The sequence below is a fragment of the Cebidichthys violaceus genome, unplaced genomic scaffold (assembly GCF_023349555.1).
Source record: "Cebidichthys violaceus isolate CVI_PGR_0920_01 unplaced genomic scaffold, fCebVio1.0.p SCAF_49, whole genome shotgun sequence".
In the NCBI taxonomy this organism is placed as follows: Eukaryota; Metazoa; Chordata; class Actinopteri; order Perciformes; family Stichaeidae; genus Cebidichthys; species Cebidichthys violaceus.
Genome location: NW_027176694.1, coordinates 285,090 through 342,115, shown reverse-complemented (window position 1 = coordinate 342,115; position 57,026 = coordinate 285,090). Strand labels below are relative to the sequence as shown.

The following is a 57,026-nucleotide window of genomic DNA, read 5'->3' as shown; positions in this document are numbered from 1 at the left end:
TAGATTTCAGACACGTTTTAGGAAGATGGTGACACCCAGTAAGAGTCACAGAGCAACCGGACGTCAGGCCCGGAACTTAACACTGTAGGTGCAGGCTGATAAGAATTTTTATATTTAGCCGCTGTCTGAAATCACACTTATAGATCTGTAATACTGGACTATCACTGACTGTAGTTTGTGTATCAATTTGGGCTTCATTTTGCTGTTTTAAACATTGAAATGTGTCCAGCCAACACATGCTTAGTGTACGCTGCCCTCTACTGATGCAGACATAGTTAATGATGATGATGATGATGATTACGATAATAATAACCTTGTTTGTAGAGCACATGTCATACCAGAAATAAAAGAACAAAAGTGCTTTACATTAAAAGAAAATAGACAAAGAATGAACATAAAAACAGTGGGAAAAAAAGATGCAAATTAAAACACTTGATAAAATAAGATCGAAATAAAAAAATGAATGTAAAACTGAAATAGGAACTTTCCGACACCGATATGGGAAGGTAGTTTGGTCCGACCACTTTGGATCAAGGTGTTTGATATTTGAAGTAGTTAGTTTGGTTGAGAAATCTCTTTTTAAGTCCAAAGTTTTAAGGGGGGGACCGGTCCCAAATACCAAACATAACCAAGTGTGCATTTTCTGTTCTTATTATTATTGGTATGGTAACAGTCTGTTGAGTTATTTTAAGACACTGGAAGGAAACAAAGGCATCAGAACCAACAGCTTCGGTTAGTGCAATGGTGGAAACAGCATCTAACGTTTGTATGCTCAGTATACAGGATCTGGGATTACATGAAAATGGAAGATAGATAAAGATTAAAGTCAAAAAGATGAAATAGAATACATATAATGCATTACATAAGATGGAAAATAAAACCCATTGAATAATAATATTAAAATCCGTACCCATATCAGGGGTTAAGTGAATGAAATGTTTTGTTGCTGAAGTCTTTTCTGTGCAATTCTTCGCTTGTTTTTTTCAGTAAACTTCCAGATGCACTTTCATTCAAACTAAACCTATACAGTATAAGCAGTATTATATGTGCACTGTAAAGTATGTAACACACAACTCCTGTAGCGTGTCTTAATGTTAAAACAGTTTTATTCACTCACAACAAATGAAGCTGACGATTACAACTATATACAACACGCACTAAAATAATATTTTAAAATAATAATATTTTATTATTATTAAATAAAATATTATTTAATAATAATAATAAAGTAATATTATTAAATAATATTAAAATAATATTATTTAATAATAATAAAATAATATTATTATTAAATAATATTAAAATAATATTATTTAATGATAATAAAATTAACTAAAATAATATTTTACAGAGACGGTGTCATGCTGCCTCTGCGTCGTCTTCAGGCAGGACGCAGCAGTAGACGTATTTTTGCAGCCAGCTGAAGAAGCAGCCGACCCCCCTCATCTCTGCCCTTTTGACCTCTGAAAAAGCAAAGGACCGTCATCGCCTGAACTCATCACAGCAGAAGTAACGGTTAAGCAGTGTGAATGGACCTGACGCCTCAGACATGAGTAACAACTCTTACCTGTCGTGGCGTTGAATGATTCATCCAGCTTGACTGGCTGCTCCGTGATGATGGCCTCATCCCGCGCTGCAGAGTTGACAGGAGGTTCATCAACGGGGATCACAGGAGGAGGTGGAGAGGAAACCGCAGCGGAGTCCGGTTGCGGGCCGAGCGCTGGCTGTTCCTCTGCTTCATCCAGACTGTCGTTCAAACCATTGTGAATGGCAGCGGTGGCCAGAGGGTCGGCACTGGAGGTCAGGACCCCCTGCGCTGCAGGGATGACGGAGGGCTCATCGCGGAGGCTGAGAGGAAGTGGTGGAGGCGACGCCCCGGCAGAGTTCGGCTCCGGGCTCGGTGCTGGCTGTTCCACAAGGTCGCCACAAGGTGGAGTAACGACAGCGGAGTCCGCTTCTCTGATTGCTTCAGTGTCCTCCTCCGGACCCGGCTCCTCGTTCACACCCTCAGCTGAGGTTTGGGCCTCTGCACCATCCACCACGTCTGCTGGCTGGATGCAATCCTTATCAGTGTTCACATTTACAGACACTTTTGTGCGAGTCCGATGCTGAAACAGCACGCAGATCTCTCCAGCTGCAGCATCAGTGATGGCGTCCGGCATCTCCGGAGCGAAGCGGTTGAGCCTCTTCACCGGGACGTCCTGAGCGTGACCCCGTCTGACCTTCTCCTGGACAGACAGGACCATGTCGTCTCTGACGGAGCGGGAGAAGGCGACCCGGCAGAGCATGGCGCGCAGAACGGTGGCTTTCTTGACCCCTGCAGCCATTTTACTGAGCTGCTTGGAGGGCATGTTGAAGGAGGCGTTTGGAAGAGGCAACCAGAAGCCCTGCAGGACTTTCGGAACCACCTCCATCACCACCTCCCGCGGGCCGAGCAGTTTGGAGCTGGGCGACTCCCGCCGCTGCTCTGTCAGGCTCCCGGCATACTCGTGAGCCTGGCTGATGATTTTGGGATGTCTGCAGGTTACAGCCGTTCCATGTTTGTTTTAAAAACACCAGCGTACTCTAACTCAGAGTAAATCTGCGTCAAACTATGACTCACCGAAACTGAGGAGAGATGGCCTCTGGCGACTTGAGCAGCCTTCTGGCTTCAAACTCAACGTCCCTCATCTTCATGCCGGTGTTCACCTCAAACACCTGAAACAAGGTGTGAAACAGATTTGACATATTCACAGGATACATCAAGCGTCACGTAAAAGTCGATTCCGAGCTGCTGTTTTCCGGATCGTGGACTTATACCAGCTTGAGAAGAGGCCTGGCGTCAGCTTCATCAAAGTCCTCCAGGGTCGAACTCACAGAGCCTTCAAACAGAGAGAAAACACGAGCGTCATCTGTACTGGTCCATGAGCAGAGATCACGTAAATGTGTAGCGCATGTGTTCACTTACTGCACTCTCAGTGTGCTTTTTGCTCTCTTGCACTAACAGCTCAGTCACGTCTTCAGCAGTCACCCCAGAGGGGAGCTGTTCTTTCTGCTGAAGCCTCAAAAGTTCAGGCACCAGTGTGATCTAAACCAGGGTCGGAAATTTACATATTTTTTTAGGGGGCAATTTTTGCCCCCACTGACTGAAGTCCAGGGGCATTTAAAAAAAAGAAATTGGGGGCACTTTTTGAAACTCGTGAAAAATAATAAATACACTTATTTAGTCTTACAGTATATGAGCAATTGTCATCAAATGGCAATAATAAGACTATTAGGCAGTAGTCTACAGATTCAAAGTGTTTTCTTAGATTTTTTTAACAAAAGACAAACATAACAATAAATCAGACAATCATATTAAATTGTATTCTTATTTCTTTGTGGTTATTTATTGTTATTATAAAAAATGTTAAACAACTCTTAACAATTATAACTTTTCTTTCTTTTTTATAATTATAACTTACCATATTTATAGATTTTTTTTGTTGTTACCTTTAATCATGTTGTACCTACCTAGTACAGGAAATACAGATAGGACAGACAAAACAAAGAACAAAAACATATAACGGCGGGTGCTCCATTTCTCAAACCCTACCAGCATCATTCCCCCACCCTCGATGCTCTTAACTGTGTTCAAAGCAGGCCCGGTCGCCTGAATACCGCAGCTAGGAATAATGGAATAGGACTCCGGTTCTATTTTGTGGGTTTTCTCTCTGAACTGGGGCCATGATTAAGAGGGTCGGCCGGGGGCATCCGTATTAAGAAGCGCTCCATGTATTCATTATATTTCTTAGGGGCGGTTTTGCCCTTTGCCCTCGTGTATTTCCAACGCTGATCTAAACAACAAACAAGAGAGCTCATGTCTTTATGTTCAAGTACCAGACACAATGTAGGAGAACCTTCTTTTTTATATCGGTGTAGACTTGAAACTACGGCGGGTCTTACCTGAGCCTTATAAGAGCCCACCAGTCAGAAGATCTGCAGAGCCCGCTTGTATACGATTGTGTCAAACAGCACCTGTGAAAGAAATAATGTTGCTCATTGGTTTGTTACTCTGTGGTTTAACTCCGTCTGAAAATGTTAACAGCTTTAAAAATCTCTCGCGTACCCTGATGGGTCTGTAGATGCCTCCTCGGCTTCCTTCAATCAACTCCATGGACAGTTTGTTGCATCATATGAAAAATACAGAACAGGTTTAACGGCCAAAGCGACGGCAAAGTCAGTTCAACGATAGACTCCAGAGTACTCGAACACAGTTGATCCTTCCTGATGCCAATGAAGAGTGTGTGTTCTGGTCGAGGAGTGAGTGAATTTACAGAGAGTGTCTGATAATTGAGTCACAGAAATCTATAGATTCTAGAAACCAAACCTGTTTGGCTCAAAGGTCAGCTGATTGACCAGCGATTGCCAAGGGACAACAATAATCTAGTTTAAGTGCACAATTTACATTTGTGCGATCAGACATGCTGAGAATGAGCACAGAACATGTCCACGACCACATGTGTGCTTATGTAGTGAATGGCTGATATACAGCTCCATAAACTACAGCGAAATGACAAAGCTGGACAATATGACTAAATATTGTTATGACCGAGGACTTAATATTTAAAACAAGGATTGTTTATACTCGTAACAATACTTTGGACTAACACTCCTGTAAATGAATGCCTTTTGAATTCATTACAAAATTGTTTAAATTAAATTATAGTTCAACACTGTTAAGATTTTTTTATTCATGTTCTATTCTTGTAGACAAGATGGGATTAAAATACACGTTTTGAGTGAAAATCATGTTACTGCTAAGTGGCTCTTTGGCACTGCAACCTACTGCAAATTACTGAATCACTGTAACAAGAGACCTGGTCCAAATGTCTTGCTTCACCTAAAACTTGTAGAATATGAACAAAGGTGCTCTCTGAGTAGTAGTGGCAAGACAACTGTCATACATATGACAGTATGCATATCACAGTGTGATGAAACTTGATCACAGCATCGCTTTAAACAAAAAAACCCATCATAACAGCTTTGACAATATCTGCCATTGTCTAGGTCACTTAAAAAGTGGGTTATCAATTAAAACTACTCTTCTTAGCTCTCATTGTAAGTAGGTCCATGGTTTAATGGACAGAAACACGTGGGTCTGTGTTTTTTGTAAAAAAAAAAAAAAAAAAAAAAAAAGAGCCAAATCTACAAAGTTGAAATTTAGTTGTTTTTTAAAATTATATTAAATATTTTTAGTCTGACAGTCATGGTACTTTTAACGCATACTTTTTAGATTTTAATTACAGCAATCCCCTGAGTGACTTCTATACACGTTTTAATTTGTTCAGCATCATTGTGCTCATTATCATCCACCTCATCAGCATCTAAATGTCTCGCTGTCCCTATGCTGCCTTCACGTGCTGCTCGTAAGCTCCTTCCTCGAATTGAAGAAGTCGTAGTAAACTCGTCGGTTAAGTGGAGAAACTGCCTGCATGTGTGCAACTGATGGTTTAACTAAGTAATTCACCCCCAAATCTGCCAAAAATAAACCAAGACGAGTTGCATTGTAGCAACAGTTAATACACCGATAACTACATTGGTCACATTAAGCTTAAAAGTGTAAACTACAAATACGACGCAATTTCGGAACAGGAAAGAATAAATGGGAGATAATAGAAATTCCCGACCGCCTCTGAAGGCAGCATTACCTCGACTCACACTTCCTTCGTGTAGTCCACAGGAGCAGCCATTTTGATTCAGAACCGCAGAGCTGGAGAGAACCCGTCTGGAAAAGGTGGGGACTACGTTACTCTAAGCACAGCGCTGGTAGAAGTTTCTGTAACACTTTCCCAACAGCATATTATTTAATTTCAATGTTAACGCACATGTTTTCATCCGTGAAGATAACCTAAATGATGCAACTATCTTTTAGCTTTATTTTATTTTTTAGCTTAGCTCACGTTAGCTTGGGCTAGCTTCCTTAGCTCACAATTGCATGACCACAGTCAGCTTACGAGGTTGAGATTTCACTGGCCCAAAGTTTATTTCAGTATCATGCGTCACTAATGACACAGTCCGTTAGCCCATACCACATAACGCTAGTGTTGGCTTCCACCATGAACGGGGGGGGAGGGGGGATGGTTTCCAGCTAACGAGTCGCTAAATACAGCTACCCGGTCAGCTAGATGTAAGGTTAGCACTTTACGTTTATTCGAAGCTAACCATCGCTCTTTTCTGGCCGGTAGAGGAGACCCAAGTGTAACGTTATAGCGCATTAACCGTTGCAGTCCTCGTCGTGTAAAAAGAGATGCTGATGGTGCACATGTAACTCTAGCTGGCCTTGATATTTCAGTGTTAAATCCAGAGGAGAGTGATGTGGGACCAGGGAGGACAGCCCTGGCCGCAGTGGCCTCTGAGCCAGCAGCAGTGGATGCAGTCTTTCCAGCACCAGCAAGATCCAGGTTTGTGAACGCTGTACATGCGCTATGAAAAGCATTTTTCTTCAAAAGAAGTGTTCCCCAGCAGGGCTTCTTTGCACATCTACCCACTGCTCAAACAGACATGATCAATCGGGTTTCACTAGACCTGTAATACCTTCTGCATGGGTGTATTTTTCTGGCTGTGTGCAGGTCAAGTGGACTGGGCTGCCCTGGCACAAGCGTGGATAGCCCAAAAGGAGTCAACGGGGCCAGAGCAGCCAAACATTCAGCCCAATGGCCAGGACATCCCTGGCCTTGAATCAGTTGGACAAGGCAACCACGGCGCCTTCCAGGGCGACCCAGCATTTGGCAGAATGTGGCAGCCAGGTACAATTTTAACCCCTTTGATCGTTGCAAGTTTCACCATTGTCCTTGTTAATTTTTTGGGGGGTTCTGGAAATGGTGCAGAAAAGTCAGTACGTTTAATAGCGGCTTACTATCATTTATTAGACTGAAGATAATTAGTGTGATTTCTGACACGATTTGTGATCTTTCATTTGTTTGCACGTGGATAAACCGCTGGATACCTTTTTGAGTAGATTATTTTGTGTGTTCACATTTATGTTTGCATTACTTTTGGCTTCTGTTTATTAATTATGCTGTCATAAACAGAATGGGGAATGCATGGCCAGCCCCCTCCTCCTCCGCCTCCTCCACCCCCTGACCAGGCCTGGATCCCTCCAGGGTCAGGACCGATGGATGTGGTGAACCCCAGCGAGGACAGCAACAGCCAGGACAGCGTGGAGTTCAACTCTGAAGCCCACCACGGGGTTTACCCCCAGAACAGCCATGGGTATGGGGCACAGCCCGACAGCTACGCCATGGCCCCCATGGCCATGAACCAGTTTGATTATCAGGTATGCAGATGCTACAGTAGAAACTGTTGAAGCGTTCGGGTTTTAGTGTGACTACCAAGTAACTCGAGAAGGAGCAATCCATAGAAACTGTGCCGGGTCCCAGCATCTAGGTGTGTCAGTCATTGCTCTCTTTGATGCGCTGCAGAGGAAAGTGTTGGCTTGTTGAGGATCCAGCATGGTTTGGTTGTATTTAGTAGCTGATTTTTTATTTATTTTTTTCATTTTATTTTTCTAAATCTTTTTTTAAACCAAACAGACATTCTAGCCCAGTCAGGAGTGATGGATGGACAGCTAACTAAATCTGGGGAAAGACAACGGCGACCCGACACTCGGTGGCAGTTAACAGACGACCTTATGTACTTTGAACCGGCTCTAATTTTCAGTTTGTGCCGTCTCTCCACAGCATGGAGCCGCCTCCTCCTTCGCCCCCACGCCCACAAGCTTCCACTCCCCTTACTGGCAGGGTCCTCCACAGAACAGACGGGATACCAGACCGACCGGCTTCAGAGACCGGCCCAGATCCCCTATCCAGCTCCCTGTCAAACAGGAGGCCCCAGCAACGCTAGGTGAGTGTGTTTTCACTCCACTAATAGCCAGCCATCAAATTAAGGATTTTGTTTTAGGGTGACGTTGTTATGCAGTGCTTCATTTGAAAATCTCAATAGAAGCTTTGAATGTTAAAAAAAAATGATATTTGGTACTTCCTTCAGTTAAATACAACGCAGCTTTTTTCTTTTTTTGGAGCGTGCGGTGGGTCATTTGAGTGGAGCGGTTTTGAGCAGGGATATGAGGGCACAGTGAGGAGCAGAAATTCTCTCAGCTCCACTCATGCCCTGCACCGGACATAGGATTTCCCATCCGTTTCCCCAAATTCCCTCATGATTGTTTTACAGGCCGTGTGGAATTTAACCCGCTGTACCCAAGCTGTGCTGTTGCCCTGCATCTTGCCAAGCATCCGATTAGGCTACTTGATATGCTATTAATGAATTGAGTTATTTACTTAGCATATTTCCCAACAGACATTTCGTCCGTTATTTATTTCATCTGCCGGCAGGATAAAAGGAGCAATTTCATGGCATCATCTTGAGCTCTAGGAACTCTGATGGGCTATAGTTCAGTTCTTACTGACATTTTATAATCCAAATGAGTAATTGAAGATGTAACATACAGTGTTCAGATCATGAGCTCATTGTAGCCGGGTTAACACAGATCACAGCTCAGCTCAGGAAACTGTCAGCATGGTAAATGTTAATTTCCAAGTTGCTGTAAACGAGTGTATAAAGACTCAAAATGGGTTAATGCATCTGAACAACATGGCAGTATGTGGATATTTTGACCGTGTATTTCCACCTCAGATGCGGTAAAAAGGCGCACACTACCTGCATGGATCCGAGAGGGCCTTGAAAAGATGGACAGAGAGAAGCAGAAGAAGCTGGAGCGAGAGCGAATGGAGAAGGAGCGTTCAAAAATGGCAAAAGACGACGGCAAAGCGCACGAGGCAGAAGAGGAAGGTGACGGGCCACGTGTGCCCCGCAAGAGTAAATTTGTAAGTAACACATTCCCGGCCTTGACAGTAAAATGGATTACTTTGAAAAACAGTTTAGGCTTCCTGTGTTGCGTTGGTGATGTACATTCAGGGTCGTGAATCGTTTTCTTTGGCACATGCTTGTTGGTTGAATATCAGTCCTTTCCTCCGTATGCATCAGGACAGTGATGATGAGGGGAATGACGACCAAGACGATGAAGAAAAGGTCTCCATCAAGAAAGAATTTCCCGGTCGGAGCCCATCGCCTCCTGCAGAGGACAGTGAGCCTGAAATGACGGAGGAGGAAAAGGAGTTCCAGCTGGTCAGTTTGACCATTCAGATGATCTTTTCTGCATGGAGACGGTTGTAGTTGATCTGACTGGAAATATTGAATATTATGTTTGTGTTCCTCGTCTTTAGATGATCATCACTAAAACACTTCTGACAGAGATCCTTCTCGAGGTCACCAATGAAGAGATCCAGCATGTGGCCAAAGAGACTCACCGCAAAGCCACTCGAGGTCTGCTCTTGATTTTCCCAGATAATGCATCATCTATGCTTGTCACCAAGACGTATTTAAATCTGAAGAGAATCCATCATGTGCATAATAATCTATTTAAATGAAACTCAGTTAAGCCCTATAAACGAGGGTGATTGAGCGACAGACATGGGAATATGTCTGATAAGCATTTTCAACCATTCTCTGCTAATGCATCAGAAGGAGAGGGAGCAGAGCGATGCTTTTCACAAGCAGTATTTGAAAACCTGCTGTTCTGGTACATGGTATTGAAGGTCCTGCTGAAAGACTATGACATGAGTGAATTTAGTCTCGGCATTGAATCTGACCAGCATCCACCTTTAGATACAATGGACTTCCTCCATTGAAGTGACTGTGCATTAGTACAGAGTGGTTCTTTCCCTCCTGTGCGACTCTTTGTCTTGGATTGTGTGACAGAATTGTGTTTGTTAACCTTCTCTCTTTTCTCCAATTTTTTTTTTCTTTTCTCTTGTTACCAATGGCAGCTCTTGTGAATAGTGCTTTATCTGTGACCCCCCCTTTCTCTAGCGACTCTTGCCTATGAGAAAATGGCCGTATGTGTTTTAACATGTTGTTCCTGTTGTTGATGTGAATCAAAGCTCCTGCAAAACAGCTGGCACAGTCAAGTGCACTGGCTTCTCTGACTGGTCTCAGTGAGTATTCCCTTTTCTGTCACCGGGAGGGGAGGGAGGGGGAAGTATTTATATTTCTAGTTATTGGCGGAGTGTTGAAGCTGTTTGCACAAGCCATAACACCCAAATACTCTTCCTGGGTTTAAAGATTCATTTCATTAGAAGTGGAATCTCAGTGATGGATTTGGGTTTAGTCTTGCACTTTGATGATAGAAGCATGCTCTTGAAATCAAAGAATTTCCAGTATTATTTTTTTTTACGGTCTATATGTATGAGTTTGTTTTTAAGGGCGTTATCAGTGTGAAATATCAAGTTATACAGGATTAAGTGCCTTTCATGGGGGACTTTGGGTTGGGATTGAGGGTTTTCAAAAGTGAAACCTGATTGTGAGAACATAATCTCTGTCCTGACCAACACTCAACAACCCGGGGGTTCTGTTGTGGCAGGTGGGCTTGGTGACTATGGTTCAGACGAGAGCGACGACGAGGACGAACGCAGCGTGCGAGGGTCTGAATCCTCCGACACAGACGAGGAAGAGTTGCGCCACCGCATCCGAGAGAAGCAGGACGCCTTCCGTCGCAAAGAGCGGGAGACGCAGCAGCTGCAAGACAAACAAGCACAGGAGGCTCTGCTTGCACGTGGTAAGACACGATGCTCATGTCTCAGTTACATCTGAAGTTCAGTCAACGTATCTGCAAAAGCTCAAAGTGTGACCAGAAGATTAAATTTAGTGCTGACTTGATCTCATCTTGAACGTCACTCAAGATAACAACCATAGTGTGAAAGGTGTGTAGTGTCTCTAGTCTTTACAGCACCTGATGCTTCCTTGTTCATATGTATCTTTGTTGTTTGTTTCTACAGAAGAGATGGCGAAGGAGAGATTGAGCAGAGAAAAGGGGGATTATGATGAGGGCCAGCCAGAGAATCCACACAAACAGGAAGTAAAGGAGAGGGAGGCGGAGCCCTTGGTAGAGAGGCGTAGGTCCCGTAGTGAGAAGGAGGGTAGCGAGAGCAAGCACCCGGGCAGAGGGAAGGAGCGATCAGGGCGAGGCGGCAGCAATTCCCCAACCAACGGTCACAGCAGCAGCTCCCGCTCCACTTCCAGCCACAGTAGCCGCCGTTCTTCCTCCTCCTCGTCTTCTTCTTCCTCAGCGTCTTCCCGCAGTTCATCGCGATCCTCCTCCCCGCGAAGGAAGAGGAGGCGTAGCCGCTCCTCCTCCCACAAGGCTCGTAGGCGCAGCCGCAGCCACAGCTCCCACAGGCATCGCGGCGATCGTAGTGAGAAGGTCAGGGACAGGAGGAGGAGCAGCGCCGAGAGGTCAGGCCGCCACAAGAAAGAACGCAGCGACTCCAGAGAGCGCCGGGGCCGCAGGAGTAGATCCAGATCCAGAGAGCGAGACAGGGCCAGAGCCAGGGCGAGAGACAGCCGCAGTCGCAGCAGAGAGAGAGAAAAGGAGAAGGAAAAGGAAAGGAAAAGGAGCCGGGATGGCCGAGACAGCAGTCGTAGCAACAAACACAAGCAGAAGGCCTCCAGCAAAGACAGGGAGAGGGGGAGGGAAAGGAGTCATAGCCATGAGAAAGACAAGAAAAAGAGGGAGAAAGATAAGGAGAAAGAGTCGGATAAAAAGAAAGAAAAGCCAAAGGCCAAGGAGAAGGAAAAAGATAAAGGAAGCTCTGTAGTGACCGAGGAGAATGGCAAATCGAAGAAAAGGAAAGAGAGTGACTCGTGCACGGACGCTCAGAGTGACAAGCACTCTCGGCAGGATAGCAAAGCCAGCAAGAAGGGCTCCGCCAAAGCTAGCAAGAAGCGCTCAGACTCTGACTCAAGTAGGTCCCCCACCCCGGAAGTTAGCAAGGAAAAGAAATCTAAAAAATCCAAACGTAGTCGTTCAAGGTCGACGGAAAAATATCACAAGTCTGGTAAGAAGGCAAGCCGCAAACACAAGTCTAAGTCGCGATCAAGGTAGTATTCGTTTTTTTCCCTTTTTTTCCTACTGTATGTTTTCATTGTGTGTCTCATTGTGATTTTGCTGGAGTCCTTTTTAATCTGTATATTTGCAATAACTTTAAAAAGGCAATCTGTGACTGAATATTATGAAAATGTACTGTCAACTGCAGTCACTTCTGCTTTACTGTGTACGCTCAAGTCTGATGCAATAAAGGCCTTTCATGCTTCCTGATGGTCTTATCTATCAAATGCAAAATGCCAGTTTTGAATGTCTAACAATAGCCACATGAGTTCTCCACACCCCCCCCCTTTTGTTTTGGTAGAGTCTGTTTAGTAGCACCTTGTTAAAATGTGTGTTCCTGCCCAGAAAGGAAGCCTTCTCTAGAGTCTGCAGAACAAACCTTTTTATGGATATTCTGTACAGTTGTTTTGGTACTCTGGGAGTACAGTGTGTCTGGTGGGAGGGGGGGGTGTTTGTGCATGTTTGTGTTTTTCAGTCTGAGTGGCTAAGTGCGATTGGTGCAGTATTAACGTTAGGTCAACGCCTCTCTTTCAGGTCAACATCCCCCTCCCGTCGTAGCAGACGCTGAGGAGCACAGTTAACTTCCTGATCTGTGCACTTTGCCATTTTAAATTCCATGAGTTGAACAGGCTTGTCTCATTATAGAGGCAGTTGTGTAGGTGAACCCCCTCTTACATCTCTCATCTTTGTAAATATGTTGTTGTTTTTAAAAGTGTGACTGAAGAACAAGACTTTTTCAATGGTAGGAGTTTTCACTTGTATCATTATGCAAAGATTAATAAGCCTCAGTGGACACTAAAAAGAAATGACTCAAGTTGTATCATTTTAAACCGTAAAACAATTAACTTTTTTTTTTCCTCCAAAAATTATTGTAAGATGTCAATAAAACTGTTTGTTCATTGTCTTGCCTCACTGTCTCTTTTTGTTAATGCCACATACAATAATAAGCCTCTTTGACACCAGGAGGATTCATAAAGTTACAATAGTACGTCAACACAACATCACGGGACAGTCGCTATGGCTCCCTGTGGGTTTATACTGGCTCATATTTAAGCTGGCTGACTACATACATGTATATGAATGAAATGCTTGATTTATTTTTTTTCTGTTAAAAAGTACCGCAATGCAGATATGGCCTTAAAGCAGTTTGAAACAGTATAATTCCTCATGAGAAGATGAGACGTATTTCTAAAAAGATGCTGTCATTTAACAAACCTGAAAACCTCTGTTTACATTACAGCATAAATACTTCAAGCTTATTCTGAAAGCTGGCTAAGCATCAGTGTTTGTAACGTTCATGACATAAACCGTGAAATAGGCACGAATATATTACACGAGCAAGTAAATTGCTTTATACAATATTTCCTACAGTGTTCAAAGGCTTGTTTCCCTGTCGGGAAGGGCAACTTTTACGTGTCAGACCGGTAGGAACCAAAGTGTAGGTTGTTTCTGCCCGAGCAGAAAACACGTGCGCACTGTTGGTCAAACAGTCAAGAGCAAAATTGTCAGTAGCTAGCTGGCAGACCGTCAGGGCACCATGTACGCGAATAAGTTGAACCGCCTCATGCTGGGGCTGTGCAGCCGTCAGACGACCGCGGCGGGACGGAGCGCGTTTAGCTGGACTGCGGTGTGTAAACAGCGGACACTGTGGCTGCAGGAGCGCGCCTGTCTGAAGACCCGTCGACACGTCGTGACATGTCACACCAGGTACACAGGCCACACCAGTGGTCAGTGGGGCCACTCGGTTCACGGTAACTTCTGTACGACTTCTTGCATCTGTATTAAGGGAGGGGGACGTGTGCAACATTTTTATCTCCTTAAAAATCTTTCTGAATGGGACTAACTGTAACCCCAAAATGTCTTCAAGCTGCCGAATCAAAGAAAGGTCGAACACCTTTTCAATTTGAACCATTCGACATATTATATTCGACATTTATTCGCATTTGCCTAAAACGCAGTGACGCTCTTAAGATCTTGTTAGAGGCTTGGATATTTACCAAGTATAAGAAAGACTTTGAACTAGGACTGCAACCAGTCAAACATTTCCCTCCTCATCGATTAACCTGTTAATTAATGTTTCCATTATACAGTTGCACTCAAAGTTATGCAACCCCCATTTGCAAATTAGGTTTATTGGCAACATGTACAAACTGAAACAAGGACAATTTAAATAGCTAACTAATGTTACAAGTGGTTTCTCCAGATTTAACACAAAATGCCACTTTCAATGACTACTGCAGTGTAGTCAACAGCATTCCTGAGGAATCTTAGCCCATTCCTCATGGGCAATGGCCTCCAGCTCATGTATCATAAGAGCACACGTTTGCAAATCAGGCGTTAGAGAAGAGATCATTGCCTTGCACAAACAAGGAAAAAGGACACAAAAAGACAGCAAAGGCACTGAATGTTCCTAGAGATACCGTTGGAAGCGTAGTTCACACTGTGACTGCAAAAGACCCGCAGCAGGACTTGGTGGCAGGAGGCACTGAGGTTTCAGTTTCCACAGTGAGGCGCAGACTAAACGCTGAAGGTCTCCGTGCCAGAACCCCGAGACGGACATCACTACTGACCCACAAGCACAATGGAAACAAGACAGTGATCCCAAGCATACCCCAAAAGTCCACCGGGGCTTGGTTCCAGAAAAAGTCCTGGAAGATTCTAGAGCGGCCGTCACAAGTCACCTGACTTGAACCCCGCAGAAAAATCTCTGGTGGGATGTGAAGAAGGCGGTCGCAGCACGCAAACCCGAGAATATTAGAGCGCTGGAGACCACTGCTCATGAGGAATGGGCTGAGATTCCTCAGGAACGCTGTCAGAACCATGCGTCTGGCTATGCGTCACGTCATAACAGCAAAAGAGTGCTCTACTAAAGTACTAAAGATGCTCGTCATGAAGGGGTTGAATAACTGAGACTGCAGTAGTCATTGAAAGTGCCATTTTGTGTTGAAACCACTTGTAGTGATAGTATTGTTGTTCATTGAAAACAGCTGAAAGTTTGTAAATTTTGCCAATAAACCTAATTTGCAAATGGGGGTTGAATAATTTTGAGGGCAACTGTAAATGTCAGCTGCAAAAATAGATATATATCTATTTTTGTAATCCTTTTTTCTTTTCTTTTTTTTTTTTTACCATGCACAGTGCTCGGTCAGCCTCCCAAACCACAGTGGACCCCGATGAGGTGAGGAGGTTCCAGTCACTGGCCGGCAAGTGGTGGGATGAACAAGGAGAGTTTGCAGCTCTACATGCGTTGAATGACCTGAGGGTGCCTTTCGTACGGTGCGTGTTTGCCCATGATATGCTTCTCAATAGTCGCATTTTTTTTTTTTGTTAAATGCCAAGATGTCGCGTCCGAGTCTCTGTCGACGCCGGATTGATCGGCAGAGGCGTCGAGCAACTGTGGCAAAACATGACCTGGAGGAGATCCAGCCTTGTGGTATTTGAGAGCAAAAAAAAAAAAAAAAAAAAAAAAAACCCATCAGGGCTACATAGAAGCAGCATGGATTGAAAGTGACAGGATTCCTCCACACATCAGCACATTTCAACAAATAGCATTTCAACTGTTTTAGGGGGCCGGCTGCGTCTGTTTTGATTGATAAGATCTGCTGTAGGGGGCCCCCCCCACAAGATAATCATTACATTACCCATCCAGCCACGAGCCCCTCGCTGCCCCCCCCCCCCCCGGTGGTGATGTGTGTGTGTGTGGTGACAGTGTGACAGACCCAGTGCACGTCTGAGTGTGGCTGATTTGTCCGCCCTCAGGGTGAGTCTAAATGAGGCGCAGCAGCTACTGTTGCTGCGGCACCTTTTAGCTTCAGACGGTCCTACTAAGATGCAGCCGATCCTGACTTTTATAAACTTTTGGTTTTAATCATTGGATACTGTGAATACAGATAATCAAGTCATCAGCAAACCTTAAATATTTAAATTGCTTATATATTTAATCGTCTAAATCTACAGTAAAATTAAAAAAAAAAAAAATGACTGTAATGTTTTTTCTTCTTTGAAGAAATTAGCAATTTTGTTGCACTGCTTCTCTCCTGGTTAATGTCAAAACAAGCAAAAAATGTCATTCAAACACACGTTTAGCAATAACCCTTTAGCGTTTTGCACTTTGTATTAAAGGGCTTCATTCTCTGTTCAAAGCAAGTCAGTTCGGCTTTTATTCCATAATATTTTTGCACATTGAAACTCTGTTGTGACAACTTACCACCATACTTTAATATATTAAAATACTATAATATTTTTTTTGTTCTCCATTTGAAATCTGGCATCGATTTTGATACGACTTCAAATGAAAGGGATTGTCGAGGGAAAAAAAAGTAACAAAGGTCTTCATTTTGAACGGCGCTTAAAACAGTAATTTGATGAGTCGGATGTTTTTTTGTATCTCCAGAATAACGGCTCTTATAATGGCTCATCAGGTGGAGGTGGCTTCACGCTCCTCTCCAGACTGAGGCTAAGCAGCTTTTCGTCGGCGGCCCTCTGTGCTCCGGTGATGTTGGGAGCTAGTTAGGTGGATTATCTGCCAACGCCTAATCCTCTCTCCCTCACCGTTTGCACGGATGCTCTAGTGCCCCAGCAGAGCTTTAACGAGGACGATGCATACCCAGATCTCGGCCTGCTCTGCACATGTACAGCGCCTGAGGCGGACACTCGTCAGACAGTGTGTGAGGGAGGAAGGGAAGGTAGGGAGGGAGGAAGGGAGGCAGGAGCGATGAGAGGGGATGAGTTCGTAGCCAGAGGATATTTTCGGTCGTTAGCTGGCAGACACTGTGGCTCACGGTGAGATGGAGATGGTTGTGACAGTGGAGGGTGTAAGTGTGCTCCAACCTCCCATCCACCTCCTTATGCTGAGCAGCGGAACGTCGACTGTGGGTGTTTTAAGAGCGCTCGCATCCGTCTGGTTGGCCGACTGCAGAAAGGGCGCTTTGTTTTCAGAAATAAGACATAGAGACTGTTTTTCTTGTCCTTTTGACGCAATGCTAATGTTTACAAAAATGTAAATAATGTAATTCATATGTATGTTAATGCAACTAGTGTATGTTAACTCGTTCATTTCTTCTTGATATGCAACTTGGCAATATCTGTGCTCTCTGTCGTGTAAAATCCTGATCCGGCGATACCTTTTATTTTGAAATTGAACCCACTTCTCATGTACCTGTCCAGGGACAACCTGCTGAATGTGCACAGAACCCCTCGTCCCGGGAAGCCGCTCGGAGGGCTCCGAATCCTGGATGTGGGCTGCGGAGGAGGCCTGCTCACAGAGGTAAACGTGCGTTTAGTGAGAATAGCTGCAGAGCCAGCGCGAACAAAGACATGCCGCCGCCGAGCCTCTTAGCCCGCCGTACGTCCCCGTTTCCATCGCTAATGGTTTTAATTGCTGCCTTTTTCTCGCTGCTACAAAGAGAAACCAGAACGCTTCCAATGCCGACGTCGTTCTGCATCCATGCGTTCGTGTGAAACCTGTTTACGGAGATCAAGTCTTTTCGTTTCAGATAGCGGTCAAGATTGTGCTTTCAGCGTTTCCACATTACAGAGCCAGTCCTTTCACATGAATACCAGTGGCCAAAGAACATTTAAACGTCAGCTTAGTTCTCCCTCTCTTTTGATCTGACTGGTCTCAGTGTGGTGGAGCGGACAGTCGGTCATTTACAGTTGTTTATCCGTTTGTTAGTGTCGATAGCCGGGACAGGGACATGTCCGTCTCTGCCTTTTTATCTGAACTGAGGACCTACCAGCTGTGTGGCGTGATCTGAGAAGACAAAATCAGGTCCTGCGCTTCTACGGCTCTGTCACACAGGCTGTCATGTTCACACACACACACACACACACACACACACACACACACACACACACACACACACACACACACACACACACACACACACACACACACACACACACACACACTCTCTCATAAAAAGAAAACACAACGTGTCTGTTAGGATTGCAGCTGCTGTTGTGTCTCTGGGGGTCTTGTCACTACAGCTCTTCCCATCAGAAGGGATGAGCTGTGGGAGGATAGAGATCGGCCCCTGGGCAAGTGCAGCTCACCACACGGGCCCGTTGTTTCACGTTTGTCCACAAGAGGGCGATGTAGTTCACATCCGAACGCGTCTGACGCTCATCTCCTGGTCTAAAAATCGCTGTTATGTTCTTTTGTAAACACACATTTTCTCTAAACAGTGTTGACACCACATCTTTTACATTCCATGAATTGTTTTCTTACTCAAACTCCCACCAAAACTATAACACAACACATAATTACTATTAATAAGACTACATCTGTTACAAAAAAAAATGTAAAATGGTGTGAGAACGTATTATTAAAACCAATTTTTTTTAATTGTAAGCACCTCCATTAATTCTAGCTTACATGAAGTCCAGTTAATGTAATGACTCATAATAAATGATGACGGTGCTTAATTCAACCGTATGTTTAATTGTGTGTTTTAACAGTTTTACAGTCCGTAGTTGAATTGGCAGAGTGACAAGTATCAACATCCTCTACATCGCAGACGGTAACATGGCTTATGGGAACTGTAGTCTGAGGAACAGCTGCAGTCCCCAGTGTTCCTAAAGAATTGACATACAGTAGATTCCACTTTTGACTTTTCTCTGTCTCCTCTCTCCTTCACAAGCCCCTCGGTCGCCTGGGGGCTAACGTGTTGGGTATAGATCCGGTCGGCAACAGCATCGGTACGGCCCAGCTGCATTCGGCCATCGACCCGGACCTTCGTAACCGGGTCTGCTACCGGGCCAGCACTCTGGAGGAGCTCTCAGCGGAGCTGGGGGGAGAGGGGGAGGAGCAGGGGGCGGACCCTTTCGACGCTATCGTGGCCTCCGAGGTGGTGGAACATCTGGCCGACCTGGAAACATTCGCCTCCTGCTGCAACCACGTGCTGAAGGTGTGTCCCGGGATTGTGTGTGTGTGTGTGTGTGTGTGTGTGTGTGTGTGTGTGTGTGTGTGTGTGTTTTCCTCCAGCTGTTGGCTCACGTCTGATACTTCTGCACCGACACAGTCTGTGTCTGTGTGCTCATCTGAGCGTACGCCAACGTGCAGATGGTGATTTTTTTTTTGTCCCGTTTTGTTTTGTTTGCATCTGTTGTGTTTCACTGGGAATAGGTTAGCATGTGTTTTTATGTGCGCGCTGCATCGGACCTAGACGAGCTTTAGTGAAAGCTGTACATCAATACTGAGACCAGATGACTGTAATCTCCCAGATCAGAGGGCCAGAGGGCTGGAGAGAGAGAGGAGAAAAAAAAAAAAAAAAAAAGACAGCCTAATCTTCACTTAATGCCGCTGCATTTGGTTTCGGCACGAATGGACTAGTGTGGCAAAGAGTTCGGCACATATCCGGAGCATTTCCAAGGAATCTTGCACTATTTCAATATAAAAATGATCACTTCTAAAGGTGAACTTATCCGGAAGGTAAAATACAATTTTTAAAAAGCAATGCTCGGTCTTATGTGCCGGTTGAATTGTACTGTAACCATGTGCTACATTCAGCAGCGCACTCTTCTATCACGTGTGCAGACTATGTGCCAGCAGCCCGTTAAACAGGACTTCTTCCGCATGCACATTGCGTTCTCCCATCACATGTGCAGCCCACACTACTGTCTAAGCCTTGATGATGTTTCGGTTAAACCAGCAGATAGTGGCCTAAGGTAAAGTACACGGTTTACGACGCCTTAACACCTTCCGCTAGTTCTGACAGCTATCTGATTGAGCGTTAAGGGAATTTAATGAATGTGTTTCCATTCATTCTTCATTTCAAATCAGTTCTTTTCTAAATGAGTTGTTCACTTTAAACCCTAAGTTTGAACATTGACCACGTTGTCAGTTACTAAGTACTTTCCCCGTTTAATTAACTTGCTCCCTAGCTAGTTCACCACATGGCCCACTTCACATTGGCTGTATGTATTTGACAAATGAATGGATTTATTTGGCAACTTCATTTATTATGTCTGCTTATAGTTAAATGTGTGTTTCTATCTCCACATTGGTAAATACAGCCTGAGCAAATAACTCCTATATTTCCTTTTTATTCCTGTTGTTATCTCCCATAAAAAGTTTCCACCTTTTTTAATATTCCAGATGTTTTGCAACCCTAGACTGGACTTTCTCTCTTTCTCTGGCGCAAATCCCTCACTTCTGCTCTTTTATTAAAAAAAACAGCTTTAAACTCTATCTTGCTTCAGGGCACCGATGCCGGGATGCGTTAGCATGAATTCCTGTGTTTGGATTCATTCGACTGCACTCTCCCGCTTTTATTTCCTTTCTCTCCCACTCTCTCTCCCTGTCCCCTCACCTCCCTCCTCTCCTCCCTCCTCTCCTCCCTCCTGTTGAAATTGTTAATCTTGACCTCGGTTGAACTTTGAGGTTTGGCACCGCTCCTCTCTGGTCTCTCACACTGTCCATCTAATCCATTCTATAAATACTCTTATGATTCAGGGAGCAGCAGCACCTCACCTTGTGTGCAAAGCACCTGTAAGGATGTGATGTCATTGTAAATTATATTCGGAAGCATTATCACCAGTAAAAGCTGTGAATCTTTAATATGTTATGAATTCAAGCGGTTCCTTTTCCTTTTGTGCAGCCAGGCGGCTCTCTCTTCATCACTACTCTTAATAAAACCAACCTGTCGTACATACTGGGTATTGTTGTAGCCGAGCAGCTGCTGCGCATCGTTCCCAGCGGGACGCACGACTGGGAAAAGTTCATCAGCCCTGTAGACCTGGAGCGCCTCCTGGAGTCCAGTAAGTCCCTCCAATTTCCATTTTTGGGGAAAAGAGCACAAGCAGAATGAAGTGTGTTTTTTTTCTTCTTCTGTAAACGACAAACGACAGATGTTGTAGGTCACGCCCTCTTTCATCTCGTCAACGTCTCTCAGATGGTTTCTCGGTGCAGTCCGTCCAAGGGATGCTGTACAACCCCGCATCAGGGGCCTGGAGCTGGACAAACAGCACCGCCATCAACTACGCCCTCCACGCTGTCAAGGTGAGAGACGAGCCCCACGCGGACCGGGCCGAGGACGGAGGCTCCCGCCCAGAGGACCACGCCGGAGCCGCGCACAGCTGAGCCACACGACTGAGGACCGAGTCAGGAAATAGAATTCAAAAAAATAACATTCAGATGTGAAATGAGACTGAGGTCGTTAAAGGAGAGGGACGAACGGCCTTGAGATAAAATTAGAGAAACCAAAGTCACGCTTTTGGTTTTCTATCAGCCTTCTCTGTGAAGTGATGCAAGCAGTTAATTAAAGGAATGTTTAGTGTTTGAGCTTGTGTAACTTCAGAGTTCATCATTTTCAGTATTTCTGCACTGAATCCGCTTTTTATTTTAAGATTAATTATTTTTGTGATCTACCATATCCCCTATTAAAATGGTCCTTTCAAAAAGTTGCATTACTGAGGAGGGATTAATATCTCGTGTTGGTTATGCTCAAGCCCGTAGAAGATGTGTCCACACATGGGGGGGCAGGGCAGGGCAGCAGGCAGTCTCCTCCTCTGGGATTGTAATGTGTGGAAGCATTACATAATACAAATCAAGCCTGTGGCAGAGAATAAGGCACGCATGATGTTCTTAAAGAGACCAGTGACCGGCTGTAAGTGCTTGCAGAGATATTTCTCTCTGATGCAGCAGCTAACAAAACAGAGTCTGAACCGCATGATGGCTTTCAGGGGTCCAAGAAAACCAACCAAGAAATACTACTTTATGTTATTTAAATTTGTATCAGACTAATAATGAAAACCACTGTATTGATAATGAAGGAGAACTGGAGACTCCCACATATTTAGCTGGGCTACAGCGGTGCCTGCGGAGGACTACTCTTCCCACAGAAGTTCAGCTGACTACAATAACAAACAATCCTGATTTAACGCGCGCTCCCTAAAGCCGCGGGAGTGCGCGCCTAACTTCGCAGTAGCCAATGGCTGCAGCGAGGACTTTTTAAAGTCCATCACCGGGCTTCGGATTAAAATGCACGTCGTCAGTACGTCCTTGTTCTGCTGAAACACCTGCTGCTCTTATCGAGCCGGGCAGGTTTGTCACCCGTTGACCGGAAGGAGACGGGAATTTGACTGGTATCACAACGACTTCACGAAATCGTCTTTTGTGGAAGCCGTTCGATCCGCAACCACCTCTCGGCATGCTCCACGAACAGGTTCAAAGAGCAGCCGGTGGAGTTCTCCGTCAAGATGAATGTCTTCTTACACTTCCGAGGTTGTTCCAGAGTGAGTAGACTTTCCATTCCGCCTGTACGCATCCGTTATTTTTTTTGTTTTTTACATGTTTACATTAACTTCTTGCTCATAATGTGTTTGTAAATAAACCCGCTTTTTATTGAAGCATATACAGTATACTGCAATAAGATTAGAATACTTGCGAATGCGACTATACACTCTATTTATAGCCCATGTGAAGTGAGTTTTGTGAATTTTAATCCTAAACAAATAAACTCCACAAGCTACAGCAGATATCCTGTAGGCGAAGAATATATCAGTGGACTTTCGAGAAGGCTGCAGCCAGTTCGTTACATTTCTTACATAAGTATCCTACGGGCACTTAGTCAGTCAGTGTTGTCATTGTGTTCTTCACGCTGAGCCGCTGGTTTCACTGGGATGCGGAGGCTCGTCTCCTCCACTGGAGCGGATGATAGGCCGGCTGCGTCAAGTTACCACAGTAACACAAATTAACACCGGATGTTGCTCGAGTTCACCGTGAAAATAAGAGTATTACGCTCAACCCGTTTACCTCGAATAATTGGCTGTTACTAGTGATAAATGTAATCCTAAAATTATGTTCGGAGCTCCTTGTAGTAGCACTTTGTAGAACATTAATCAGATCTCCTCTTTGTTTCATTTCTATCAGGTTGATTTATACGAATGACTTTTGTGCTCAAATATGCCACAATGTTTGTTGAGACCAAGATAGCTGAGCGAAGACCTACAGATACTGAAAGATGGAGCAGATTAATATGTGGATATTTAACACTTAATATATATGTAGACTGTTTTGGAAAAGGCAAAACAATAAACCTGGTAGTTTAAGTTTGCTAAAATAAATAAACAGCATTTCTCAGTCCAAACAATCAGTTTGAACTGTATAACATTTACAGTTAAATTATTTGAAATAATATTCAAATTAATTGCTAATTAAAATAATTGTTTATTGCAGTTTTGATTGCGCTAAGATTAGTCACTGTAAAAGTTAATGTTCAAATACGTTTTCATTGAAAATGTAATTGAAAGTCTACAATTTTATGATTATTATTATTATAATCATGATGATTATGATTATTATTATTTTACAAGTCATCCAAATAACGTGACTGTACAGCCCGCAACAGTGACATTTTGTTTTGAAATTTGTAACCGGAAGTCAAGCTGTTGTATCTCTGTTGCTCTTGACACAACTTTCTAAACCCCGCAAAGGAAAGCGGACTGGGCGCAGAGCGTCATCCTGGGGAGGGCGAGCCGAGATGTTTACACCTTCTGGTTTTTCTGGAGAAATATTAGCCACGCGCCGCCGCCATGCCGTAGACAACCCGCCGGGCGTTTAGATGAAGCCTAACGGGGACCGCAGCAGGGAGGAAACGGGGTGGCTGTAACCGAGGGGGTTAGGGAGGATGTACTGGGCTGCTGGCTTTGCCTCTTCCCGGCCGTGTGTGGTTGAGCTCGGGCGGAATCACAGCCTGCCGCTCGGGCTGTGCGGCTCCGAGCAGCAGCAGTCTCTGTATGGCTATATCATCGCCGTCCCCTTACAGGACTACGGGGGCATTATGTCGGCGCTGGGCTCGGACTCCTGGTGGAAGAAGACCCTGTACATCACCGGGGGGGCCCTGCTGGCTGCTGCAGCCTACCTACTGCATGAGCTGCTAGCCATCAGGTAAGGACGCACAGCATGCCTCGTCTCTTCATCACCACCACTTCTTTTCATTTAATCCTCAGAGCTGCGCGGGTCTGTGTATGCCACCTGCAGACGGTGACTTATCGGTATCATTGGCCGCCGGGCGTGATAAAAACCATGAATGGAGACGGGACTCCTTCCATAGGATGTCATTCCTGTGCAGATCTCGCGGTGGTTGCTGAGGTTTTAGCCGCCCCCTGTTTTCCTCCTCCCAAGGACACGACGCTAGATGGAGAGAAATACAACAAAACAAAAAAAAATCAAATAAATAATAAACGAGTCACGCGTCCGCTCGTGTGCCCGCTCCCGCGCCGGCAACCGTCGGCACCTGAGCGTGTATGTACGAAGCGCTCCTCGGGCGCTGCGGAGTCCGACCGACCTTTTATGAACTCCGCCTAAAAAAAAACACGCAAGGACAACACGCCTACGTTAACGAATGAGATGTGATCGGTCCCTTAGATGGATAAGTGATTATCAAGGGGCTATTGTTGTTAGTGCAGGGAGTGCCTGTCAATGGGGGGGGGGGGGGTATTCATTATTTTTGGCCAGGCCCGTGCCAGGCACTAAGTACATCCTGTAACAGTGGCCTGGTAGTGTGTACTTTCACTCCACCCCCCCTCTGTCATAATCTGTGTAACCTTGTAGAAAACGTTGTCACGTGCGGGCTGCTGAGGCCGGACCCCGCAGCCCGCCGGCATCGTCTGCTCGTGCCATGTGACGTGTGTGTTGTTGGCACCGTGGGGGGGGGGTCGCATTCCCTCCACGGGAGACCCCCTAATGTTCGGAGGGAGCTCTTTAAGCAGCAGCATTTAAGTAGACAGAGGGCATAGAAGAAGGATAGGACGCGAAACGACAGATGAGGCACGAGCGAACAAAGATGAGATGTTGGAACGGGTTCAGCACCACGTGACCGTGGACAGCGACGTTAGGGACTCGGATCGGTTTCAGCACCACGGGACGATGGACAGCGACACATTCAGGCACAGCTGTACAGGCCATAGACTTAGCACACTGTGGTCAGTTACCAGTTTATGAGGTACACCTAGCTAAAAACTAACGCAGCCTAACAGCCCTGCAGTTAATCGACAAAAGCTACATCTGCCACAATGATCATAAACATATATGTACAAGTATTGAAGCCATTGCTGTATGCGTTATGTGTGAATATATGTTTGCCGAAAAGTTCTTCACAAACATTTTCATCTTTAAACAGAGGCGGTTTGCACAGCTCAGTCAGGTTCAGTCAGTTGTTACCTAATCATGTTACAGCACAAATAAGCTAATGTTTTTTACTTCATGCTAATGTTAGAGGCTTTAGCATGCTGTTGTGTCGTGTTATACAGATCCATTAATATCCCTAATATGGGGTCAGAAGCCCCCGCATTAGGCGTCTAAGCTGTGCATCATCATCTAACACAATGATATAATATCTGACCAATGATGAGAGACGTATCATCATCTAACTAGCTGACTTTATATTCCGATAATAACGTTATAGCACTATTAGCTTGCTCTAGCACTAGCTAGCTAGCTAGCTAACAGAGATTCTGCACTATAAGCATCCATGGTGTGTTTTGTAACATTCATGTTACCGTTAAAGTAAGAGCAACGTCGATATTTTAAAATAAAGGTAATCTTGTGCATGAATACCAAGTTTGTATATACATCCAAATTTATCAAATAAAAATGAATATATATATATATATATATATATATATATATATTAAAATGGCAACTGATTGTATTATTCATATTATTATTTAATACATGATATCAGTGTTGTTGTTTTTATCTGATCTCAAATGATTTTATTCTTTTTTTTTTTTTTTATTCCAAACGAGACAATGTCCTCTTAGATCTGAATTAAACATTGCTCGCCAAGTGTTGTTATTGGCCTGGTGATAATGATACAGCACTGACATCTATTCACATAACATGCATATTGGCAAAATTGTTACGGGGACAACTGATCTACAGCAGTCCAGGGAACCCAGCCAGATAAAAGAGCATGAGGAGAATAGCTGGTGATTGTGTTCAGGCTGCAGGCATGAGGGATGGGAAATGTCCAGCAGTGTTGTAAACATGGGAGCTCATATTTACATGACAAGATGAGAGATAAAAGACTGAAATCATAAAACAACCCGTAATTGAACTGAGCGTTACAGATCAACAGAATGGATTTCATTCTTCATGGAGTTAACTCGGGACAACAACATGTAGATCTACACAAAGCTTGAGTTTGAAAAGTTAAAGGAGTGAAGCCGCCGTCGTCTCTGAAGATGAAAGAGCGTGTCGGTGGCTGGTTGAGAGCTCAGGGACACAGGGACTTGCTGCTATAATAAACTACAGGTGTGACCGTTTCCTCCCAGGAAGGTTTGTTGGAGCGCTGACACTGAACAGCAAGATGCTGAGTTCTGTTCGGTATTCATCTCACAGCACCGGCTGACCTAGAAAGCAGGTAGTGACACCGGTTACATCTCAGCTTAGTGACAATGTGACTGAGAATGATTACTGAAGTTTGTACGCTCTCTGTACTGTTGTTCCCGCTGGTGTCTACACAGCGGGGTTAAAGATGTCGACCCTGAAGAATCAGCTATTTGCTGCAGGTTATTTCTAAAAACAGAGTGGGACGATCCATCGCAGCATCAAACGCACGGCTTTGGAGTGAAGCGCATTTGCATTCTGCTTATTGTCAATCAAAAATGACTCAAAAGCAAATATTGTTGTCACATTAAACCCTCTTTTTTTATTTCAGGTGGCTTTGGGGACCGCAGATAAATACAAGTTTTGTTTGACACCATGGATTTAAAATTGAAATATAGTAGAATATGTTAAAAAAACCAAATACAGACTAATTATATTGAGATATTTTATACAATAGGCATTTCAAACAGTTGTGGGAGCATAAGCTTAAGTAGATTAGTTGACTCACTACAGATATTGTGTTCTCCGTCTGCGTAGGAAGGAGCAGCAGCTGGACTCTAAAGATGCCATCATCCTCCACCAGTTCTCCAGGCCAAAGAATGGCGTTCCCAGCCTCTCACCCTTCTGCCTCAAGATAGAGACGTACCTGCGCATGGTGGACCTTCCCTACCAGGTGACGCTCAGCAGAATGTCTCGGAGTTCAGCGCGGCTCTGTTGTGCTCTTTGTCGCGGTGTCTGTGCACTGCACTTCCCAGAGATCACCTTGCTAATCAAACAGCCTTTTGTTTTCTGTTGGTGAAGCTCGCGTTGCTGTTGCAGGTAGCCTGTCGCCAGTCGCCTCTTCAGACACGGCTGCTCACGCTCACTGACGAGTTCTTCCAATGTTAAAAGAACGTACTGATGATTGTTGCCTGCTTTCTTTTAGAGACACATGTTGAACCACTGAGTTGACCGATTGGTTCCTAAACTATTTGGCTTTTGACCCCTTGAAAATAAGACTTTTTCTACATTTCGTCACCGGGTTGCACATGTTTGCAGTTTAAAAGTGTGATTTTTTTTTTTTTTTTTTTTATTCCTCCTTCTCAGATGGTTTTATCTGAATACCTTTTTTAGGGGCATGAACAGATAATGTCCAGTAATTTATCATTATAGTAAGCTAAAATTGTGTAGCAATATTGTGTAACGCACTTCCACAAAGTTGACTGGTTTGAAAGAAAATGGTCAAAATGTGTGCAGCAGGCCAATCCTAGCTAATAAGCTACAGAAACATTAGATCCTACAATTCCCATAATGCAACTCGATAGCATCTTACAGTAGACCCTTTCTCTGTTATACATTTGCAGTGTTCAAGCCCAAGCTGAGATAACATTGATGATAACGTGTCTCCAGAGCTCCGGAAGATGTAACACAACTTGAGTAGTATTCCTTGTGAAAGATCACGTTGTGTTAAAAATGAGCTTGTCGGTCGACAGTAACATGCTGTTTTTGTCCAGGACGTGTACGTAGAATTCTACATATTCTCACATGAGGCCGTTTCTCTCTGCAGAACTACTTTGACGGGAAGCTGTCGCCGCAGGGTAAGATGCCCTGGATCGAGTACAACCACGAGCAGGCGTCGGGGTCAGAGTTCATCGTGGACTTCCTGGAGGAGAAGCTGGGCGTCAACCTCAACAATAACCTCACCCCGCAGGAGCGAGCCGTGTCCCGAGCTGTCACCAAGATGGTGGAGGAACACCTGTACTGGTAGGGAGCTCATACCCAGAGAGTATGTCGTGTGGGACAAGTGACAACTGTGTCTTTGGAAACCTGTTAGAAACTAGAATTCTTTCTGCCTCCAGTGACTCGAATGGAAAAATCCAACTATAAAGCAACGCGTAGCTCATTCTAAAGGCAGAATACTACGACTTTTCTGTATCTCGATGCATCTGTTGTGCTTCAGGGCTAAAATGATGCATTTCCTTGCTTGAACATAGTACATTTATTTTTATATAGTCATATTTAAATACTTATTTCAACACTTAAACTCAATGTTAAACAGTATCAGGAACCATCTGCACAGATCTCATTGAAAAAGAGCGATTGATTTGTAACGCTAAAAAAACGACCCACTCGGATCTTTTAATTTCTAAGCTTTATTTATGCAGCCTCCCGGGCCAGACGACTCTATCCTCACCACCACGCATTGTGTTAGCTGCCGTCCTTCGCTGTGGTGAGTCACTCCAGTACCTCTGGGTGAGAAACATGCTGCTGCTAGGAAATCATTTACCACTCCTCCCACGCCCTCCACAGAGGCTCTGAGTGTTTTCCATTACCTAAAAGTGCTATCCATCTTTCCCTATCCCCCCCTCACACATGCGCGCACACACACACACACACACACACACACACACACACACACACACACACACACACACACACACACACACACATGCACTGTTTGATCCAGGGCGATGTGCCCTATTCTCCTCTATTTTATAATGTCAGGACACATTTTCAACTGAACCTGTGGATCTTAGTCTTCACCTCCAGACCATTGAAAGGTTTCCATCTGTAAAGAAAGATGAGGATGTGACATGTGTAACACAGTTCAATGTGTTAAGAAATATCGGAATTGTGTCAAATATAGGAGATCACACCTTTTGTGTGCTGTAAAAAGGGAATTCCATAACATTTCTCCAAAGCTACAGAGGCCATGCATGTAACCGACATCCTCTCCTCCTTGCTGTCTTTTCTCTGCTCCTCCACACGCCCTGTGCCATGTTTAGACCCACATATTGATTGAATTATTTATGTCAGGGAAGGGCAATGTGGCGGCTGGGTTGCTCATTGAAGGGCTACCGAGCAGCTGGCCAGCAGCATCGACTGACGGTGAGCTCATACGCACCGTTTCCCACAAACCCGTCTGGTTGATGCTGCTCTGAAGATAAGATGACAGGAAACTGTGCTTTATGCTTTATATGCCATTCATATCAAAGCAAGAATTATTAGTTTGTTAGAATTAATAGTCAAGAAGAGTCAATTAGCCTTTTAAAAAAAAAAAATGTATTCTATTTTTAACCGTTCTCTTAAAGCTGCACTAATCAATATGTTTTATGTTAACAATGGATCACATGACTTTGTGTAATGGCTGTGGGTCACTTGTAGTGAACCTTTCACATTTTATCCTCTTTAAGCTCCTTTTATTGGTTTTACGAGCTCTCTCATCAGCCGTGTGTCTAGCAGCAGCAGCAGCATGCAGCAGCAGCAGCAGCATGCAGCTCTTATTTAATAAATCCACTCAACGTTTCCTGCCCCGGCTCCAAACGGCACACAGGCCACATTAGCGACTATCTGGTGGACATGGTGGAGAACTTAGCAGCTATAAAGACCCACATTCTTTTTAAGGGGTTGATAGAAACCAAAAAACGGAGCTAAACGGGCAGAACATACTGAATTCATCAGGTGAACTCCAAATGAATGCTAATGTTGCTATGTTTCTGCTGGATGTGTATCTGACGCGTGATATTAGGTGAGATATTTGGTACAGTTTCTTCCACTGCTCCAGTGGCTAAAGTAATCAATACAAGCAATTTTTTAATTCATTTTGGTTCATTTTTTTCAGTTCAATAAATACATAATTGGTTGGTATAATATGTTTTTTTTTTTTAAACCTAAATAGTATTTTAGCTCTGCTAATGATTTTATGAGTTTTACTAAGTGTCCAGTAGGAACCAATTGAACTATTAATCATTATCTCTTAAATCACTACCATAAGTGGGAAAAACCCACTGACTGCAATAGTAAAGTGCCGTAAGGACCAAAAAAACAGTCTTCTTGCATCCGCTGTCTAACCCCAGCTCAAACTGAACGGCTAAATCTTGTTTTGATGTTTTAATCTGCTAAGCGGGGTTTTTCCAAATCTTGAAACAAAGGACCGTTTATCCTCTTGGGACAGCAGATACTGTAACAGGAAGTCATTTATGGCCCCTGGACAGTCACCACTCCCAGATGTAATGTCGGACGCTTTAATTCAATTTCCATTGAGCGACTAGTCATCTAGAGTGATCCAGAGCGCTGCAGGCTGGAGACAGAGGCCCCTTTACGGTCGTATCCCGGCTCAGGGGTTAGCCGCTACCAGCAGAGGTGTGACACCGGGCTTCCAACGCTTTCAGACGAGCTGCGAGAGAAGCTCACTCCGTCTTTCCAATGAGGTGGTGTCGAGAAAGTGCAAGTGTGTAAGGCTATAGCGGCTTAATCTTGTTAGTGTTTAAGCAGCTTTGGCTGGAAAACACATCAACAGAGGGCAGAGTCCACGTTTACTGTACCAAATATCAGAGACAGTTCCTCCTTTCGTTCGGTGTGTTAACGAGATGAATGCAAGTAAAACAACGGTCTCCTAATGGCTCACTTTATTTAATCTGTAGTCACAAAAGAGCAGATGTAGATAAGTGGAAGCCGAGCTAGAGAGGCTTGTTTGCACACACAGACTTGATCCGTCTGTCTGCTGCTGTGAGACAAATCTCTACTTGACGTCAGCACGGCTGATGTAGCTGCCCAGGCTTCCTTCTTTTGAAAAGATTTTAACACGAGTGAGGGGGGGGGGGGGGATCTGAATGACTCAACAAAGAAGGCCATGCAATGCAGCAAAAAGTGTTGTTTTTAAATCCAAAATCTGTAATGGGTTTTCTGGGATGCGTTGCACACAGTCGCCTCTCCTCCTCTAACCTTATTTACTGGAGGAGAGGCAGCGACGGACTCCGAGCTCCACAGCAGCAGCCTGGCAGTTTGGATATATGATGTCGCGTCCTGAGCAGAGAGTTGAAAGCAGCGCGGCTGATAAATGGCCGGTGGGACTGAAGTGGCGGTGCACTTTTATTGATTAGGAAAAGTGTATCGTCAAAGGCCATAAAGCTTCGACGCTAGCAGGACACAGGAGCTGAACCTCCGATGAAAAAGTCTTGTTGTTGACACCGCCGTACTGCGCTGCATGTTCCATTCCTGATGCTGTAAGGCTATCAGAAGGTGTAGCGTCTTTGATGGCAGCCACTTCTCTCCCTCAGCGGTGTGACCCTGATACCTCTGAGATTGTGTGTTTGCTGAGTGTGATAACCCTTTGTCAGTTTGGAAATAGTTTTTTCTGATGCAAAATGATTCAACAGAAAGTGGCAGACCCATGACGCGATTAGGAAAACCGGCGCGCGCGACGTTAACGCCGTCTCGTCTTGTCTTGTCAGGACGATAGCCTACTGTCAGTGGGTGGACAACCTGGAGGAAACTCAGAAGCTGCTGGCGATGAGCGGCCCCCTGAGCGACACGCTGAAGTGGCTGCTGAGCCACCTGAACGGCAGCATGGTGCGCAGGGAGATGTACGGCCATGGCATCGGACGCTTCTCTAAGGAGGAGGTCTACGCACTGATGGAGAAGGACATGAGGACGCTGGCCACGCTGTTGGGTAGGACAAGGGCTGTGTGTGTGTGTGTGTGTGTGTGTGTGTGTGTGTGTGTGTGTGTGTGTGTGTGTGTGTGTGTGTGGGGGGGGGGGTCAGGATACTCGGACTCTAGAGACAACCTTCTGCCGTCACGTCGCCCCCCCCCCCCCCCCCCCCCCCCCCGGCCCGGATTGTGCGCTTTTCAGTCGCCTCATCCAGTCTGGGCATCATATACAGTGGGACTGCTTTTAATCAAGCCATATTAAAACTAAATGTGTTGTTATCAAAGCATTACTTCCTGGGGTAATGTTAATATTGTATGTGTGACAAAGTGTACCATACTGTATGTATAGAGCTGACTGACTGATCAAACGACCTGCGGGTGTGCAGTCATAAACTGGAGCGACTGGTTGATTTCAATAAAGAGTAGCTGTGACAAATCTCTAGCCATTAGTAGGAAGAGTCCTGTTCTTTTTCTAAAAAGAACTGGATAGTCTCTAATGGATTCAGAAACTTAGTTTGCATGAAATCCAAAGTAAATAACAGTGACAGCTCAAAGATAAATTAGTCGGGCACAGGAAGTATTTTCATGTTGACGGCAATGACATTTGTATCAAGCTCATTTGTTAGAGCACCGCGAGGCGATAATGGCCACAACATACTTGGATAGCTCTGGCAGGCTAATGTGGCCTAACGAAGTATTAGTAATAATGACTAATAGAGCCTGACACATTAATTCAGAATACATATGCACAGTGATATATCCTTGGATGACAAGGCATGCTTCATAATATCAATAAATATCTGTCCTGGAATTAAGCAGCATGTAAACTGTAGTTTATTTCCTTCGCAGACAAAATACCAAAGATTCATTCGTATACGTCAAAACAAAAATATATCTGTCATTGGCTTCCTGTTTGTACTTCAGTGAGGTATCGAGGAGACGGGAAAGTTCTGGGTGTCAGCAAACAGAGATACAATATCAGTCTTCAGACGGAAACAACGAGTGGAGAGAAAAGTGATTTGCATCGATCTGTTTGTGCCATTTCAACGAACGACCACTCGTTGTAAAACGGAAAACGGATACTCCGAGAGTTAAAGCGCCATCAGTACACTCAGCTTCTCAGTTGATGTTTTCCAGACTCAAGCACCAGAAGTGTAAATCTAAAATCTGTTGATACTGACAAAAGTGCAGGTCTGCCAGCTTCAAGATGAAACAAGTTTATTTTAAAGTATATTTAAAAACAGTTGAAATAGTTAGCTATTTTCAATATTATTAATATTATTTACCCTTTATTTATCCAGGACAATCCTATTGACATTTTGTGTCTCATTTACTCGGGGGGGCGCTGGCCAAGATGGCAGAGTAAAAGTTTCACACAAACACCATATAAAAACACAAATAAAAAACTTCACATAAAAGAGACAACAGACTTAAGACAAACACCATATTGCATCAACCAAAGATTTCTCATTTATTGCCAACTAAAAGTAATGAATAAAGGTAATGGATAAACAGTTGTTAAGGGTTTTATCGCTTAATTAACCATCATTACCTTGTTTATTTCCATACTGAAAACTGAAAATGTCTCTGCGTCACAACGTGGAATAGCTGTATGTTCTTTGTCCTGTAGGAGACAAGAAGTACTTCATGGGCTCTAAAATGTCGACATTAGATGCCACGGTGTTTGGACATCTAGCCCAAGCTATGTGGACTCTGCCTGGGACACGACCAGAGCAGCTCATCAAAGGTAAGTGGATCTGCGAAGTACTCGGAGTGGAACAGAATATTCTAATAATGAAGTAAATCATTGCATATTCACTGAAGATACTGATGCTTTAGTTAGAGCTCTGTTATCACCCTGTATTGCATAGTTTACATTGTTATTTACAGTTTCCCTTGCTGGTTTGTCATAGACGTAGTTGTCTGTTCCAGCCACTAGATGGCAGTCATATTTTACTGCAATGCAGTGCTGCTGACACAGGCTTTGATTGTTGCTTTCACATCTTGCACATGAGTGGGGCACACTTGAGTCTCTTATCTTTCCAGAGAGCAAAATCAGAGCTTGTAATGTCACAAACGAAGGTTCTCCGTTGTTGTTTTGATGCATCATTTCTGATGAAAGGCCTCATAATGAAGAGATTAACACAAAACATGAAGTATCCCAGATGTATCGTATCAGCCTCACGATGTCAGTCAGCACCAGTGCTACCTCCTGCTGGTGCTAACTGAACCTGTAAAGGCGCGCGCATGTGAAACCCGCTGTGATGTCTTCGCAGGAGAGCTGATCAACCTGGCCATGTTCTGCGAGCGGATGCGGAGGAGGTTCTGGCCCGAGTGGTTCGTGGATGTGGAGGATCTTTATTACGACGGAGACAGCGACAGCAGCGTCTCCCCTACAGGCCTGCTGGACTTTGGCCTCTTCTCCCGGACCGACACTCTGGACGACAGCGACGCCAGCGGCCACTCGGCCGGACGCACGCACACGCACTCCCCCGACTCTGACCACTCGCTCTTTGACTCGGACATGGGCACGGGATCCGACAATGACACTCAGCTTAAGGAGGAGCTGATTCCCGACCTGGAGGTTTGACCTGGAGAACGGTCGTGATCGGCTGAAAATGTGGCGGTCTGGACAGGTTTGCCAGAGAGCAGCTCTCACAGCTGAAGTCCAGCTCCTCCACCTCCAGAACCCACAACAATACACCTTCCCGATGGACAGACTGGGTGTTCATATGCAGAGCATACAAACTGAACCTCATAATACACATGCTACTGTGTGGTCTGCCCTCCCTCCTGTGACATCAGAACTGTCCCCCGTGGCAGTTTCTCTTTGCCTTATTTGTCTCGTCCCAAGATGCAGGAGCCGGTGTGAACGCGAAGGATACATTTCCGCGGAAAGGTGCGGCGACGATAGAAGAGAGGCGCAGACGCGGCAGGTGGCACTTCACTTGCTATGAAACGATGCAACTAATCACCACTCCGCCACGTGTCTTAACGCGCGAAACCCCCGTTCGAAACAGGTGGAGATCGATCATGTGGCTGAAAGGAACAGCTGCTGTGTCTTCGGCTGTTAACCATCCGCGTGCTGAGGAGAGGAGACGCAGACGACACCGGGGCGCCTGTTCGTTCTCTAGTCTAGATTGATCCCTCGTGTCGTTTCCTTTATGCTACCGTGTGTGGGAAGAATCTGTATCAAAATGTATGTCTCCATAAGACCACGTCCATGTAGGTGCACTCGTAGTCCTGTGGGATAGAAGTCAGAGGGAAAGAGGGGCAGATTTGTGCTCATTTCATTTACCAGTTATTATCCTGACTTCTCTCTTCTTAATCATTATTTGCTTGCACTTTGTTATTGGGTAATTTGGTGCTTTTGATCATTCATTTGAACGTCTTTTTGTTTTTTGGGGAAATTAGCAATTTGTATTTTTGACCACTAGGTGGAGTCAGCAGTCAGCCTGATGCCTTCTTTATTCCGGAACACCAAGGTCATTCCACCCTGAGGACCTGCGGCCCTTTTTACACAGTAAATAATTCCCCTACAGTCCCAAACTTTAACGTTGTGGTTCCCATTCACAGGTAACCTGTCCGTCTGTGTGCAGGTGTGATGTGCACAGCCCAGCAACAACTCAGCCTTAGTTCTTTCACTAAATACATGGGTGAGAATAGTCTGCAACGTTTCTTTGTTGTTGTGATATAATTTATTATCAGTGCCACTTTATTATTGTTTCTATATGATCTCATGTGTCAAATATATATATATATTTTTTTGTTCATATTTGTTTTCTTACTGCTCTCAAAGAGAGATGTTGTTTTGCACTAGTGGAAATTTATTTTCACCTTATTTCAATCTGCTGCGGAGGTAGAGAACAGTATAGGCCAAATGAATGGGAAACACAGATGTGTACATGCAGGACGCGGAGTGTTCTGATCCAGATTGTGCTGCGAGGATGTGAATCTTACTGGGTGTGAATGTCATCAATGAAGCAGTGGATGAAGTCTTTGCAGAGAAAGTCAGAATACCAAAATCGACAGAATTGAACACCCCTAGTTTAGAAAACCTTGGGTAAAAAACAAAATGGACCAAAATGTCTCTGGGAATTTTTCGCTTTGGTCCGTCACGTTAAGCTTGCTGGAAGTGCTCGTAATGGCAATATGATTGCTGTAAAAAGATTGTGGTGCATATAGAGTAGATGTGATTTAAGGTTAGTCAGTTCACCCAAGTAATAAAAAAAAAACCTCTCTTACAGAAATCTGGTGTTATTGAGCCATGCAGATAGTTTGGGTTTTATTCCTCCAGGTTTTGAGACGTGTGTGTGGCAGATTTCTGCCTCAATACAATGAAAGTGAATGGATTTGTGCTTGTTGTGTTCACAGTATTGAAAACAGACAATGTGAAAAATTCAGCTCATGATAATTCCTGTTATTTGGGATTGTTTTTTGGCAGAATTTACCCCCAATGAAAACTGTAATAACAGGTTTTCAAACAGCCTCCATCCATGATTTTTCCATCCATGGTGTCAAATCCTTAATGCTTTCCCCCCCTCATTCAAACGGTTGTTAAAGCTGCTATAGTCAGTCGTTTTATACTAACAAGGGATCAATTGAGTAATGTGAAAGGGGTCACTTGTAATGATGAAACCACAGAGAATTATCACCCGACTGCAGATTCCCTGAAATTGTTGCTGTTGTGCTTTAACAGCCCACAGCTTTCTGGATTTGGGTTTGCTCTCGATGCTCTTGTCGGCTTCATTTTTAAACACAGTAGGCACGCGTTTTCAGCAACAAAGCTCTAAAAAAACCAAAAAAAACCCCCCTACTGTACGCCCCTCCTGCTCTGCACCAAACGGCAGCAGACAAAGTTAGTAACTAGTTGGTGACCATAGTGGAGCGTTTAGCTGCGTAAGAGGCAGATATTTCCCTCAGGGGTTGGTGGAGAGCAAAAAACGGAGTAAATATTGGACTTACGTTCTACTCCGAATGAATGCTGATGCTGCGCCGTGTCTGCTGACAAGTTCGCCATGCCAACTTCCAAATAAGACTATCTGCAGTGAGCTTCTAGAAGATATGTAAAGATGTGTTTTTGTGCAGTTTTGGGTGAAGTGACCCTTTTAAATGCCTGGATAGATGGGTGAGTTAGTGACAGGAGGATCCGGATACTCGGACTCTAGAGACAACCTTCTGCCGTCACGTCGCCCCCCCCCCCCCGGCCCGGATTGTGCGCTTTTCAGTCGCCCCATCCAGTCTGGGCATCATATACAGTGGGACTGCTTTTAATCAAGCCATATTAAAACTAAATGTCTTGTTACCAAAGCATTACTTCCTGGGGTAATGTTAATATTGTATGTGTGACAAAGTGTACCATACTGTATGTATAGAGCTGACTGACTGATCAAACGACCTGCGGGTGTGCAGTCATAAACTGGAGCGACTGGTTGATTTCAATAAAGAGTAGCTGTGACAATTTTAAACGGGCCGTCGTCGTGAGCTTAATTTGCATCCTTATTATGTGTCTGGGGTTAATAAAAGGGTGTCGATGTCATGACGCTGCTTTATTGAGCTCTGCACTGTGGTTTAGTAATCATAATAGCCTCACAGATTGTGTTATGTTGTCATATCTCTGAATGTTTTTCACGTGTGTGGTTGTGTGTGTTTTCAATCAGGCTAACAAGTCGCAATCATTCAGGTGCGGAGGGGGGGGCTGATTAAGACTCTGCCAGCTGCTGGAGGGAGACGAGGAGCAGGAACTGGAAGAGGAAATGTTAGGAGAAAAAACAAAAACAATAGAGGGATGGGAGGAAGTTGAGCCAGGGCAAGAAAAAGGCACAACAAAACGTGGAAGTAACCAGGAGCAAGAGGAGAAGGAGGGATAAGGAGGAGGGGAGGAGCAGGTGGTGGAGAGGAGAGAAGGGGTGAAGAGGCCAGCTTTGAGGAGTGAAGGGGTAGATGGGAGTCACCGGGGAGGAGGAAAGAGGAAAGGAGCATCAGGAGGTTTTTTTTGGAGGGGAGGGAAGGAGAGTTTAAGTTTAAGAGGAGGAGGATGGAGGAGGCGGAAGGGAAGGAAAAAGGAGAGAAGTTGATTGGGAGGAGAAAGAGCAGACAAGAAAAATAGAAGTAGGAATTAAAGGAGAGGAGGAGGAGGAGGAGGAGGCGGCGGCTGGGCTAGGGGCCCGGGGAGGAGAAGCGAGGGCCACGGATCAGGAACCAGGCTCCCGGGGGACGGAGCAGGTGCAGGCTGCGAGCGAGGCCTATGGGCCTGAAGGGGCTGCCAGAGCTTAAAACAATCTGCACTGCTCCTTTTTTTAATTTGGCTCTCTGAACAACCCACCCTCCACACCGACTGTCTCCCCATCCCTCTCTCTCTCTCCCTCTCTCTATGCTTAACAGATCAGCGATCCACAAAGAGGGGTAAACACACACAGAGCAAAATTAAAATCGTAACTCCCCTGGCACGGCAAAACAAATTAGAGCAAACAAATTACAGAGAGTCAACACACAAACAGTGGAGCATCTGTGGCTCTCTGGACTACTGGAGCCGGTGGCTACCTCCCACACCCACCACCACCACCACCACCACCACCACCTATACATGTTCACAATAAGCTCTGTGTCAATCCTACACACTCTTAGCATATTCTCTTCAAATCACTGGGACTGTCTGTTCCTCAGAACAGCCCTCCGTATGGTGTTGTTTTTGGGCATTGTTATCAAGAAACATCTTTGTTCTTTTGCGTGCTTAAAATCGCGCGGTTAGGAAAGAGGCTTGATGGTTGGCGGATCTGTGTTCGTGAGCATCTGTGTGTCGTATGTTAAAAAGCATGCGGGCAGTGCAGTCTTGAATACCAATGAAGTGTTTTCTATTCTGTCCTGACTTGTTAATAGAACACACCTGCCTTCTCTGTTGTCTTCTAGTGGTCTCGTTCATCCGCTCCAAAGCTATTGTTCAGTGGGGCTTTGAGCTAATTGCTAACGTGCTAACATGTTGATGGTGCCGCTAGATGAAACGTCGAGAAGATCCTCAACGTGATTCCGACTCATCCTGTGGGGGACATGAATGGCTGTGTAGATATTTCACTCGCAGCCATAAATGTCAAACTCCTAGTGGCGCTAGAGGAAATGATTTGTTCTCTGGGGACCATGAATGTCTGTGGCAATTCACCCAAGACATTTCAGTCTGACCCAAAATGGTGGAGCTACCAACCAAGTGACTTGCCATTCTTAGAACCACGTCACCACGTCAGCAGCGTGACTAGAAATATAGGCTAACATCAGGATTTGGTTCCAGCACCTTGTTACCTCGCAGCAGTTTGCAGTAGTTTTGTGAAAGCTTTTGCAGAAAGTTCACATACAGAGGCACAGATTCCAATTTCTTTCACAGAGTTTAGTCGCCTTTGACAGGTAACTTACAGCGTGTATTCTGTTGTGCTCTGATGTTCCCAGACATTCTCAGGCCAGCTTCAGAAGGCATTGTTGACAGTGTTGTAACTCGTCACGGATTGGATGTCAGCTTGATTTGGTCATGGTTTCTATCATTTATGATAACAATGTAGTCATCAAAAAATAATTGCGAAGCTCTTGGATCACAAGAGTAGTGTAGGGCGATCAGACTCAACCTGTAAACTACTTTAGTGCATTAAAATGTCTCCAATAAATTCTTCACCGGAACACACAACTACAGCAAGCACAGCAGGACAACTTTGAACAAGAAAGTCAGAAGTCAAACTGTGGTTGTTTACAACAGGCTGTTTGGGGCGATCATTTTTATTAGCTTTCATTTTCTCGTCCAAATGAGTTCAGCAAACCTGGGGGTTCTTCCGAAGACTCGTGTCTCTTGCCGTATCAAACTTCTTTTTGCCAATGTACCTTGCCAGATCTCAGCAGTTCCTTTTAATATTTAATAATAACAACACAAAGTTATCATAGCCGACATTAATGATGGCCAGCGCTATAAAATAAGATCCAATGAAACAATAAAATTCAAGTAATAAAATTATGATATCCTTTAATTAAGGGTTAGTAAGGGTTAGCAACTAAAAATGTAAATACAACATAACAAACTTAATGCACTGCACACCACACACATCTTAAACAACACCACTACATACTTTTTCCCTCCTATTGTCATTGCTTGCAAACAGATGTGAACATCTTTCTGCGTATATAATGTAACATTCAGCTATTAAGAAAATATGGGGAAAATGATTAAAATTAGTATCTACAAGCTGTAAAATTCAATGCTTTTTGTGTTTCACATGTATTTTGTTTGTTACTGTTTATGTGTGTGTTTTGTTTTCCATTTTTTGTGTCAGTGCGCTCAGTTGGTCTTGGCTGGCCCTCTCCCTCGGCCCCGTGGCCCCTCTGGCCCTCTGGCAGTGGCTGTGGCCTGTCCATCTGCCTCCTACTGTCTGGGTCTGGTGGGACAGGGGCCATGGAAGACCCCCCGTACCCCTCTCAAACCTACCCTCACCAGCCCCCAGGCCAGCTGCTCAGGCCCCAGAATCTGCACAGCGCTGCCAGGTGAGCCCCAGGACACGCAGTTGGACCCCGTCACATACACACACGTACACCGAGGAGCACACGGACACAACACACACACACACACACACACACACACACACACACACACACACACACACACACACACACAATATCTCACAATACCAACACATATGCTCGGTAAGCCTCTTTACAAATGGAAGCCACACAACACACATGGTTACACGGGTGGCCCACATGAAAAAAACTTCCTCTCTCACACACCCACATGAGCGCCATGCCAACCCCTTAACGTTCAGCCTTTGCAGGCTCAGGTGTTTCCCACAGCACCCTATAATGGTCTGAGTTCACAAGGGTTGAACACCAACAGGTGGCGCTGTTTTCTTTACTAATTAAAGCTTTATTTATTCATTGGCATGTGGAAGCTTCCAGATGACTTTGGCTGGCCTGCTCATGCACAGGATAAAAGCCAATGTGTGTGTGTGTGTGTGTGTGTGTGTGTGTGTGTGTGTGTGTGTGTGTGTGTGTGTGTGTGTGTGTGTGTGTGTGTGTGTGTGTGTGTGTGTGTGTGTGTTTTCCATGATGCTCTATTCTCTCCCATGGGACACAAGCCATCACCTGCCTTTTAGTACTCATAATATGTTGGTTCTTCCTGTGAGTCTTTTGCTTCACCGAAACAAAATTAATTATGTTAGATAAACCAATGCGTATGTGGCTCCTGAGCTGATGATGCATTAAAAAAACATATAAAGTCAAAACTGAGTGACAGAATACTGTGTCTTAATGTTCTAAAATCAAATACGGAGCTCCACAGGGATCAGTACTTGAATCCCTTTTATTCTTCTGTGCACATGCTTCTTAAAAGAATGAAAGCACACATTTCATTGCTTTGCCGACGACACACAAATTTATTTACCTGTAACAACCAATGTTGTGAACGCGGAGCACTGCTTGTCAGAAGTTTGTTACAACTTCTCACAGTTGCTTCTAACCAGACAAAAAATAGTTTTAATCAATGTTTCCATAAATCATGACGGCTGCATAACAGGTCAGAGTCATACAGTCAAGAATCTGAGAATAATGTTTGATCTCTCAAAATCTGCCTTTTTTCATTCACAAAACAAAGCCAAAATCCATCCCATTTTATCCAATTCAGACACTGAAATCCTTTGACAAAGGCTAACATCCAGAGTGTATTACTACAATGACCATTTCTCTCTCTGCCCTGCCCATAACCGCAGCACAAGGTTTTTTGATCAAACAATCAGCTGCCGGATTCAGTACAAAATGTAAGAACTCTGACAGCTGCCCCGATGTGTTTGCTTTGGCAATCAATACAAGGCAGAGCTGACTTAACTCCCAAATCAAATAATACCCATCGTATCTGTCCTCTGTCATGGTCCCTTATAGATTCACTGGCTGGATAAACCATTCATCTGATTTCTACTTTGCTAACTAGTTACTGAAAACAAGCAAACACACACAATGTACTCTTGTGATTGATTGATTTATTAGGAAGCTGAACATTGATATAAATTCATTTGGCAATAAAAACGGTCTTGCAAAAGAGGTTGAAACGCAAAGAAAGGAGAAAAACAGAGTTAAAAAACTTTGAAAAAGTATGAGGATACCTACCTGCTGGAGCGAAGTACCAGAGGAGCTAATCGATCTAACCTGTTCACCTCCGGTTGAGGCTTTTTGTGAGTTGACGCTTGTGATTGATTAGTCATGCACACAGAGGTCTGAAGGGGGAGCTGCCGGCCACGATACCTCATTCCAAACCGAACTATCCTGTTCCAGCATGTTTATTGATACCTCACCTTCTCAGGTACGACATGGTTAGATAGGCTCTCTAACTTTTGAATATGTTTGGTACGTTTTGTTTGTGTTTTTTTTAACATGCGGGTTGAATTTTGAGTGCTGTGGCCGCAGATTGTTAATTGGTAAACTAGCTAAACTCCTGGTTTCCTCAGCGGCGGCATGTGGCCAACATATATGTGCAACACATACTGTGTGCAGTTTGATCGTGTTCAGCTCTCACAGTTTGAGGTTGCAAATTTGTAGCCCCATGTGTGCGTTTAACTACGTTTATGTGTGTTATTAATTATGAAGGGGTCTGTTTGTTCATTTCTCAAAGGAATAAAAGGGACAAATGAAAGAAAAATAGATAGAAAGAATAGATAGAAAAGATATTTAGATGGGAAAGTCAACCTTGAAATGGAAAGAGAATGCATATTGTTCTTCTGAAATGAATATATTTTCAATGAAGCTGCCAGAGAGGAAGCAACGTGTCAGAGTATCTTTATTGATATCTTCCCTTATCAGGGCGCAACGCACTTAAAAAAAGTTGGTGTACCATTAGCAACAAAATGTGACAAAGTGCATTGGAAACAGACAGCAGCTAATCCACGATCTACATGAATGTGACCTAAACATACAGTGAAGCAGTAGCTTCAGTAGAGAATATAGCTGCAGACGAGGAGCCTGCGCCACCAGCTGTGTATCTCACATTGTCTTTTGCCAATTTTCTGGAAATTCGGTTAAAATAGGTGCTACATTTGGATAGAAAGCTGGCTATTGAGATACAAGTTCCCCTTTTAAGTTGATATGGCCAACTTGTTAGCAAACGGTTGCCTATTAACACATCCAGCAGATACAAAACAACATGTGCATTCATTCACAGCTGGGTTTCTGGCCACCGGAAGAATGTCGGTCCGATATTCACCCTCCTTTTAGCTCTTGTTTTGGTCTCCACCAACTACCAAGAACAATATCTGGCTCTTTTAAGCTGCTGTGTTCACCAACTAGTTGCCAACGCTATCTGCCTGCTGTTGAGTGCTGTCAAGGGAGCATAAAATCCTGCCGTGGCCCAAAAATGCCCTATGAAAGCCAAAACAGTGAAGTGTCAGGACTGAAAACCAAAACGATGTGTTGAGTATTGCTATAAAGCTCTGTAGAAGTGAGGAAAACTGCAGAATTCTGTGATAACTACCTGTGGGTTCATTCCCATGAGTGACCTATGTCACATACACATAGTCATGTGATTAATAAAAAAAAATGTCATTATAGCAGCTTTAACTTTTTTTAATCACTCAACCTCAATCCTGTTGTATTAACATATTTTTTTCGGGACTGTGTGTGTGTGTGTGTTTGTACATGTGAGGTCTTAAAGTTGCGTGTCGGATGTTTATATTTTAACCGGTAAAAGTGTGAGGAGAAGTCTTCTGTCGTGGCTGTGACTCCCGCTCTCCTTCACTCTCTCTGGGTTTTGACGAGCCATAAACTGTCCAACATTCCAAACTTTTCCCCTGTCAAGTTTCCTTCACTTTTCAAGATCCTTGGAGTCGGGAGTGAGTCAGTGAGTCTCCTGATACTGTGGTGTGTTGTTGCAGAGAGAGCAGAGACACCGCCATGGACCAGACCCTATCATAGCTCCCCTTCTGTCGACCCATTATCTTTCTCCCCCACGCTCCTCTTCCCTTTTCTCCCCTTTCCACCCCCTCGCCTTCCTCTGGATGTTATCTCCAGCCGCTTATGCCCTAATACCCCAATTGTTGTACTGTAAAAACAATAATTAGCAATCCCAAACGAGACTGAGGGGCGAATTTAACAGCTTTCTTCTGATGTGTTCACCCCCCTCCCCCCCTTTTTTTTCTCTTTATCTCCCCCTCCTTTTTTCACAAGAGCAAAGGGAGGTGGGGGGGGGGAGAGAAGTATTGGCAAAGCCTCTTTAAACTCTCTGGTATTATGGAGGATTATTTTGTGCCGAGATCCTGGCTTGTGTGTCTGTTGTTTTTTTTTCTCCCCCCCCGCCTTTTCTCTTCCTGGTTGTGGCAGACACGCTAGGTAAACAGTTTGTGTCACACTTGATTGCGCTTGAGAAATTAAAAAACAGGAATGACAATAGGCCAAGGCTGGGGATGAGGACTGGGGGGGGTGGGGGGGGGGGGGGCACTGACACCATAAGACCCAGGCCCTTTGGGGACCCCTGGTACGCCGTGTGACAGAGCGGCCCTCGCAGCCACAACAATACAAGACCTCGTCCTTCAGAGAACACTCCTCGCTCCCAGTCTCTGAGTCTATCTGCACTGGGCCATCTGCTCTCCTACTCTCTCTTCCTCCTCCTCCTCCTCCTCCTCCCCCTCCTCCTCTTCCTCCATGACTCCTTTTGGAGACACGGTGTGTTTGAATCTGGCTCAATTATTCAAGTGTTTACAAGCACAAACACTCTGCCAGGTTTGAGGTGTGTGTGTGTGTGTGTGTGTGTGTGTGTGTGTGTGTGTGTGTGTGTGTGTGTGTGTGTGTGTGTTTTCTAGACATATTCCCCCTGTGATTCACATACAGTCTGTGTATATACACATAGACAGTGCAACATCTGCGTCTGTCACTGAAATCAGTGCAGAATTTAAAAAGCCAGTCATTTACAGTTTACACTGAATGAAGCTCAACTGAGGAAAATGTTGCTTAAAAAGCTCCTCAGCGAAATGTGTTTCTCTCCTCGTTCAAATGTGGATCAGTAGAGTGTTGTGAAAACAGCTGGGGAGGGTATATCACTGAAATCCACATGTCTGTGTTGAGGATCACTTCCAGCGCAGTGAGGATGCAACCCTATAGAGGGCAGTGTGATACTACAAAAGGAAACTGGTCTAAAACGTCATGTTTTCAAAGACAACGTCGAGCGCTGGAACTACAGAAAGGCGTCCAGCGCTCAGTATTGACAGGCGAGACATATTTTCTACAGTGTTAGCACCAGTCACAAGCAGTTCATTTGAGGGTGGTTAAATGTCAAGTTTAAGAGGTTACAGGTTCAAGTTTAAGGTCTGAATTTTTGCTCAACGTGGGGAGGCTGAACATCCATGCCTTTTTTGCGTTTTTTTTTATCCTCCTTTGCGCAATTAAGTTGTATTCTCTTTCTGTAAAAAGCTAAGCGTTGTATATATGTTTTACCATATATGTGTGTGTGTTTGTGTGTTATAGCCAAATCAAGTTATGTTCCAATTCTAAATCAAGCTAAACAAGAGAAATAGTCCTACTGTGGCATTAAAGCTAAAACTACTGCTACAATCAAACCTAAAGTTATAATGGAAATTTCATAAATTAGACTTGTGAATACCTAGTGTAACAAAGAGGAAGCTAACATCTAGCAAGTTTAACTTCTTTTGAACCTAAAATTGAAGTTAAGTGTAACCTCAAGCTAACTTTAAAGCTAAAACATAACTTACAGCTGAAAAGAATTCTGTAAACCTCCCTTCTAATCCTACAGTAACACAAATCTAAATCTAAAATCAAATGTGGAACATTTAGGTAAACCTAAGACTAAAACTCGATGCTGAAAACCTGGTCACCTTGAATTCTGTGAAATGAGCTTTTGTCTTGTGCTTTGCATGTGAGGACTGAGAGGGAATCACTGTCTGTCTCCACCAGACAGAAGGACAGAGTGAGCTGAGACTTTGTAGAGAAAGGAAGCCATGTGACATTGAAATGTTGCTAAGGAACGCAGAAGTGTCAGGGTGGAGGAGAGGACGATGCAGTTCAACACAAAGGACAAAAAAAAATCCTAATCATCATTATTCCAACAAAAAAAACTTCAGCTGTCTAACCTAACCAGTGCATTAAAACCGCCTTCTTCATTGTGAAACACATCACACTATCCTGAACTCATTCATGTTGTATGGGGAATCTTCACATTATTCATTGAGGAGTATTCTGTTTGTGTAATCTGCTTTTCAGAGCAAAAACACTGCAATGACTGTTGCAGGAGGCTAAAGTATTTCAAAGTAGTGTGTGTCAGCCTCACAGACCCATGCCCCGTTTCATTTCCTTTAGTCTTTACTTTGTGCAGAAGCGTGTAGGCTACTTGTGGCCGGCCAGAGCCACAGAGACTGTAGCTTGGAGCCGAACACGGGCGCTAACCCATTTATCACCCCGGGCTTTTCTTGCCTCTTGTTTGTGCTCTCCCTGTGTTACAATCAATCATTCGTTAATTCAATAGACCCCGCTTTGCTAAATCAAATCTGGAGCTTTGGATACAACTTTGTGTCTGCTCGTGCAGCACACATTTGCTTATGATTATTTGCATTTGACAATTTAGCAGGAGTAAACCTGGGACAGGTTCCACCCAAACTGTCACACGTCGCGCCTCCGTCGGGGGACCAACCGGCACCGGCCTGCCTGCAGCTCGCAGGCCTCCCCTAATATATAATCTGTTGTTACACTGTCACCGCAAGGAGCACAGCCAACCCCGCGGAGACGCCACCGAAATTCATTAATCTAATTAAATATGTCGTATTGCCCAAATGAGACGCTGGTGTGGCTTTGCTGCAGGATAAGCGCAAAGTAAGGCTGGGTCCCACAAGAGTAGCATACAGCCGACGTGCGCTAACGCTACTGCGCTTCATTACACTCTTAATTACCTATTGTTTCTAACTAGTTGGTGGCGTTTTAATGAGAATCTACAGGCAGTTAAATGTAATCTAAATTTTCTAATCTACTGGTCCATTACCAAGGAGTCAAAATGTTATTGGTTTTGTGAGTAATCAGACTTTTAAATGGTGCTGATATCACTCCCGGAGGGCAAGGAGTGGGTTTCGACTGTGTAATTGAATTCTGTGTTGTTTTTCTCCCCCCTCCTCTCCCTCCCTCCTCTTCTTCTTCTTCCTCTTCTTTTTCGGGGGAGCTGAGAGGAAGATTTTGCTGTTGCGGCTGGTCGCTCGGGTCGAGGAGCATGTCTTCGGTTCCGGTCGGATCACAAGGTTTTTTTCCGCTCGTGGGTCACCATGGCGACCCCATCAAGGAAACTGTGTGCGTGTGTCTGCAGAATGTGTGTGTGTGTGTATGTGTGTATATGTGTTTATGTGGAAATGTGTGTGTGTGTGTGTGTGCATGCATCGGTGTGTGTGTGTGTGTGTGTGTGTGTGTGTGTGTGTGTGTGTGTGTGTGTTTGTGCCCCAGTCAGCCTCAGTGCTTTGCTGTGCTGTCACCTGCAGCCAGATAAGCCAAAGGATTCATCACCCAGTGAATTGCCTTTGAGTGGTGGATAAAATGGCTCCAATACATTCTCATATGAAAACGCTGCGAGGTTAATGAGAGCCAAATTCACAGAGGGCTAAATCTATTAGGTTTTCATGGATGGAATCAATCAACATGCACCACACCGGCTGATTTGTCATATTGAAGTATTGCCCGTTTGAATTCCAAAACACAATCCTCCTCACGGAATGATTCACTTTGATTTTGATTGCCTCTTCATCAGGAAGATGACAGCTATGAACTAATTTTCTTTTCTATCATGTTACACACTTATTAGCTCCGGCTGTCCTTGGCAGATGACTGATTCTCTCCTTTTATAGAGCTACTGTTGGATTTTCCTCAGGTCTGTTCAAACAGTCACAATGTTCCTGTATTCTTTTTTTTTTAAATCAGATTATTTAGTCTTAAGGATTCTCATTTGCATAAAGGATTAGCCCCGGACTAATTCTGTTCCTTTAGCAATGCGCTTATGAACGTTCCTGCAGATGGTTTTCCTGATACTGAGTGTTGTTGCTTATAGTCACTATACATAAACCTTTACATCCCCAATGGTACAACTTTGAAAACTTAAAGAAACACTTTGCTTATTTGCTTTGTTGCTGAGAGCAAATATGTAAATATGAAGCTATAACACCAGCCGGTGGTTAGCTTAGCTTAGCACAAAGACTAGAAATGGGGGGCAGACACACAGGTAGCCTGGCTCTGTCTTAAGGTGACAAATTTGCCTAAAAGCTCACTAAGCAACACGTTACAGCTTGTTTATAATCCTAAAAGGCAAAATGTATAAATTACACGTTGTTTTTTGGGGGAGTTATTTCTTGGCGGTAACTTCCAGGACTCTCAGACAAAACTGCAGGAAGTTTTTAAACTACGCTTTTTTTGTATGGATTAAACAAAAGAGACATAACATGTTTTTAGTGAGCTTTAGAGGTGCTGACGAGAGGATTTGGTGACCTTTGGACTGGAACTTGCTGGCGGTAACTCCATATTTACCATACAACCATGGGAATGGTATCGATCCTCTCGTCTATCTCTCGGCAAGAAAGCAAATCAGCCGATCCCCCAAAATTCAAATCATTCCTTTAACAGAATAAAGAAATCCTCACAGAGAAATTGAGAGTCTAGTTCCTGTTTGGATGCCAAAGTGTACTGATGCTGAAGCTTCATTATTGTTTAGTGTGCTGATAGCATAGTTGGCTTCCAGCTGCTCAAGTCTCTGCTGGATTTTCAGATCTTTCTTCAATGGCTCTTTTCAGATGGCACCGTGTACAGTATGAGAGAGCTGGCATCACTTTATTCTCTCTGTCTGGATGCTGTGACGCCCCACCGGAGGAAACGTCTCATCATCGCGGAGGAAATACAAAACCAGAAAGACGCATTTGTCTCGGGCGGCCCGTACCTTTCTCCCAGCGCGGTGATGGATGACAACCTTGGTGTTGAGTGTGTGTGTGTGTGTGTGTGTGTGTGTGTGTGTGTGTGTGTGTGTGTGTGTGTGTGTGTGTTTGTCTATCGCAGCGGTGCAAAGTGACCAGGGACAGGCGCCAACAGAAAAAGGCCCTGTCCCCCAACTAATGAGCAGCATTATTCAAATGGAGTCTTTGTTGTCAGCGCACTGCGCTGTAGTCCGCACGCCGCTGTCACAGGCGGCGCTGCCTGATGCACCGCTTCTTCATTCTGATGCTCTATCAGTTTATCGCTTATTGAAATGCATGTGGGGGAAACAAGGCACCTTGAAACTGTTGGCAGTTCAGACTTCCCTTACTGCACTGTATGAACATCATCCTTCGGGTGATCATGCTGTATGACAGCGATCATCTAGTTAACATTCTCATCTACTATCAACAGTAACGGAAGTCATTTTGTTGCACGGTATAGCCTCACAAGGCTTCAGATGAAAGTTGTTTCCTGGGAGGATTACCCTCTGTGCTGCCAATACATGGTGTCAGAGCCGGATCAGACAGTAGGTGGGCACTGAGCAAAAAAGGCAGCAAACACAAAATGTCAACAAATAGAGAAATATCACCCAGTTTGTCTACCACACTGTGGAGTCACAAGAAAGAAAGGAAAAAAAAAAAAAATGAGGAGAGGAGCTTTCAAGGCCTACGCCAGTTGACAGGAGGAGCAGCGGTGAATAAAGGTGAAGGGGGTTGGAGAGGAGGGGGGGTGTAAGACGAAAGAGTAAAAAAAAAAAATCAGCCTTTAGGACGAGAGGAAAAAAAGAAAGAAGGCAGGGTTGTTGGGGGAAGCTCCTCCGACCGAGCCCATCTCCAGCTGTCACAAATCATTTCTGCTCGGGAAGTGAGGGGAGGCGAAATGTCAAAATATTTGAATAAATTCCGCAGAAGCCTGTTGAGAGAGGGGCGGTGCGGTGAGCGGGGTATTGTTGGCGTAAATGGGGTGGAGAGGGGATGAGAGGGCTGGGGGGGGGATACAGAGGTGGGGTCGGGGTGCAGCGGCGGAGGGGGATTGCATGTGAAGTAGCCTTCACGGGCCTGACGAGGAACACGAGCTCAATGGAAATCGCAGGTTTTGCCACTGCAGTGATATTTTTGTCTCATTTGAAACAATTTCCGCCCCTTGGTTTGGATCCGTAATAATGACACTGACAACAGACCGCCAATGCAGATACAAATTTGCACTCTCTGCTTCTGTACACTGTGTACAGCACACTTCCTGATATTTGGACCACTAGAGTCACTCTGCCTCCACATCACAGTACATGTATGTTATCTGCTTCTGTGAAATCACATTTGTAGACTGTGTTTTGCAGCACATCCATACTTTCCATACCTACTGCATATGTTAATGTGTAGATGCAATATGTTGTTCTGACATCCTGTGGCATTGATTTCAAATGTTTGATCATTTCTTAAAATGTGTTTCCAATTTAGTTCATTGAATGTATATTTTTTATATATTCTGTATTTGTTTATATCATATGAACACTGTACTGCTCAATTTGTTTTACTTTGCACACCAAAACTACAGCAAGCCTTACTGTTTTTTCCATCCACATATTTCTAATGAAACCTTTTTAATATTGACATTGTCACACTGGCATTATTCCCATTTGTCATATAAATATGTTTTGCCATATATTTTTGCTGTATCCTATCTCTATTTAAATCTGCAAATGCATCCTTTGGGGCTTTGCCAGTGAGATTGAGACTGCCGTGGTCCAGGGCTGGTAGCATTACAGAGACGTTAGAAGGTGAAAAAGTTCTCCTGCCTCTGATCTGACGTGTTCCAACTGTTTTCTGTCTCTGCTCCTCTTCTGTGTGACTATGCGCATCTTCGTTGAAGTCGGGAAGCAACCAAATGTTTGGAAAAGTGAAGCCAACGTATAAGAGCCTTAAACTTGCATTATTTCTAATGGCCATCAGGGGCCGCCTCCTGGTTGCCCAAAAGAAGTCTGATTGTATAGAGGTCTATAGGAAAGTGACCCTACTTCTCAACTATAACACTTTCACAGTGTGTTTCAGTTCATGAAAAGTTAATTGTAATCATTTTGGTTGCCTAAAAACGTCTTATTCAGTGCTCAGTTGTACTTAGCTACACCCTCTCGTGTCACTTCTTGTTGCAAAAACCAAGATGGCGACGGCCAAAAAGCCAAACTCGAAGCTTCAAAACTGCAACTGATTGGCTGTTGATGGCTTCAGCCAAACCCAACATGTTTTGACACTCGTTCCTGCAGTATTAGAAGGGCTTAGTGGACGTCTAGTGACATAGCTCCTATCTTGCACCGTGAGCACAGTTAGTCTTGGACATGTTGTCAAGATTGTAACTTTTTTTTTACTAGTGCTTCTATATTTAGTGTTTGCGGTGCTTTTCTTTTTACCGCGCAGGTCTGACCCGAAGCCAACATCATCATGAGATAATGTTTGGTTTTCGCGTAAATTCCCCCCCTGCCCTCCTCTTAATATGTATCATGCAATGTGAAGAGTGAGTTAGGGACAGGTTTCTGTTGATAAAGGCCTGATGATGCTTGTTTGTTCAAAGTCTCTCAATGCATGTACTCCATCAGCCTGTGTGCATCTACTCTCTTTGTTCAGATGATCCCCGGGGTGCATTAGAAGTCGCAGGGTCAGTGTCTCCTCTGTTTGCCTCTGAACTCACTAACACTGTATTTAATTAGGCCTCTAATCAGCCACTAAACACACAATAAAATGAGACAATCTGTATCTGTTTACCTCCATCTCAACTCTCTAACACACACACACACACACACACACACACACACACACACACACACACACACACACACACACACACACACACACACACACACACTTTACATATTTGCATGTATAGTTGGTAAAAAAAAAAATAACAATCATTTATCAGGGAGAAAGATCAAGGTCATGACTCCTCTTCACACCCGATTCCCTGAAACCAATTAAACTGTCGGTCGGTGAAGTTCAGTTGGAGGACGCCGACTGAAAACAATAGCAGATGACAGCTTCTCGCCGCTCTCTCTGGCTGCGTTTTCTTGCGGCAGTAATTATATTTGCAGATTCTGTCATTAAGACCAAAAAGCCGGATAACTTTTGCAATCAGTCAGATACATTCGGAACGTTCTGCTGAATGGCATTGTCAGCATGTGTGGAAGGGAGTCAGATGACAAAGATTCTGTTGGAGGTCGGACCTGAGTGGAGACTCAAAACGGTGATATGTGATCTGCAATGGTAAATCAATCGTGTGGTCTTTATGAAATTCAAAAGTAAATGAAGTAACGCAGAGCACCCATAAACACATGATGAATGACAATATAGCATAGATTTATTAATACAGTTTTGATCTATTTATCAATAGTTCTCACTCTCCTTGACAGTATTGTAGTGGACCACATACTAGGTCCACTAGTATGTGGTCCTTTCAATTCAAGGTCCACATACTCGATTCATTCTAGTACTTTTAGCCACATCCCATGACCTCCATAGTAGATTTCATGTTTGATCAAATCTATAATTCGACACATGACCAAACCCAAACAGTGTATCATATATTTATTAAGTGTTTATACAAATCATTTGGTTTTAAAACTGTATCTATGTTTTCAAAACTCAACAGTCTATTCATTTAAGGACCACATACTAATTAGATTCATCCCAGTATACTTGTAGCCACATCTCATGACCTCCGTAGTGGACTGAATCTGCTCTGCTGTCACGGAGTGTGAGAAGTGTTGATAAATAGATCAAAACTTTATTAAGAAATCTAAGTATTAATTATAACAGATGAATACTTATATCAATAGTTTGTAGGATTACAACGGTCTTATATTGTCAACTGTTAAGATGCTTCACAGGACAAATGACTCACTAAATGCTCTAAAATGTCCAAATATTGGCTTACTACATTATTGTATGTAAATTATTATTATTTATATACTTAAATATATGAGGGGTTGAACTATAGTGTTACAAGACGTTTTTACTTTTTGTTAGTCATCATGGTTTCATAAACTACAGATGAAAAGATACCCTTTTGGCTAACTGGCGCATTTACAGCAATGTTTTTTTTTATTTTAAACCAATAAAACAAAATAAGACAATGAAGTATTTTATGCTATCTTTGTTTTCATACTTGGCTTGTTCACTCTTACAGTTTTACATTTGCACTCAACCCCCCTCACCCTGCTGGCTGATTAACAGCAAAGCAAATCTTTACCTGAGAACTAACTGCACTGCCGTCTCCCCTCTCTGTTGTCAATCAAACACGACCCTCTCGGCCCCAGGTACTCCACACTATAAGAGCCTGCACAGGTCTTCCGCTGCTGACGGGACTGCATAAAACATGCTGGACTCTCGGATATATTTAAATGAATGTGAATAATAAAATGTCCTGCCACCAGGAAGTCATATTTCTAATGGCACAAACCACAGGCCTGTCTGAGGTAAACTATACTGTGCCATAATTTATGACGATCCGTTTATGAATCACAAGCCTCTACAACTCCTTAGTGTACCCAAAGTCCCCCAGAGCATAAACCGGGACAATACATATGATGCACCGCTACGTGTTTTTTTTTCTTTCTTGGGGAAGCGCTTGAAAATAGGAGGTTAGCTACAGTGCAAGGCTGCCTATCACTGCCTTCAATCTAAACCAAGATGGGCAGGCGTGCCTGGATATTCTCAGAGCCTCGTGAGACGTTTCCCCATGTGGGCTGGCCGTGCTGCAGCTGGGAGAAAAGCACCCGTACACCGTTCTATACAACAGGCAATAACCGGCTCCTCAGCCTCTATGCAAAAAAGAAAAAGGAGAGCAGCAAGACTCGTTATCTAACTGGCTTTTGACAGCTGGGGCATAGCAGAGGGACAGAAAGCGTGGATGTGTGTGTGTGTGTGTGTGTGTGTGTGTGTGAGTGACACACAAAGAAAAAGAGAGAGTGTGAGCGTACACATGTAGCTGTGCATGCGCTCAAACGTGTGAGTCCAGCTCCATTTGCATTTGTGTGTGCTCGGCCGTGTGCATATGTATGTGTGGCACAGTGGACCAGAACAGAGCTCTGACAGTAGCAGGACCGCTGCTCGCTGATGCCTGCCTGGAGGAGCTGACAGCAGCCCGGCCCGTCAATCACCGAGCATGCCCACTAGCCCTCTATTCACATCATCCTATCTTGTTAACTCTAAATCTGGCTGGGCACTGTTTATACACTCTGTGTGTGTGTGTGTGTGTGTGTGTGTGTGTGTGTGTGTGTGTGTGTGTGTGTGTGTGTGTGTGTGAGAGAAAGAGAGCGAGTGTGGGGTGGTGCCTCCTTCTCTCTGATGTGTTTCTGTGTTACGGTCTTAGCTGCGTGTTTCAGACAGAGATCAATCAAGACAAAGTGATGAAAAACTGGCGCAGGGATTGCTGAGAAACGTGCCATTTCTGTGAGAGTTAATCCTTTAGTTTTTGTGGAAACAAGTCCAAGCAGTTGATTTAATGCACCGATGCCGAAGTGTAACTGATTATTCAAGAAGTATTACAATCAAAGCACCTTGCAATTCACAGACAAGCCTCAAAAAAGATCAGTCACACTGGGTGTATTTTTTATTTCTTTATCTCCGCAGCGGCCTGCGGTCTCCTTCACAGGCCAAGCACTGTTGCCATTGGGAGAAAGAGACCAAGAGCTCTTGTAGTCAAAGGTAATTATCTCCTCCTGTCGCCCACTACGGATGCCTGCTAATGAGAGCTCGACTCGTGATTGGTCGCCCGCGGGTCTGTGGAGAAGCTCTGCTCTTTTGGTGGCGACGGCGGAGCGTCGGTGCACTGCAGAGACCGGAGTGACCGGACAAGTCATTCATCTATGCAAATGCCAGCCAAGACATGACCACCACCGTACACACACATCCAAGTTCCATTAGGCTCTTGATTATCAGCCCTGTACCCCCTGTGGGGTGTGTGTGTGTGTGTGTGTGTGTGTGTGTGTGTGTGTGTGTGTGTGTGTGTGTGTGTGTGTGAAAGAATCTGTGAATATGAGGTTGCGTCTGTTTTCTGCATTTATCTTGGAATACTTTCAGTAGAGGTTGTAGTATAAATAAATAAAGGCACTACATGGACTGAGCATGAATACTCAAGTCAAAGTACAGAATAATTTAATATTTTAAGTGTGATTGTTTTGTTTTTTTGCATTATCGGTGTAAATATCCACATATCATCAGTAATAAGCTCAGCAGAACTCTACACACTCTACTACTACTGCCTTAGGCCTGAAACAAAACCATTTAATCTTGCTCTTGTTTTGTTTTTTAATTCAGTAATCCAAAACAAGGTCAAAGAGCCTCTCATTTCTGGAATGGTTGGACTCAAGCAAGCTACTTAATGTGTAATATTTTATGACTGTTTAACATGTCTATTCATACACTGTAATAAAATGACCACATCAGATTTGTATGTATTAGAAATAGCTACGTTTTCAACTTAGTATCAATAGAAAGTAATTTGATACATTTTCATTTTACCAGCTCCTTATACAAAGGACCATATGTGCATAACCTTTGATAAACCACTGATTTCCATTTATTTCCATTTCTTTAATAAATAATTTGGGGTAATGCTGTACACATCTATACGTCTATAAGTTCAAGAAAAATACATTGATACTAATGCAATTAAATAATCAGTTGTTGTAATAATAATGCAATTATTTTTGGTGAAACATTTGCTGTTATTTTATATTGTCAGTTTTTGATGGTTCGATTACTTTCTTCTGTCACAAACCAACCATAGCAGAGACTGCGGTACAAATACATTCTCATAATTCAAAGCACAAAAAACATTTATTTGTTGTTTTAAAAAATATATCTTTTTATTGAAATATAGATATAGATAAAACATATATTAAGTGATTGAAAGGGTTTATATACATACTTAAGCAGTGTTACTCCATATTCTGCATATCTGGGACCAGCAATCTGTTGCCAAGGATTAAAATATTCCAGGTCTAACTTTATTTGAATTAAATTCTGTTAATCTAAATAAGATAACGCTAACACTGCAAGAAACTGCTCATCAGTATAATAACGGTATACAGTCTCTCTCTCATAATGTTTGCTTTATAGCTGAATTTGATTCAAATGACTTTGTTGATTTCACTCTTGTCCAGGTTTGTCTGCTTCATGTAGTCAAAAACACAATCAAATTTAAAAAGACCTCACATTTACACACACACACACACACACACACACACACACACACACACACACACACACACACACACACACACACACACAGTAAAGCTAGCTGCAAAATGTATACTGGTCACTCGTATCAACTACGACAATAGCAGAAATCAGCAAAACGAAGCTTCACTTGTAGCTGAAAAGACCCATTCACAACCATGATGAAGCTTGATCTCGTTTGATGGCAGACAGCTCAGAAAGACTGGGGGGAAACCTCAACAACTAAGAACTAGTATGGTGAGATTCAAATATGTCAAATACAAAACAGCAATAAATAATTATCACTATTATTCATTATTGAAAAAACTCATACAAACCAGCACATTTAACGGGTTTTTTTTAGGGTGAAACAAGGACACCTTTCGAGAACACCATCTTGTTAAAGTAATAGTACAAAGTAGATGGTCTTCAATGCACTCCTTCTGCAATTTCAAAAGAAACAGTGTTACGACTCTATGCATCCTATGCGACTCAATACGGCTTTTGTGAAACATCCATATGACAAAGGATGTTACCTTCGTAATACAGTAGGATCTCAGGAAAACAAAAACACTTCTCAAATCACCAATAACTCACCACAAAATCGCTTTAACCTTTGCATGACACCGTTGTGACTTTGACTCTTTGTATTTATAGGCATTGGAGTGTGAAGACATGAACCTCTAACAGCTCACACACTATATCTTCCGTGGGTTTTTTCTTGTGATATGAGGTGTTTCCCTTTACGATCAGCCCTTTTGCTATAGCTCTACCTAAACATGCCAAGTTACCAAGAATGACCTCCATGACCTGACTAAAATTCCCGCAAGCAGGGAGTTTGTCTTCATCAACGCTGGAGGGATGTTGGTATGTGACGTCTTGTCTGCTGTTGGTGGAGGGTTTGGATGGAGTCACAGTGGAGGTTAGAGGCTGCAGAGGAGAGGTTTTTAGCACATGGACAACTGTCACTTAGACTGTTAGCCCCAAAACAATCACACTTGTCTTAATATCTGTGAAAATGTTAATGCACCACTAGAAACAACATTACAGCATCCAATTTCAGATAACATTAGCATTGTTTATTGATTCAACGACACCGTATCTGCATTTTAAGCTATTTGTTAATAATTAAAGTGACATCCCGAAAGCGAGCG

The 57,026-nt window shown here is 43.9% G+C and overlaps 3 protein-coding genes across 6 annotated transcripts; all 3 read left to right on the top strand.

The window, feature by feature from the left end:
• The first annotated feature begins 5,692 nt into the window (after positions 1-5,692).
• Positions 5,693-12,864, top strand: pnisr (PNN-interacting serine/arginine-rich protein). Of its 2 annotated transcripts, XM_068730091.1 has the most exons (12): positions 5,693-5,755; positions 6,314-6,422; positions 6,591-6,767; positions 7,053-7,297; positions 7,701-7,863; positions 8,653-8,843; positions 9,004-9,144; positions 9,243-9,342; positions 9,960-10,013; positions 10,439-10,633; positions 10,854-11,955; positions 12,497-12,864. In XM_068730091.1, exons 2-12 carry the CDS (start codon positions 6,335-6,337, stop codon positions 12,528-12,530), a joined length of 2,490 nt encoding a protein of 829 aa, XP_068586192.1. In that variant the 5' UTR covers positions 5,693-5,755; positions 6,314-6,334; the 3' UTR covers positions 12,531-12,864. The 2 variants fall into 2 exon arrangements, with proteins under 2 accessions (XP_068586192.1, XP_068586193.1); XM_068730092.1 differs by lacking the exons at positions 9,004-9,144; positions 9,243-9,342; positions 9,960-10,013; ... (1 more) ...; positions 10,854-11,955; positions 12,497-12,864 and having other exon boundaries at positions 7,053-7,233; positions 8,653-8,741.
• Positions 12,865-13,445: 581 nt separating this feature from the next.
• coq3 (coenzyme Q3 methyltransferase) lies at positions 13,446-21,370 on the top strand. 2 transcript variants are annotated; one of them, XM_068730072.1, is made up of 6 exons: positions 13,446-13,669; positions 15,101-15,238; positions 17,129-17,228; positions 18,604-18,870; positions 20,563-20,722; positions 20,857-21,370. In XM_068730072.1, the coding sequence occupies exons 1-6, from the start codon at positions 13,500-13,502 to the stop codon at positions 21,042-21,044; spliced, it is 1,023 nt and encodes a 340-aa protein (XP_068586173.1). In that variant the 5' UTR covers positions 13,446-13,499; the 3' UTR covers positions 21,045-21,370. The 2 variants fall into 2 exon arrangements, with proteins under 2 accessions (XP_068586173.1, XP_068586174.1); XM_068730073.1 differs by having other exon boundaries at positions 13,564-13,713.
• A 2,033-nt stretch (positions 21,371-23,403) lies between these two features.
• faxcb (failed axon connections homolog, metaxin like GST domain containing b) lies at positions 23,404-37,232 on the top strand. Of its 2 annotated transcripts, none has more exons than XM_068730077.1 (6): positions 23,404-23,852; positions 26,835-26,970; positions 27,844-28,040; positions 31,511-31,728; positions 33,339-33,455; positions 33,985-37,232. In XM_068730077.1, exons 1-6 carry the CDS (start codon positions 23,593-23,595, stop codon positions 34,296-34,298), a joined length of 1,242 nt encoding a protein of 413 aa, XP_068586178.1. In that variant the 5' UTR covers positions 23,404-23,592; the 3' UTR covers positions 34,299-37,232. The 2 variants fall into 2 exon arrangements, with proteins under 2 accessions (XP_068586178.1, XP_068586179.1); XM_068730078.1 differs by lacking the exon at positions 23,404-23,852 and adding an exon at positions 24,831-24,909.
• Positions 37,233-57,026: the final 19,794 nt, after the last annotated feature.

Coding starts and splice junctions, on each gene's coding strand:
- faxcb (XM_068730077.1), top strand. CDS start 23,593: ATGTACTGGGCTGCTGGCTTTGCCTCTTCCCGGCCGTGTGTGGTTGAG. Junction 28,041..31,510: donor GTGGAGGAACACCTGTACTG/GTAGGGAGCTCA, acceptor TTGTCTTGTCAG/GACGATAGCCTACTGTCAGT. Junction 33,456..33,984: donor ACCAGAGCAGCTCATCAAAG/GTAAGTGGATCT, acceptor ATGTCTTCGCAG/GAGAGCTGATCAACCTGGCC.
- coq3 (XM_068730072.1), top strand. CDS start 13,500: ATGTACGCGAATAAGTTGAACCGCCTCATGCTGGGGCTGTGCAGCCGT. Junction 15,239..17,128: donor CTGAGGGTGCCTTTCGTACG/GTGCGTGTTTGC, acceptor GTACCTGTCCAG/GGACAACCTGCTGAATGTGC. Junction 20,723..20,856: donor GGAGCGCCTCCTGGAGTCCA/GTAAGTCCCTCC, acceptor AACGTCTCTCAG/ATGGTTTCTCGGTGCAGTCC.
- pnisr (XM_068730091.1), top strand. CDS start 6,335: ATGTGGGACCAGGGAGGACAGCCCTGGCCGCAGTGGCCTCTGAGCCAG. Junction 6,423..6,590: donor CCAGCACCAGCAAGATCCAG/GTTTGTGAACGC, acceptor GGCTGTGTGCAG/GTCAAGTGGACTGGGCTGCC. Junction 7,864..8,652: donor GGAGGCCCCAGCAACGCTAG/GTGAGTGTGTTT, acceptor TTTCCACCTCAG/ATGCGGTAAAAAGGCGCACA.